At 46.6% G+C, this 72,089-nt stretch overlaps 2 protein-coding genes and 1 pseudogene across 2 annotated transcripts; 2 read left to right on the top strand and 1 right to left on the bottom strand.

Moving 5' to 3' along the window:
* The first annotated feature begins 44,271 nt into the window (after positions 1 to 44,271).
* On the top strand, positions 44,272 to 49,476 carry LOC125513765 (uncharacterized). The gene is made up of 12 exons (XM_048678953.2): positions 44,272 to 44,525; positions 44,627 to 44,711; positions 45,309 to 45,360; positions 45,442 to 45,462; positions 45,531 to 45,584; positions 45,922 to 45,972; positions 46,366 to 46,428; positions 47,638 to 47,703; positions 47,799 to 47,837; positions 48,009 to 48,131; positions 48,666 to 48,758; positions 48,951 to 49,476. The coding sequence occupies exons 1-12, from the start codon at positions 44,420 to 44,422 to the stop codon at positions 49,143 to 49,145; spliced, it is 948 nt and encodes a 315-aa protein (XP_048534910.2). The 5' UTR covers positions 44,272 to 44,419; the 3' UTR covers positions 49,146 to 49,476.
* Positions 49,477 to 54,203: 4,727 nt separating this feature from the next.
* On the bottom strand, positions 54,204 to 55,416 carry LOC147991366 (uncharacterized; annotated as a pseudogene).
* Positions 55,417 to 61,351: 5,935 nt separating this feature from the next.
* On the top strand, positions 61,352 to 61,924 carry LOC147991365 (secreted RxLR effector protein 161-like). Its single transcript, XM_087538641.1, has one exon. It carries the CDS (start codon positions 61,352 to 61,354, stop codon positions 61,922 to 61,924), a length of 573 nt encoding a protein of 190 aa, XP_087394767.1.
* Positions 61,925 to 72,089: the final 10,165 nt, after the last annotated feature.

The following is a 72,089-nucleotide window of genomic DNA, read 5'->3' as shown; positions in this document are numbered from 1 at the left end:
AGAGTTGTTCCTGTGGCACCTACACCAATTGAAGTGGAAGCTTATGATAGTGATCATGAAACTTCAGATCAAGTCACTACCAAACCTCGTGGGATGACAAGGATGCGTACTACTTCAGAGTGGTACGTAATCCTGTCTTGGAAGTCATGTTGCTAGACAACAATGAACCTACGAGCTATGGAGAAGCGATGGTGGGCCTGGATTCCAAAATGGATCGAGGCCATATAATCCGAGAGAGGATCCATATATGAAAACAAAGTGTAGACTTTGGGAGAACTACTTGATGGTCGTAAGGCTTTAGGTACATATGGATTTTAAAAGGAAGACGGACAATGATGGTAGGTATCACCATTAAGAAAGCTCGACTTGTCATTAAGATGTTTTCCGACAAGTTCAAGGAGTTGACTGCGATGAGACTTACTCACTCGTAGCGATGCTAAGAGTCTGTTGGAATTATATTAGCAATTACTGCATTATTTATGAAATCTTGCAGATAGGATGTCAAAACATTGTTTCCTCGACGATTTTCTTGAGGAAAGGTTGTATGTGATACAACCGGAAGGTTTTGTCAATCCTGAAAGATGCTAATAAGTATGAAAAGCTCCAGCAATCCTTCTGAGGACTGGAGTAAGCATCTCGGAGTTGGAATGTATGCTTTGATGATGATCAAATATTTTGGGTTTATACAAAGTTTATGAAAAACTTGTATTTCCAAAGAAGTGAGTGGGAGCACTATAGAATTTCTGATGAGTATATGTTGTTGACATATTGTAGATCAGAAATGATGTAGAATTTCTGGAAAGCATATAGGGTTATTTGGAAAGTGTTTTTCAATGGAAAGCCTGGATTAAGCTACTTGAGCATTGAGCATCAAGATCTATAAGGATAGATCAAAACGCTTAATGGTACTTTCAAATGAGCACATACCTTGACATGATCTTGAAGGTGTTCAAGATGGATCAGTCAAAGAAGAAGTTCTTGCCTGAGTTGTAAGGTATGAAGTTAAGACTTAAAGCTCGACCACGGCAGAATAGAGAGAAAGGACGAAGGTCGTCCCCTATGATTAAGACATAGGCTCTACAGTATGCTATGCTGTGTACCGCACCTGAAGTGTGCCTTGCCATGAGTCAGTCAAGGGGTACAAGAGTGATCCAAGAATGGATCACAGGACAGCGGTCAAAGTTATCCTTAGTAACTAGTGGACTAAGGAATTTTCTCGATTATGGAGGTGGTAAAAGAGTTCGTCGTAAAGGGTTACGCCGATGCAAGCTTTGACACTAATCCATATTATTCTGAGTAGTAAACTGGATTCGTATAGTAGAACAGTTATTTGGAATAGCTCCAAATAGAGCGTGGTAGCTGCATCTAGGAGATGACATAGAGATTTGTAAAGCACACACGGATCTGAAAGGTTCAGACCCGTTGACTATAACCTCTCTCACAAGCATAACATGATCAAACCCATAACTCATCGAGTGTTAATCACATGGTAAATGTGAACTAGATTATTGACTCTAGTAAACTCTTTGGGTGTTAGTCACATGGGGATGTGACCTTGAGTGTTTATCACATATCGATGTGAACTAGATTATTGACTCTAGTGCAAGTGGGAGACTATTGGAAATATGCCCTAGAGGCAATAATAAATTGATTATTATTATATTTCCTTGTTCATGATAATCGTTTATTATCCATGCTAGAATTGTATTGATAGGAAACTCAGATACATGTGTGGATACATAGACAACACCATGTCCCTAGTAAGCCTCTAGTTGACTAGCTCGTTGATCAATAGATGGTTACGGTTTCCTGACCATGGACATTGGATGTCGTTGATGACGGGATCACATCATTAGGAGAATGATGTGATGGACAAGACCCAATCCTAAGCTTAGCTCAAAGATCATGTAGTTCGTATGCTAAAGCTTTTCTAATGTCAAGTATCATTTCCTTAGACCATGAGATTGTGCAACTCCCGGATACCGTAGGAGTGCTTTGGGTGTACCAAACGTCACAACGTAACTGGGTGACTATAAAGGTGCACTACGGGTATCTCCGAAAGTGTCTGTTGGGTTGGCACGAATCGAGACTGGGATTTGTCACTCCGTGTGACGGAGAGGTATCTCTGAGCCCACTCGGTAGGACATCATCATAATGTGCACAATGTGATCAAGGAGTTGATCACGGGATGATGTGTTACGGAACGAGTAAAAGAGACTTGCCGGTAACGAGATTGAACAAGGTATCGGGATACCGACGATCGAATCTCGGGCAAGTATCGTACCGCTAGACAAAGGGAATTGTATACGGGATTGATTAAGTCCTTGACATCGTGGTTCATCCGATGAGATCATCGTGGAACATGTGGGAGCCAACATGGGTATCCAGATCCCGCTGTTGGTTATTGACCGGAGAGTCCTCTCGGTCATGTCTGCATGTCTCCCGAACCCGTAGGGTCTACACACTTAAGGTTCGGTGACGCTAGGGTTATAAAGGAAGTTTGTATGTGGTTACCGAATGTTGTTCGGAGTCCCGGTTGAGATCCCGGATGTCACGAGGAGTTCCGGAATGGTCCGGAGGTAAAGATTTATATATGGGAAGTCCTGTTTTGGTCACCGGACAAGTTTCGGGGTCACCGGTATTGTACCGGGACCACCGGAAGGGTCCCGGGGGTCCACCGGGTGGGGCCACCTGCCCCGGGGGCCACATGGGCTGAAGGGGGTGCGCCTTGGCCTACATGGGCCAAGGGCACCAGCCCCTAGAGGCCCATGCGCCAAAGGGACAAGAGGAGGGGAGAGTCCTAAAGGGGGAAGGCACCTCCGAGGTGCCTTGGGGAGGATGGACTCCTCCCCCCCTTGGCCGCACCCTTCCTTGGAGGAAGGGGCAAGGCTGCGCCCTGCCCCTCTCCCTTGGCCCTATATATAGTGGGGGGAAGGGAGGGCAACTATACCTAAGCCCTGGCGCCTCCCTCTCCCTCCCATGACACATCTCCCTCCTCCTACAGCGCTTGGCGAAGCCCTGTTGGAATCCCGCTACTTCCACCACCACGCCGTCGTGCTGTTGGATCTCCATCAACCTCTCCTCCCCCCTTGCTGGATCAAGAAGGAGGAGACGTCGCTGCTCCGTACGTTTGTTGAACGCGGAGGTGCCGTCCGTTCGGCGCTAGGATCATCGGTGATTTGGATCACGACGAGTACGACTCCATCAACCCCGTTCTCTTGAACGCTTCCGCGCGCGATCTACAAGGGTATGTAGATCCACTCCTCCCTCGTTGCTAGATAACTCCATAGATAGATCTTGGTGACACGTAGGAAAAATTTGAATTTATGCTACGTTCCCCAACAGGCCGGCCCCCTCTCCTTGTCCAACTCGGACCAAGGGGGGGAAGGGCGCGCGGCCCATCTCTGGCCACCTCTCCTCTCTTCCACTAAGGCCCACTAAGGCCCATATACCTCCCGGGGGGTTCCGGTAACCTCCCGGTACTCCGGTAAAATTCCGATTTCACCCGGAACACTTCCGATATCCAAACATAGGCTTCCAATATATCAATCTTTATGTCTCGACCATTTCGAGACTCCTCGTCATGTCCGTGATCACATCCGGGACTCCGAACAACCTTCGATACATCAAAATGCATAAACTCATAATATAACTGTCATCGTAACCTTAAGCGTGCGGACCCTACGGGTTCGAGAACAATGTGGACATGACCGAGACACGTCTCCGGTCAATAACCAATAGCGGAACCTGGATGCTCATATTGGCTCCTACATATTCTACGAAGATCTTTTATCGGTCAGACCGCATAACAACATACGTTGTTCCCTTTGTCATCGGTATGTTACTTGCCCGAGATTCGATCGTCGGTATCCCATGCCTAGTTCAATCTCGTTACCGGCAAGTCTCTTTACTCGTTCTGTAATACATCATCCCGCAACTAACTCATTAGTTGCAATGCTTGCAAGGCTTAAGTGATGTGCATTACCGAGAGGGCCCAGAGATACCTCTTTGACAATCGGAGTGACAAATCCTAATCTCGAAATACGCCAACCCAACATGTACCTTTGGAGACACCTGTAGAGCTCCTTTATAATCACCCAGTTACGTTGTGACGTTTGGTAGCACACAAAGTGTTCCTATGGCAAACAGGAGTTGCATAATCTCATAGTCATAGGAACATGTATAAGTCATGAAGAAAGCAATAGCAACATACTAAACGATCGGGTGCTAAGCTAATGGAATGGGTCATGTCAATCAGATCATTCAACTAATGATGTGATCCCGTTAATCAAATAACAACTCTTTGTCCATGGTTAGGAAACATGACCATCTTTGATTAACGAGCTAGTCAAGTAGAGGCATACTAGTGACACTCTGTTTGTCTATGTATTCACACATGTATTATGTTTCTGGTTAATACAATTCTAGCATGAATAATAAACTTTTATCATGATATAAGGAAATAAATAATAACTTTATTATTTCCTCTAGGGCATATTTCCGTCATGGATATGGTTGGACCACTGAGAACTGGTAGGAGCGGCTTCACTCATGTGCTCGTCACAGTCGACAAGTTTACCAAATGGATCAAAGCTAAACCTATCAAGAATCTTGAAGCCAGCACCGCTGTCAGTTTTATCAGAGAATTGACATTCAGATATGGAGTCCCTCACAGCATCATCACGGACAATGAATCGAATTTCGATTCTGATGATTTTAGAGCTTTTTGCGCTTCTCAAGGCACACGAGTCGACTATGCTTCCGTCGCCCACCCGCAGTCGAATGGACAAGCAGAAAGAGCCAATGGCCTAATTCTCATAGGATTGAAACCCCGACTGATGCGTGATCTCAAACACGCAGCAGGCGCTTGGGTCGATGAACTTCTGTCAGTTCTATGGGGTTTGAGGACAACTCCCAACCGGTCGACTAGACAAACTCCTTTTTTTGGTCTATGGAGCCGAAGCTGTTCTACCGAGTGACTTGGTCCACAACGCACCCCGAGTCGAGCTTTTCTCTGAAGAAGAAGCAAAGCAGGCCCGGCAAGATTCAGTCGATCTCCTAGAGGAGGAAAGAGAGATGGCCTTAATCCGGTCGACCATCTATCAGCAAGACTTGCGTCAATTCCACGCCAGAAGCGTGAGAAGTCGATCCTTCCAAGAAGGAGGCCCGGTTCTTCGATTGGATCAACAGAAACCACACAAGCTCGCCCCGGCTTGGGAAGGCCCCTTCATCGTCACCAAAGTTCTCCACAATGGAGCATACCATCTTTACAGTGTTGAGCATCAGAAGGACGAGCCACGAGCCTGGAACGCGGAGCTGCTCCGCCCCTTTTATACTTAAGCACTCGTTCGAATAAAATGTAATAAGAAGTACCTTTGTAATTTGTTCGTCAAAGACAAGAGCTTTTCAGTCTTCTCGCCTGATTGTTGTTGCTTTTATTTACTTCTGAAATCCCCAGTGGGTGGGCTTAGCCGCGAATCTGTTTCGCCTAAGTTCGAAAGAAAATCCTACCGAGTGGTGAGGAATCCTCCCACTCGGGGGCATAGCTGTAGTCCAGTACTCGCCTAAGTTCTCTCACTCGGAGACTTAGCTGCAGTCCGGTACTCGCCTAAGTTTGAAAAATCCTACCGAGTGGTGAGCAATCCTCCCACTCGGGGGCTTAGCTGCAGTCCAGTGCTCGCCTAAGTTCTCTCACTCGGAGACTTAGTTGCAGTCCGGTACTAGCCTAAGTTTGAAAAAATCCTACTGGGTCTGCAACATTCAGATCCGTATGTACTTCGCAAATTTCTATGTCATCTTGTAGATGAAACTACTACGCTATATTTGGAGCCATTTCAAATAACTGTTCTACTTTGAGCTATTCTAAATTGTTGCTCCATTATACGTATCCGGTATCTCTACTCAGAGCTATCCGGATAGGTGTTAAGCTTGCATCGACGTAACTCTTTACGTCGAACTCTTTATCACCTCCATAACCGAGAAACATATCCTTATTCCTCTAAGGATAATTTAGACCGCTATCTGGTGATCTACTCCTAGATTACCTTTGTACCCTATTGCCAGATATGTGGCAAGGCACACATCAGGTGCGGTACTCAGCATGGCATACCGTATAGAGCCTATGACAAAAGCATAGGGGACGACCTTCGTCCTTCCTCTTTCTTCTGCCGTGGTCGAGCTTTAAGTCTTAACTTCATACCTTACAACTCAGGCAAGAACTCCTTCTTTGACTGATCCATCTTCAACACCTTCAAGATCATGTCAAGGTATGTGCTCATTTGAAAGTACCATTTAGCGTTTTGATCTATCCTTATAGATCTTGATGCTCAATGTTCAAGTAGCTTAATCCAGGCTTTCCATTGAAAAACACTTTCAAATAACCCTGTATGCTTTCCAGAAATCCTACGTCATTTCTGATCAACAATATGTCAACAACATATATTCATCAGAAATTCTATAGTGCTCCCACTCACTTCTTTGGAAATACAAGTTTCTCATAAACTTTGTATAAACCCAAAATCTTTGATCATCTCATCAAAGCATACATTCCAACTCCGAGATGCTTACTTCAGTCCTTAGAAGGATTGCTGGAGCTTTGCATACTTATTAGCATCTTTCAGGATTGACAAAACCTTCCGGTTGTATCACACACAACCTTTCCTCAAGAAAATCGTCGAGGAAACAATGTTTGACATCCTATCTGCAAGATTTCATAAATAATGCTAATATAATTCCAACAGACTCTTAGCATCGCTACGAGTGAGAAAGTCTCATCGTAGTCAACTCCTTGAACTTGTCGGAAAACATCTTAACGACAAGTCGAGCTTTCTTAATGGTGACATTTACCTTCATTGTCCGTCTTCCTTTTAAAAATCCATCTGTACTCAACAGCCTTACGACCATCGAGCCGTTCTGCCAAAGTCTACACTTTGTTTTCATACATGGATCCTCTCTCGGATTTTATGGCCTCGAGCCATTTATCGGAATCCGGGCCCACCATTGCTTCTCCATAGCTCGTAGGTTCATTGTTGTCTAGCAACATGACTTCCAAGACAGGATTACGTACCACTCTGAAGTAGTACGCATCCTTGTCATCCCACGAGGTTTGTTAGTGACTTGATCTGAAGTTTCATGATCACTATCATAAGCTTCCACTTCAATTGGTGTAGGTTCCACAGGAACAACTTCCTGTGCCCTGCCACACACTAGTTGAAGTGACGGTTCAATAACCTCATCAAGTCTCCACCATCCTCCCACTCAATTCCTTCGAGAGAAACTTTTCCTCGAGAAAGGACCCGATTCTAGAAACAATCCCTTATTGCTTTCGAATCTGAGACAGGAGGTATACCCAACTGTTTTGGGTGTCCTATGAAGATGCATTTATCCGCTTTGGGTTCGAGCTTATCAGCCTGAAACTTTTCACATAAGCGTCGCAGCCCCAAACTTTTAAGAAATGACAGCTTAGGTTTCTCTAAACCATAGTTCATACGGCGTCATCTCATCGGAATTACGTGGTGCCCTATTTAAAATGAATGTGGTTGTCTCTAATGCCTAACCCATAAACTATCGTGGTAATTCGATAAGAGACATCATGGTATGCATCATATCCAATAGGGTGCAGTTATGATGTTCGGACACACCATCACACTATGGTGTTCCAGGCTGTATTAGTTGTGAAACAATTTCCACAATGTCTTAATTCTGTGCCAAACTCGTAATTCAGATATTCATCTCTATGATCATATCATAGACATTTTATCCTCTTGTCACGACGATCTCTCACCTTCACCCTGAAATTACTTGAACCTTTCAATAATTCAGACTCGTGATTCATCAAGTAAATATACTCAACATCTACTCAAATCATCTGTGAAGTAAGAACATAATGATATCCACTACACGCCTCAGCACTCATTGGACTACACACATCAAAATGTATTACTTCCAACAAGTTGCTTTCTAGTTCCATTTTACTGAAAACGAGGCTTTCAGTCATCTTGCCCATGTGGTATGATTTGCATGTCTCAAGTGATTCAAAATCAAGTGAGTCCAAATGGTCCATTTGCATGGAGTTTCTTCATGCATATACACCAATAGACATGGTTTGCATGTCTCAAACTTTTCAAAAACGAGTGAGCCCAAAGATCCATCAACATGGAGCTTCTTCATGCATTTTATACCGATATGACTTACGTGGCAGTGCCACAAGTAGGTGGTACTATCTTACATATTTTGGCATGAACATGTGTATCACTACGATCGAGATTCAATAAACCATTCATTTTTGGGTGCAAGACCATTGAAGGTATTATTCAAATAAACAGAGTAACCATTATTCTCCTTAAATGAATAACCGTATTGCGATAGACATAATCCAATCATGTCTATGCTCAATGCAAACACCAATCTCGATGGTAGAGGGAGCGTGCGATGCTTGATCACATCAAGCTTGGGAAAAACTTCCAACACATATCGCCAGCTCACCTTTAGCTAGTCTCCGTTTACTCCGTAGCCTTTTATTTCGAGTTTACTAACACTTAGCAACCGAACCGGTATCTAATACCATGGTGCTACTAGGAGTACTAGTAAAGTACACATCAACACAATGTATATCCAATATACTTCTATCGACCTTGCCAGCCTTCTTATCTACCAAGTATCTAGGGTAAATCTGCTCCAGTGGTTGTTCCCCTTATTACAGAAGCACTTAGTCTCGGGTTTGGGTTCAACCTTGGGTTTCTTCACTAGAGCAGCAACTGATTTGCTGTTTCATGAAGCATCCCTTCTTTCCCTTGCCCTTATTGAAACTAGTGGTTTCACCAACCATCAACAATTGATGCTCCTTCTTGATTTCTACTTTTGTGGTGTCAAACATTGCGAATATCTCAAGGATCATCATATATGTCCCCGATATATTATAGTTCATCACGAAGCTCTAGCAGCTTGGTGGTAATGACTTCGGAGAAACATCACTATCTCATCTGGAAGATCAACTCCCACTCGATTCAAATGATTGTTGTACTCAGACAATCTAAGCACAAGCTCAACCATTGAGCTTTTCTCCCTTAGTTTGTGGGCTAAGAAAATCGTCAGAGGTCTTATACCTCTTGACGTGGGAACGAGCCTGGAATCTCAATTTCAGCCCTCGAAACATCTCATATGTTTCGCGACGTTTCAAAACGTCTTCGGTGCCTCAACTCTAAACCGTTTAACTGAACTATCACGCAGTTATCAAAATGTGTATGTCAGATGTTCGCAACATCCACAGACGACGTTCGAGGTTCAGCACACTGAGCGGTGCATTAAGGACATAAGCCTTGTATGAAGCAATGAGGACAATCCTCAGTTTATGGAACTAGTCCGCATAATTGCTACTATCATCTTTCAACTAATTTTTTTTCTCTAGGAACATATCTAAATAGTAGAACTAAAGCACGAGCTACGACATAATTTGCGAAGACCTTTTGACTATGTTCAGGATAATTAAGTTCATCTTATGAACTCTCACTCAGATAGACATCCCTCTAGTCATCTAAGTGATTACATGATCCGAGTCAACTAGGCCGTGTCCGATCATCACGTGAGACGGACTAGTCATCATCGGTGAACATCTTCATGTTGATCGTATCTACCATACGACTCATGCTCGACCTTTCGGTCTCTTGTGTTCCGAGGACATGTCTGTACATGCTAGGCTCGTCAAGTCAACCTAAGTGTTTCGTGTGTGTAAATCTGTCTTACACCCGTTGTATATGAACGTTAGAATCTATCACACCCGATCATCACGTGGTGCTTCGAAACAACGAACTTCCACAACGGTGCACAGTTTAGGGGGAACACTTTCTTGAAATTTTAATGAGGGATCATCTTATTTACTACCGTTTTTCTAAGCAAATAAGATGCATAAACATGATAAACATCACATGCAATCAAATAATAGTGACATGATATGGCCAATATCATATAGCTCCTTTGATCTCCATCTTGGGGCTCCATGATCATCTTGTCACCGGCATGACACCATGATCTCCATCATCATGATCTCCATCATCGTGTCTCCATGAAATTGTCTCGCCAACTTATTACTTCTACTACTATGGCTACCGGTTAGCAATAAAGTAAAGTAATTACATGGCGTTGTTCAATGACACGCAGGTCATACAATAAATAAAGACAACTCCTATGGCTCCTGCCAGTTGTCATGCTCATCGACATGCAAGTCGTGATTCCTATTACAAGAACATGATCAATCTCATACATCACATATCATTCATCACATTCTTCTTGTCCATATCACATCACATAGCATACCCTGCAAAAACAAGTTAGACGTCCTCTAATTGTTGTTTGCATGTTTTACGTGGCTGCTATGGGTTTCTAGCAAGAACGTTTCTTACCTACGCAAAACGACAACGTGATATGCCAATTGCTATTTACCCTTCATAAGGACCCTTTTCATCGAATCCGATCTGACTAAAGTGGGAGAGACAGACACCCGCTAGCCACCTTAGGCAACTAGTGCATGTCAGTCGGTGGAACCAGTCTCACGTAAGAGTACGTGTAAGGTCGGTCCGGGCCGCTTCATCCCACAATGCCGCCGAATCAAGATTGGACTAGTAACGGTAAGCATATTATACAAAATCAACACCCACAACTACTTTGTGTTCTACTCGTGCATAGAAACTACGCATAGACCTAGCTCATGATGCCACTGTTGGGGAACGTAGCAGAAATTCAAAATTTTCCTACGTGTCACCAAGATCTATCTATGGAGAAACCAGCAATGAGGGGAAGGAGAGTGCATCTACATACCCTTGTAGATCGCTAAATGGAAGCGTTCAAGAGAACGAGGTTGAAGGAGTCGTACACGTCGTGATCCAAATCACCGGAGATCCTAGTGCCGAACGGACGGCACCTCCGCGTTCAACACACGTACAGCTCGGTGACGTCTCCCATGCCTTGATCCAGCAAGGAGAGAGGGAGAGGTTGAGGAAGACTCCATCCAGCAGCAGCACAACGGCGTGGTGGTGGTGGAGGAGCATGGTACTCCAGCAGGGCTTCGCCAAGCACCGCAAGAGACGAGGAGGGAGAGGGGTAGGGCTGCGCCAAGAAGGAGAGGAACTCATGTGTTTTGCAGCCTCCAATACCTCAAGTATATATAGGGGAAGGGGAGGGGCTGCGCCCCCACCTAGGGTTCCCTCCCTAGGGGTGGCAGCAGCCCCCAGATCCCATCTGGGTGGCGGCCACAAGGGGGAGAGGGGGAGGCGCACCTGGGGTGGGCCTTAGGGCCCATCTGCCCTAGGGTTTGCCCCCCTTCCCTCTTGGAGGCGCCTTGGGCCTTGGTGGGGGGGGGGGCGCACCAGCCCACCTGGGCCTGGTCCCCTCCCACACTTGGCCCATGCAGCCCTCCGGGGCTTGTGGCCCTACTTGGTGGACCCCCGGGACCCTCCCGGTGGTCCCGGTACGTTACCGATAAACCCGAAACTTTTCCAGTGACCAAAACAGGACTTCCCATATATAAATCTTTACCTCCGGACCATTCCGGAACTCCTCGTGACGTCCGGGATCTCATCCGGGACTCCAAACAACATTTAGTAATCACATACAAACTTCCTTTATAACCCTAGCGTCATCGAACCTTAAGTGTGTAGACCCTACGGGTTTGGGAACCATGCAGACATGACCGAGACGTTCCCCGGTCAATAACCAACAGCGGGATCTGGATACCTATGTTGGTTCCCACATGTTCCACGATGATCTCATCGGATGAACCACGATGTCAAGGATTCAATCAATCCCGTATACAATTCCCTTTGTCTAGCGGTATTGTACTTGCCCGAGATTCGATCGTCGGTATCCCGATACCTTGTTCAATCTCGTTACCGGCAAGTCTCTTTACTCGTTCCGTAACACATCATCCCGTGATCAACTCCTTGGTCACATTGTGCGCATTATGATGATGTCCTACCGAGTGGGCCCAGAGATACCTCTCCGTCACACGGAGTGACAAATCTCAGTCTCGGTTCGTGCCAACCCAACAGACACTTTCGGAGATACCTGTAGTGCACCTTTATAGCCACCCAGTTACGTTGTGACGTTTGGCACACGCAAAGTATTCCTACGGTATCCGGGAGTTGCACAATCTCATGGTCTAAGGAAATGATACTTGACATTAGAAAAGCTTTAGCAAACGAACTACACGATCTTGTGCTAGGCTTAGGATTAGGTCTTGTCCATCACATCATTCTCCCAATGATGTGATCCCATTATCAACGACATCCAATGTCCATGGTCAGGAAACCGCAACCATCTATTAATCAACAAGCTAGTCAACTAGAGGCTTACTAGGGACATGGTGTTGTCTATGTATCCACACATGTATCTGAGTTTCCTATCAATACAATTCTAGCATGGATAATAAACGATTATCGTGAACAAGGAAATATAATAATAACCAATTTATTATTGCCTCTAGGGCATATTTCCAACACCATGTTCTTTGATGGATCCAAAATGCTGAATGGTTCTGGTGCTGGGGTAGTACTGGTATCCCCCCGAGGAGACAAGCTCAGATATGTCCTCTAGATTCACTTTGATTCCTCCAACAACGAAGCAGAATATGAAGCACTCCTGTATGGGTTGCGCATGGCCATCTCACTCGGCGTCCGTCGCCTTATGGTCTACGGCGACTCAGATTTGGTAGTCAATCAAGTGATGAAGGTGATGAGGACATCAATACCATTGTTACACCCACAGCCCCTACTGTTACATATACTGGACCAATTACTAGAGCTCCCGCACGCCAATTAAATTACCAGGTATTTTCGTTTCTTGGTAATGATTCTAATGTTCATGAGATTATGATGCTGCCTAAATTGGATACATTTGTTTTGCTTACAAATGAAGGGCCTAGCTTGGAGAAGGATGAACATTGGAGCAAGAACACGCATGGAGTTGATGGCATGCGCAAGGGGATCAAGAACGGAGTTACAAGTGATGATTTCAGGACTTTGAAGCCGCCATAAGGAGTGCATGAAGCCTTGGACGAAATATACAAGATGCCACTTCATAATATTCGTCCATAGGCTATTCTAGGTGCTGCGTCACCTTATTAATGGGCCAGGCCCATGTAATTTCGAAATACTTAAGTATAGGCTATTTTTAGAGTCCGTATGTGTGGGGAAACAAGAGTTAGGGTTGGTTTCGGACCCCACCCTCAAGGGCCACGAAATTCCCCCCTCTTCCTCCATATATACAGCCCTTAGGGCGTCGTTTAGACTTTGGGTTTTGTTTAGATAAAAAGTTCGCCATAGCTGCAACTTCGCGTACTTCGTTTGTGTCCAACGACCAGACCAAGACGTCACAGAACCCCACCTTGATCAATAAAGCTTTCATCTTATATTCGCAATATCCCGATTGCAATCTCAGTTTCTTGCTTGTTCTTCGTTTGCTCGCAGGAAACAGACCCTCGTGGTCAGGTTGATCGTGCTCCGGCGTGGTCAATAACCCTCGGAAGTTGGTTTAGCGATTGCTAAGGTGCGACGTCTCGCACGTTTGTAGTCGGATCGTCAAGGTCGACTCCCACAGAAAACGATAGCCACCATCTCATCGAAACATCGGGACACCTTAGCCTCTATCAAGTGGTATCAGATTTCCAGGTTGCTCGGTGAGATTTTACAGTTTTTCATAGATTAGATCGAGTCTGTTCTTCATACCTACAGTCCACGAAAAAGCCAGAAAAAAAAACTAGGGTTAGTTCATCATATCCGAATCAATCTGAGCCTTTGCATAATCTTTTTTGGGTTTTTGCTTTGTTGAATTTGCGGTTGCATCGTCGTGTCAAGTTGCTGGTCTTAGAGTCTAGTCTTTTAGAGTTTCGAGTTCTGGTCATAAGTTGTCACGCCGCCGCCGCACCATCATCATCGCCCATCTACCACTTTTGCTTATCCGCCACCGCTCTGAATCCATATCCATATACCACCACCAATCCGTATCCATATACCACCACCAATCTGTATCCATATACCACCACCGCTGCCATATACCACAACCATATATCCACCACCAATCCGAGTTCTTCTCATATTAGGTTTGTTCTTGAGATCAATCTAAATTCCGTTTCGTGTTTCCTTGCCTGCGTAGGTCTTGAAAAAAAAAGAGTCTGGAGACCCCCGGGCAGTTTTTAGGCCAAAAATTTCACGGGCAAATTTTTTTCCCTATCCTATTTTTAGGCTTTTCTGAGTCTTTTGAGCCACGTGCCATCATAGTGATTTTTTGTCGCACTTTTTCGTCGTCGCTGCCCTGATTTCCGAAAAAAAAGTGAAAAAAAAATTTGTGCCCATCCTATCAGTTCGACGAGGGAAGAGTTTTGAGACACTCGCCATTATAGTGATTTTTCGCAAAAAAAAGAGGAGCGCAAAAAACAAGGAGCGCAAAAAAAAGAGCAAAAAAAAGAGTTCCAGAGTGTGCTTTTCCCTTATTTACGTGCAGCGCCGTGATTTTGTTAGTGTTCTAGGCTCGCGTCTCTAGCACGGTCTAGCCTAGGACCAGCACAGTACCGTCGTTGAGCGTTTATTCAACTTTGCATCTCTGAATTGATTATTGCTGACCCTTTTTGCTACGATACTATAAGCCTTCCCAGCTCCACATACATCTACGTCGTGCGTTTGACTCTCCCTGGCAATCGCTCTATCCAAGCTTTTGAGAGTTTTGACTACAACGGTTGCCGATCACCGCCTGCTGCTGGGTAAGAACTGGTAAGAATTTGAGATTTGCTTGACGGATTTGTGACACCCGCCACCACCACCACTTGTTAGTAGTCTGTAGGATCATATTCTTGTGTGTTTCTATTGCTGCTAACCATGCCAGGATCACAAGCCAACGCGACTGACTGGGAGAACTTGACGAACAAGGAGCTTCATGATACGTTTCAGCAAATGATGAGTGGACAGGTGCACGATGTGATAAACAGATTTGAAGAGGTCATGGAGAAGATAGATGGCATGGAGAAGACGTTTGAAACAAAGCTCGATAACAAGTTTGCTGAATTGCTTTCGCGTTTTCCACCACCACCACAGGCTGCTCCTGCCGCACCTCTGCAACAAGAGCAACAACATCGACTGCCTCCACGTCGGGAAACAGCCCTCCGCCGAGCGAGCCGTGTCCCTCTTCAGTCGGGCCAAACTGCTGGTGCTGCTGTTGATACTTCTGTGGCTCCTACTGCTGATGTGGAGGAGGATGATTATGTGGGAGATTATGAGGATGAGGTTGATCACAATCAGAACTACATGCCACCACTAGCACAGCAACCACCAGGTCGTCCACATGCAAATAATGGCAATGGTAGGGCTCACCCTCAGGTACGAGATCATGACCATCTCCCTAAACTAAAATTGGATATTCCACCATTTGAGGGTAGATATGTTCCTGATATATATCTTACTTGGGAGTTAGAAACTGAACAACGATTTACATGTTTACAATATCCCGAGGAGAGACGTGTTCCTGCTGCTGTTTGTGCATTCACTAGTTTTGCATGTGTTTGGTGGTCTGAGCATTGTAGATTATATCCTATTCCGGCTACTTGGGCTGCTTTGAAAACTGCTATGTGTACTCGTTGGGTTCCACCATATTAGCAACGTGAATTACTTCAAAAATTGCAGCGCTTAAGACAGGGGAAAAATTCTGTAGAAGAATATTATCAGGAATTACAAACTGGCATGATTAGATGTGGTATTGTTGAGGAGAATGAAGCTATGCTTGCACGTTTTATGGGTGGATTAAATAGAGAGATTCAGACGATTCTAGAGTATAAGGAGTATACTAATATCACTCGTTTATTCCATCTTGCTTGTAAAGTTGAACGTGAAGTGCAGGATCGACAGGCATTGGCGCGGACTAACTTTTCTGGAGGTCGACCTTCATCATGGACACCACGTGCATCATCTACTTCCACATGTTCTGCTACACCGGCGCCTCCGTCGGCTACCACCTCCAACCGTGATACAATAAAGCAGGCACAATCACCACTATCTGCCAAGAGCACACCTTCTGGGCCTGCAAAGAGCTCTTCTTCATCCATGGCATCAACAGGGCAAACACATGATATTATTTGTCGACGTTGCAAGGGTGGAGGTCATTATGCGAGAGAATGCCCATCTAAGCGTGTGATGATTGTTACTGAGGATGGTGGGTATGAGTCCGCTAGTGACTATGATGAGGAGACTTTGGCTCTTATTACATGTGACGAACACGGTGGAGACGATTCTGATCATGAGACGCAATACATGACTCCTGAAGATGCTGACAGGTATGAATGTTTAGTTGCTCAACGTGTTTTGAGTGTGCAGGTTACACAAGCTGAGAAAAATCAGAGGCATAATTTGTTCCATACAAAGGGAGTTGTGAAGGAACGCTCTGTTCGCGTGATCATAGATGGAGGGAGCTGCAATAACTTGGCTAGCATGGAGATGGTGGAGAAGCTATCTCTCACCACAAGACCACATCCACATCCTTACTACATCCAATGGTTCAACAACAGCGGCAAGGTTAAGGTAACACGTACTGTTCGTGTGCATTTTAGTATCTCTACATATGCTGATTATGTTGATTGTGATGTGGTACCTATGCAAGCATGTTCCTTATTACTTGGTAGACCATGGCAATTTGATAAAAATTCTGTACACCATGGTAGAAACAATCAATATACTCTTGTTCATAACGATAAAAATATTACTTTGCTTCCTATGACTCCTGATTCCATTTTGAAAGATGATATTAATAGAGCTAATAAAGCAAAACAGGAGACAAATAAGAGTGGAAATCAGATTGTGGCAAAAGAATTTGAGCACCAAATGAAGCCTAATTATAAACCATCTACTGTTGTTTCTGAAATTAAATTGAAAAGTGCATGTTTACTTGCCACCAAATCTGATATTGATGAGCTAGATTTCAGCAAATCTGTTTGCTATGCTTTTGTGTGCAAAGAGGCATTATTTTCATTCGAGGACGTGCCTTCCTCTTTGCCCCCTGCTGTCACTAACATTTTGCAGGAGTTCGCTGACGTCTTTCCACAAGACGTGCCACCGGGATTACCACCTATTCGAGGGATTGAGCATCAAATTGACTTAAATCCCGGTGCTTCGCTACCCAACCATGCACCATACCGTACCAATCCAGAGGAGACGAAGGAGATTATGCGTCAAGTACAAGAACTGCTCGACAAAGGTTATATACGCGAATCCCTTAGTCCTTGTGCTGTTCCTATCATTTTAGTGCCGAAAAAGGATGGTACGTCGCGTATGTGCGTTGATTGCAGAGGCATTAATAATATTACTATTCGTTATCGTCATCCTATTCCTAGGCTAGATGATATGCTTGATGAATTGAGTGGCTCTACAATATTCTCCAAAGTTGATTTGCGTAGTGGATACCATCAAATTCGTATGAAATTGGGTGATGAATGGAAAACAGCATTTAAAACTAAGTTTGGATTATATGAGTGGTTAGTCATGCCTTTTGGGTTAACTAATGCACCTAGTACTTTCATGAGGTTAATGAACAAAGTTTTACGTGCTTTCATTGGACGATTTGTGGTAGTTTACTTTGATGACATATTGATTTATAGAAAATCTTTGGAGGAACATTTGGAACATTTACGTGCTGTTTTTATTGCTCTACGTGATGCACGTTTGTTTGGAAACCTTGGAAAGTGCACCTTTTGCACCGACCAAGTATCTTTTCTTGGCTATGTTGTTACTCCACAGGGAATTGAAGTTGATAAAGCCAAGATTGAAGCTATTGAGAGTTGGCCGCAGCCCAAAACGGTCACACAAGTGAGGAGTTTCCTTGGCCTCACTGGTTTCTATAGGCGTTTTGTGAGAGATTTCAACACCATTGCTGCACCTCTCAACGAGCTTACAAAGAAGGATGTGCCTTTTGTTTGGGGTACCGCACAGGAAGAAGCCTTCACGGTATTGAAACATAAGTTGACACATGCTCCTTTACTCCAACTTCCTAATTTCAATAAGACTTTTGAGCTTGAATGTGATGCTAGTGGAATTGGATTAGGAGGTGTGTTATTACAAGATGGAAAACCTGTTGCATACTTTTCTGAAAAATTGAGTGGGCCTAGTCTGAACTATTCTACTTATGATAAAGAATTATATGCTCTCATTCGGACCTTAGAAACATGGCAACATTATTTATGGCCCAAGGAATTTGTTATACATTCTGATCATGAATCTTTGAAACACATTAAAAGTCAAGCAAAACTGAACCGTAGACATGCTAAATGGGTTGAATTCATTGAGACTTTCCCTTATGTCATTAAACACAAGAAGGGTAAATAAAATTTTATTGTTGATGCCTTGTCTCGTCGTTATACTATGCTTTCACAACTTGACTTTAAAATATTTGGTTTGGAGACCATCAAAGATCAATATGTTCATGATGCTGAATTTAAAGATGTATTGCAGAATTGTAAGGAAGGGAGAACTTGGAACAAGTTCGTTCTTAACGATGGATTTATGTTTCGTGCTAACAAGCTATGCATTCCAGCTAGCTCCGTTCGTCTTTTGTTGTTGCAGGAGGCGCATGGAGGAGGATTAATGGGACACTTTGGCATCAAGAAGACGGAGGATATACTTGCTACACATTTCTTTTGGCCAAAGATGAGACGGGATGTTGAGCGTTTTGTTGCTCGCTGCACTACATGTCAAAGAGCTAAGTCACGACTCAATCCTCATGGTTTATATATGCCTTTGCCAGTACCTAGTGTTCCTTGGGAGGATATATCTATGGACTTTGTTTTAGGTTTACCTCGAACAAAGAAGGGGAGGGATAGCATATTTGTTCTCGTGGATAGGTTCTCGAAAATGGCACACTTTATACCATGTCATAAAAGCGATGATGCTGTTAATGTTGCTGATTTGTTCTTTCGTGAAATTATTCGCTTACATGGTGTGCCAAATACTATTGTTTCAGATCATGATACTAAATTTCTTAGCCACTTTTGGAGATGTTTATGGGCTAAGTTGGGGACTAAGCTGCTTTTTAGTACTACTTTTCACCCCCAAACTGATGGACAAACTGAGGTAGTCAATAGAACATTGTCTACTATGCTTAGGGCTGTTTTGAAGAATAACAAGAAAATGTGGGAAGAATGCTTGCCTCATATTGAATTTGCTTATAATCGCTCATTGCATTCTACTACTAAGATGTGCCCTTTTGAAATTGTGTATGGTTTCCTACCTCGTGCACCTATTGATTTGTTGCCTCTTCCATCTTCAGAGAAGGTTAATTTTGATGCTAAAGAACGTTCTGAATTGATTTTAAAAATGCATGAGTTAACTAAGGAAAACATTGAGCGTATGAATGCTAAATATAAACTTGCTGGAGATAAGGGTAGAAAACATGTTGTGTTTGTGCCTGGAGATCTTGTTTGGTTACATTTGCGTAAAGATAGATTTCCTAATTTGCGCAAATCAAAGCTAATGCCATGTGCTGATGGTCCTTTTAAGGTGTTAGAGAAAATAAATGATAATGCATATAAACTTGAGCTACCTGTAGATTTTGGGGTTAGTCCCACTTTTAACATTGCAGATTTGAAGCCTTATTTGGGTGAGGAAGATGCGCTTCCGTCGAGGACAACTTCATTTCAAGAAGGGGAGGATGATGAGGACATCAATACCATTGTTACACCCACAGCCCCTACTGTTACATATACTGGACCAATTACTAGAGCTCGCGCACGCCAATTAAATTACCAGGTACTTTCGTTTCTTGGTAATGATTCTAATGTTCATGAGATTATGATGCTGCCTAAATTGGATACATTTGTTTTGCTTACAAATGAAGGGCCTAGCTTGGAGAAGGATGAACATTGGAGCAAGAACACGCATGGAGTTGATGGCATGCACAAGGGGATCAAGAACGGAGTTACAAGTGATGATTTCAGGACTTTGAAGCCGCCATAAGGAGTGCATGAAGCCTTGGACGAAATATACAAGATGCCACTTCATAATATTCGTCCATAGGCTATTCTAGGTGCTGCGTCACCTTATTAATGGGCCAGGCCCATGTAATTTCGAAATACTTAAGTATAGGCTATTTTTAGAGTTCGTGTGTGTGGGGAAACAAGAGTTAGGGTTGGTTTCGGACCCCACCCTCAAGGGCCACGAAATTCCCCCCTCTTCCTCCATATATACAGCCCTTAGGGCGTCGTTTAGACTTTGGGTTTTGTTTAGATTAAAAGTTCGCCATAGCTGCAACTTCGCGTACTTCGTTTGTGTCCAACGACCAGACCAAGACGTCACAGAACCCCACCTTGATCAATAAAGCTTTCATCTTATATTCGCAATATCCCGATTGCAATCTCAGTTTCTTGCTTGTTCTTCGTTTGCTCGCAGGAAACAGACCCTCATGGTCAGGTTGATCGTGCTCCGGCGTGGTCAATAACCCTCGGAAGTTGGTTTAGCGATTGCTAAGGCGCGACGTCTCGCACGTTCGTAGTCGGATCGTCAAGGTCGACTCCCACAGAAAACGATAGCCACCATCTCATCGAAACATCGGGACACCTTAGCCTCTATCAGAAGGAGTGGGACATCAGAAGCCCAACCATGACTGATTACTGCAACGCGGTGAGGAAGTTGGAAAAGAAGTTTGAGGTGTTAGAGCTTCATCACATACCCCGACTAAAAAATCAAGCAGCCGATGACTTGGCAAAGATAGATTCCAAGAGAGAATCCATTCCCAGCAATGTGTTTTTGGAGCATATTCACACGCCGACAGTTTAGGAAGATCCTTTTACTGAAGAGCCCCCGCAGCCTAAGAGCGCCACAGACCCGACTGAAGTCGAGGTCCCAGCCGTGGTCGACCTAATCATGGAGGTTCTGGTTATTACTCCCGACTGGACAGTGCCGTACATTGCGTACATCCTTAGAAAGGAACTCCCAGAGGACGAAGAGGAGGCTCGACAGATCGTTCGTCGATCCAAGGCCTTTACTGTGATCAGAGGGCAATTGTTCAGGGAAAGCGTGACTGGAGTCGGTCAGAAATGCATAACGCCAGAAGAAGGTCGAATGATCCTCAATGACATCCACTCGGGGACCTGTGGTCATCATGCGTCCTCTCGGGCCATCGTGGCTAAAGCATACCGAGCCGGATTCTATTGGCCATGAGCAAATGAAATGGCGAAAGATATAGTCGACAGATGTGAAGGCTGCCAGTTTTACTCCGACATGTCTCACAAGCCAGCGTCAGCCCTGAAGACCATTCCCCTCGTCTGGCCCTTTGCTGTTTGGGGACTGGATATGATTGGACCACTGAGAACTGGTAGGAGCGGCTTCACTCATGTGCTCGTCACAGTCGACAAGTTTACCAAATGGATCGAAGCTAAACCTATCAAGAATCTTGAAGCCAGCACCGCTGTCAGTTTTATCAGAGAATTGACATTCATATATGGAGTCCCTCACAGCATCATCACGGACAATGAATCGAATTTCGATTCTGATGAGTTTAGAGCTTTCTGCGCTTCTCAAGGCACACGAGTCGACTATGCTTCCGTCGCCCACCCGCAGTCGAATGGACAAGCAGAAAGAGCCAATGGCCTAATTCTCATAGGATTGAAACCCCGACTGATGCGTGATCTCAAACACGCAGCAGGTGCTTGGGTCGATGAACTTCTTTCAGTTCTATGGGGTTTGAGAACAACTCCCAACCGGTCGACTAGACGAACTCCTTTTTTTTGGTCTATGGAGCCGAAGCTGTTCTACCGAGTGACTTGCTCCACAACGCACCCCGAGTCGAGCTTTTCTCTGAAGAAGAAGCAGAGCAGGCCCGGCAAGATTCAGTCGATCTCCTAGAGGAGGAAAGAGAGATGGCCTTAATCCGGTCGACCATCTATCAGCAAGACTTGCGTCAATTCCACGCCAGAAGCGTGAGAAGTCGAGCCTTCCAAGAAGGAGGCCCGGTTCTTCAATTGGATCAACAGAAACTACACAAGCTCGCCCCGGCTTGGGAAGGCCCCTTCATTGTCACCAAAGTTCTCCACAATGCAGCATACCATCTTTACAGTGTTGAGCATCAGAAGGACGAGCCACGAGCCTAGAACGCTGAGTTGCTCCGCCCCTTTTATACTTAAGCACTCGTTCGAATAAAATGTAATAAGAAGTACCTTTGTAATTTGTTCATCAAAGACAAGAGCTTTTCAGTCTTCTCGCCTGATTGTTGTTGCTTTTATTTACTTCTGAAATCCCCCAGTGGGTGGGCTTAGCCGCGAATCCGTTTCGCCTAAGTTCGAAAGAAAATCCTACCGAGTGGTGAGGAATCCTCCCACTCGGGGGCTTAGCTGTAGTCCAGTACTCGCCTAAGTTCTCTCACTCAGAGACTTAGCTGCAGTCCGGTACTCGCCTAAGTTTGAAAAATCCTACCGAGTGGTGAGCAATCCTCCCACTCGGGGGCTTAGCTGAAGTCCAGTGCTCGCCTAAGTTCTCTCACTCGGAGACTTAGTTGCAGTCCGGTACTCGCCTAAGTTTGAAAAAATCCTATCGAGTGGTGAGCAATCCTCCCACTCGGGGGCTTAGCTGCAGTCCAGTACTCACCTAAGTTCTCTCACTCGGAGACTTAGCTGTAGTCCGGTACTCGCCTAAGTTTAAAAAAATCCTACCGAGTGGAGAGCAATCCTCCCACTCGGGAGCTTAGTTGTAGTCCAGTACTCGCCTAAGTTTAAAAAATCCTACCGAGTGGAGAGCAACCCTCCCACTCGGAGGCTTAGCTGCAGTCCAGCACTCGCCTAAGTTTAAAAAATCCTACCGAGTGGAGAGCAACCCTCACATTCGGGGGCTTAGCCGCAGTCTAGTACTCGCCTAAGCTCTCCTACTCAGGGGCTTAGATGCAGTCCAGTACTCGCCTAAGTTTAAAAAATCCTACCGAGTGGAGAGCAACCCTCCCACTCGGGGGCTTAGCTGCAGTCTAGTACTCGCCTAAGCTCTCCCACTCGGAGGCTTAGCTGCAGTCCAGCACTCACCTAAGTTTAAAAAATCCTACCGAGTGGAGAGCAACCCTCCCACTCGGGGGTTTAGCCGCAGTCTAGTACTCGCCTAAGCTCTCCCACTCGGGGGCTTAGCTGCAGTCTAGTACTTGCCTAAGTTTAAAAAATCCTACCGAGTGGAGAGCAACCCTCCCTCTCGGAGGCTTAGCTGTAGTCCGGTACTCGCCTAAGTTTGTAAAATCCTACCGAGTGGGGAGCAACCCTCCCACTCGGAGGTTCGGAGCTACGCCACAAGTACAACGTGCGCTCCATCCCTATCCGCAAGGACGACGAGGTGCAGGTCGACTGCAACCTTCTCCTTTGGAGCTACGCCACAAGTGCAACGTGCGCTCCATCCCTATCCGCAAGGATGATGAGGTGCAGGTCGACTGCAACCTTCTCCTCCGGAGCTATGTCACAAGTACAACATGCGCTCCACCCCTATCCGCAAGGACGACGAGGTGCAGGTCGACTACAACCTTCTCCTTCGGAGCTACGCCACAAGTACAACGTGCGCTCCACCCCTATCCGCAAGGACGACGAGGTGCAGGTCGACTGCAACCTTCTCCTTCGGAGCTACTGTAACGCCCCGAGACCGATGTGCCAGGTGTCCTCCAGTTATTCGCTGTTGTTGTGTTGTCATTGCTTGCGTGTCATGCATTGCATATCATGTCATCATGTGCATTTCATTTGCATACATGTTCGTCTCATGCATCCGAGCATTTTCCCCGTTGTCCGTTTTGCAATCCGGCGCTCCTATATCACCCGGTGTCCCTTTCTACCTCTTTTCGTGTGCGGGTGTTAAACATTTTAGGATTGGACCGAGACTTGTCATGCGGCCTTGGTTTACTACCGGTAAACCGCCTGTCAAGTTTCGTGCCATTTGGACTTCGTTTGATACTCCAACGGTTAACCGAGGGACCGAAAAGGCCTCGTGTGTGTTGCAGCCCAACACCCTTCCAAAGTGGCCTAAAACCCACCAAACCCCCTCCATCATCTCGGTCGTTCGATCACGATCGCGTGGCCACAAACCGCACCTCATTTGGACTCGCCTAGCTCCCTCTACCTATAAATATGTGTCTCCCTCCGAAAATTCGCGCAGTCTAACCCTAGACCTTCTTCCTCTCCGCGCCGCCGGACAAAAGCCTCGCCGGCGGACATGTCCGCGCCCTCAGCCGCCGCCCCGCGCCAATCCGGAGCCGCCAAGTGGCGCCACCGCGCAGTCCCCGCCGTCGGCCCGCCAGGCCCAGGTCGCCCCCCCGAGCCCGCGAGCTCCGTCGCCGGGTCCCTGCGACTCCTCGCGCCCGCTCCTCCGCTCGCCGCCGTCCTCGCCATCGCCGCCGGCCGCCGCCCACCGCTGCACCTCGCCGCGCCGGTCGCCGGTTGCCGCCGCCCGGTGACTCCCTCGGCGCCCCGCCGGGCCCCACGCCATGCCCGCCGGCCGTCGCCAGCGACCGCTCCGGCGACGCCGCCCCTCCTCCGGCCGTCGACGCCGCACCTCGCCGGCCTCGGGTCCGGCCGCCTCTCCGGTCGACTCCGGCGAAGCCCTCCGGTGAACATTGTTTTCCGCGCAGTGCCCGATCCAGATCTAGATCTGGGGATCTCGGGTTGACTTTTTTAGCCCTCTAACCCTAATTTTTGAGCATACTTTGCCATGCCATAACTCTGCATTCGTAGCTCCGATTTGTGCGTGTAGCATATCAAAATGTTCGTCTCAACGAGTACATAATTTCATCTCATTGCATCAATTTCATTTGAGCTCATCTTGATGCCCGAAATGCTGTTGGAAGAGGGCTATGTGATGAATTTGTCAGATCTGTTTCAGCAAATGGCATTTTGTCATTTTTGCCATGATTAATGTGTGCATGCTATGATCATGAGCTCTACATGTGTTTTGTTATATGCCATGCCATCTTTACAGTGGTGCTTACCATGTAATTTTGTGATATTTGTGGTGACTAGCACACAAGCTTGCAAAGTAGCGTAATCGGTAAAGCTGATTTCAGTGACTTAGAATTTCACTAAGTCCTTGTCCTGATTTTGTCGTTATGCCACATGTTCATGTTGTTTCCTAGTGATCCGTGCCTCTTTTGAGGATGAAAGTAAGGATTTTTTGTCAACATTGTGGTTCTCTATCCATCCATGTCTTTGTTTGCATTTATGGAGCACCCTAGCTTGAGTCAATCGAGCTCTACTTTTGCTATATCGATGTTCCTGGCAGATCATTGACATGTTTAGCGATTTTGCCAGGATGTTGCTATTGATCCGTGTATGCTATGTTGTTGTTCTTGCCATGTCTAGCTTCTATGCCATGTCTTCTTGATGGGTGTATTCTTAGTTTGTCATGCCATGCTTTGTAGTGAGTGCATCGAGCTCGTAAACATGCCTACTCGTTAACTGATTTGCATGCTCCAGTTTTTCATTAAGTCTGAGATCTGTTTATGTTTTTGCTATGTTCGCATGCTTGCAATTATATTTTCTGATCCCTTTTGGCTCAAGGTCACTAAGGGACTTTTGTTAAGTGCTTTGAGTAGCTTCATGCCATGCCTTGCTTTGCCATGATATGTTTGTTTGAACCTGTTAATGGATGAATTAGCCGTAGCTCAGTGTTCATCTTTTGTCAAGCTTCATGAGTGGTTCCATGCCATGTATTTTGTTGTCATGTTTGAGTGCTGTAGCATATTTATCTTGATTCTTTTAGATGGCTACTTGCTGAGTATCGCAGACCGGTGCCATATTTGTTTTGCTTGCCATTTCCAAACCGTGCATCCGATTCCGGTGATCTTTATATCGATTTCAACCGAAATAACCTCACCTTTCTAGTGGAACTCTTGGATTTCCAAGTTGGGGCCAGGTTCAATCATTTCTTTCCAAATCATGCATATGCACTGCATACCGCATCCCGCATATCATATCATGTTCATGTGTGGTTTGTTTACTATGTTGTGTGCTTCTTTCCGGTGTTGCTTCTTCGGGTTGGTTCCGGTAACGTCGCGTTTGTGAGGACCCGTTCGTCTACGTCCGTTTGTCTTCTTTATGGACTCGTTCGTCTTCCTTGCAGGATCTCAGGCAAGATGACCATACCCTCGAAATCACTTCTATCTTTGCTTGCTAGTTGTTCGCTCTTTTGCTATGCCTATGCTGCGATTACCTACCACTTGCTTATCATGCCTCCCATATTGTTGAGCCAAGCCTATAACCCACCTTGTCCTAGCAAACCGTTGTTTGGCTATGTTACCGCTTTGCTCAGCCCCTTTTATAGCGTTGTTAGTTGCAGGTGAAGATTGGAGCTTGTTCCATGTTGGAACATGGATATTTTGTTGGGATATCACAATATCACTTATTTAATTAATGCATCTATATACTTGGTAAAGGGTGGAAGGCTCGGCCTTATTCCTGGTGTTTTGTTCCACTCTTGCCGCCCTAGTTTCCGTCATATCGGTGTTATGTTCCCGGATTTTGCGTTCCTTACGCGGTTGGGTTATAATGGGAACCCCTTGACAGTTCGACTTGAATAAAACTCCTCCAGCAATGCCCAACATTGGTTTTACCATTCGCCACCTAGCCTTTTCTTTCCCTTGGGTTCTGCAGACTCAAGGGTCATGTTTATTTAAACCCCCCTGGGCCAGTGCTCCTATGAGTGTTGGTCCAACCTAGAGCCCTGTGCAGCGCCCCCTCGGGGAAACTCGAGGTTTGGTTTTAGTTGTATGGAGCGCTCATCTGAGTGTGCCCTGAGAACGAGATATGTCCAGCTCCTATCGGGATTTGTCGGCACATTCGGGCGGTGTTGCTAGACTTGTTTTACCATTGTCGAAATGTCTTGTAACCTGGATGCCGAGCCTGATCGGATCATCTTGGAGAAGGAATATCCTTCGTTGACCGTGAGAGCTTGTGATGGGCTAAGTTGGGACACCCCTGCAGGGATTTGAACTTTCGAAAGCCGTGCCCGCGGTTATGGGCAGATGGGAATTTGTTAATGTCCGGTTGTAGAAAACCTGAAGTTGACCTTAATTTAAAATACATCAACCGCGTGTGTTACCGTGATGGTCTCTTCTCGGCGGGGTCCGGGAAGTGAACACGGTGTTGGAGTTATGTTTGACGTAGGTTGTTTCTAGGATCACTTCTTGATCATAGTTGTTCGACCGTGCTTTTGCCTTCTCTTCTCGCTCTCTTTTGCGAATAGGTTAGCCACCATATATGCTAGTCGCTTGCTGCAGCTCCACCTCATACCTTTACCTTACCCATAAGCTTAAATAGTCTTGATCGCGAGGGTGTGAGATTGTTGAGTCCCCGTGACTCACAGATACTTACAAAACCAGTTTGCAGGTGCCGATGAGTCCGTGCAGATGACGTAACCAAGCTCAGGAGGAGCTCGATGAAGATCTTGTCCTTTGTGTTGTTTCGTTCTAGTTGATCAGTAGTGGAGCCCAGTCGGGACGATCAGGGATCTGTGTAGCATTTGGGGTAGTCTTCTTTTATTTTGGTTCCGTAGTCGGACCTTGATTGTATCTGATTGATGTAATGCTTTATTCATGTAATTGTGTGAAGTGGCGATTGTAAGCCAACTATGTATCTCTTTCCCTTATGTATTACATGGGTTGTGTGAAGATTACCTCACTTGCGACATTGCTTTTAATGCGGTTATGCCTCTAAGTTGTGCTTCGACACGTGGGAGATATAGCCGCATCAAGGGCGTTACAAGTTGGTATCAGAGCCTTCCCCGACCTTAGGAGCCCCCTGCTTAATCGAATAGCTGGTGTTGTTGAGTCTAGAAAAATGTTTTGAGTCATTTAGGATTATATATATCGGAGAGTTAGGAATTCTTTTTACTCCTCAGTCCCTTCGTCGCTCTGGTGAGGCATCCTGACGTAGAGTTTTGACTCTTCTCTTCTCAAATTTCACTAAAAAAATTTTAGGATCACGCGGGTATCTTGGAATCGTTCCGATTGATTTGTGACGAGAACATTGTTCTTGGTGCCTCCTGTCATTTAGGGGTTGTGGCAGTGTCCCGGGGAGTTGAGCTCCGAGGTGTTGTCGTCACAATTTTATTGTTGTAGTTCTGGAATACCTGAGATTAGTTTCGCCGACATCGAAAATCTCTTTTATGTAGTTGTTGGTGAGATAACCTCGACGCCACCCAGTACTGGGGCGGGAGTTCGGGAGTATTGCCATAACTCGTATAACGAATGCTTTTCGAAGGTTGAGGTAGACGATTTCCGAAGGTATCTTGGTTATGTGTTGAAGGATGGATACAGCTGGATGTAGGATTTGCTAGTTTGGGTGAGATATTATGCTTCCCCTGTATCCCCAACACCTGATTGCATAACTGGGAAAATTTCAGGAGTTTATAAGTGGGGATTCAAGTAGCTCTTAGAATATCTTTCCGATAGATGTATGATACGAAATTGGGGTTCGACGTCTAGTGGTCCGCCTATCCACGGTTGGTTTTACAGTGGTCTCGTTGTGTCTTAAAGAGTCCTTGGCCATGCTGACTCGGGGACGCTTCGTATGTCATGTGCACTACCTTGTACATGATGGTGCTGTACGATCGAGCCCGTGTAGGCCCCACCACGAAAACTTCGGACGAAATCTCTATCATATGTTTGTTCTGGCTTATTCTGCGAGCCAATCCTTGGTTTTTGATTTGAGTTGTGGTATTCGAGTTGCTTCGAAGTCAAATGTTGATTCCATACCTTCTCTAATGTTGTTCTCATACTCTAATGCAAATACTAATCCTTCAGGATGATCGAGATTGTCATGACAACCTTTCTCAACCGGTGTGCTTCTCTTCAAGTGTATCCGATCATTTCAACATCCGCAAGATCAATTCTAAGTTTCTCAACGGTGTTCGTTTCATCCATTCCAAATTCTCTTTGTTTTTCCCACCCTCCCTCCCTTTGTTTTTCTTCAAGGACTCGGATTTCTTAATCAACTATCTTGTTATTGATGAGAAGCCTCTCCATTCTTTTCCGTCAATGTTCTTATCCGGTGATGCTCATGAAGATACTAACGGAGCCTCAAGTTCATCATTATTCATTCTTTTTCTTCTCCGGTGGATTCAATTCAAGCTTTGTCGATCATATCTTTTCCTCGTTTCAATGCTTTTCTTATGCCGGTGCACCTCATAATAATTCACTTCTCGCTATTTAATTGTTCCAGAGTGCTGAAGATATCTTGAAGATTCGTGTTTCCACTCTACATTCGTTCAAGCTCTTTTGAGGATGTTATCTCATTCAAGTCATTTAATTCAACCGGTGCATTCTCCTTTTCAAGTAATCTTTTCAACGGTGTTTCTTTTGAGTAGGCCCTAACCCACAGGTCTTTTCCCAGGATCTTACCTGACTCTTCCAATTTTTACCGGAGCTATTCTCAAATCTTTTAAAGTTTGACGTAAGAATGAATTATCATCAGTCAAATGTCTTTCTCCAAGATCTTTCAAATTCTTTTCATCGTTGGCTCAACCTTTCTATTCTTCATTCCGGAGTGCCTCAACAATTTTTGTTGGTGTTTCTCGTCGTCATTCTCAGGTTTTGAAGACCGAAGAAGACTTTTCCTCCATATCTATCCATTCTCTCAGAGATTCGTGATTCTAGTTTGAGCCTATCCTCTCAAAATTGTTTTCAATTGTGACAAATCTTTTCATCCTTCCGGAGCAATTCAAGAGTGTTCTCAGTTTGTTATCCAGAGTCGATCAGTTCAGGCTTTTTCATTCTCAGGTTTCAGTTATCATTCTCCAATCTTACCGGTGCATCATTCAAGTGATCTCTAATCAGATCGTGATCTCTTCGTTCTATTGTATCAAATTATCTCAAGTATCTTCTTTCATTTCACAATTCTTACCCGGTGATTCTTCCCTTACTTCGTTCTTTTTCAATTCTTACGGTGGTTCGTTCAAGATTTCTCTTCCTTCTTTATCTTATCAATTGATTCGTTGTTTCGATTCCACCGGTGTTTCGTTGAAGACCTTATCAAGTTGGCGCGATATCTATCTTAATCCTTTCTTCGAGAATAAGTAATATGCCAAATCCGTTGATTGTCATCAATTTAATTGGTGAAGGATAAGCATAATGTAATTCTTATTCTTGTTTCGAGTGAACTCAATTCCTTATTTTGGAAGTTCATCATATCACATTCTCGGTTCGAGAGGCTTTATCTTTTCTTTTCCGGAGTTCCAAGACTTTCCGCTTTGTCTCGTCGCGAAGCTCCTTCTAAATCTTTACAAGGTTTCACCTTGAGTTTTCAACTTCTCTTTCTTTTCGTTATCCTTTTGTTACCGGAGTTCTTCATGAAGGTTCTACATGATGGTTCATCAAGGATTTAATCCCTTCTCGAAGTGCTCATCAAGACTCTTTTCAGAGGAACTCAAGTATTCCTTATCTTGCATTTTAAAGTGCAATTCTTTCAACTGTATCATTCGAGGTGGTATTATGTTATTCTTGATAATTTGAGTTCATATTTCATGATTCACAGGTTGTTAAGAATGGGGTATTTTAAATCCATCAACCTCTTCGTTGGAATTACCTTGGGCTATATTTCACCTAAAACCGTCCCGAAGGATTGTTGCTATTTATGGTGCTCATATAGGACCCAAGTTCTTCTTTCATCCTTCCGGTGAAATAAGCTTTCTCGTTTCCTTGTTCATTCCAATCCAATTCTTTTCCCGTGAGTGGCAGGTTGTCACCTAATAATCTGAGATGTATTCCATAAGATCATATCAATCCTATTCTTTTCGTTGCTGGTTTTCCAACAACTCCGTTCTAGCATTGTTGTAAGCGTGCTCTCATTTTTTTTCCTTCGTCCATTCCATTCTTATTTTTCTTCCGGAGGCTTTGCGATGTTGCTTTCTCTCCCATCATCTCGTTTTGTCAAAGATCATGTTCTTTTCATGCCTATACTTTTAACCAGAGTGTCGTGTCCTCTGCTCAAGTTCTTTTCATCGTATCAAGTCTTGCATAACTTCTCTAACGGAGTGCTGTCCGAATTTGTTCTTCCTTGTTACTCTTCCCTACCGGAGTGCTTTCAACTTTGTTCTTCTCCGTTGCTTTCTTTCTTTCATGTTGCTCAACCTTTTCAAGGTTCTTCAGTATCACTCATTTGTCAAAGAAGCAACTTAGTTTCACCTCACCTCTTCCTCTTCTTTTTCCCTGTGGTGCCATTCTAGATCTCGGGACGAGATCCTCTCGTAGTGGTGGAGTGTTGTAACGCCCCGAGACCGATGTGCCAGGTGTCCTCCAGTTATTCGCTGTTGTTGTGTTGTCATTGCTTGCGTGTCATGCATTGCATATCATGTCATCATGTGCATTTCATTTGCATACATGTTCGTCTCATGCATCCGAGCATTTTCCCCGTTGTCCGTTTTGCAATCCGGCGCTCCTATGACACCCAGTGTCCCTTTCTACCTCTTTTCATGTGCGGGTGTTAAACATTTTTGGATTGGACCGAGACTTGTCATGCGGCCTTGGTGTACTACCAGTAGACCGCCTGTCAAGTTTCGTGCCATTTGGACTTCGTTTGATACTCCAACGGTTAACCGAGGGACCGAAAAGGCCTCGTGTGTGTTGCAGCCCAACACCCTTCCAAAGTGGCCCAAAACCCACCAAAAACCCCTCCATCATCTTGGTCGTTCGATCACGATCGCGTGGCCGCAAACCGCGCCTCATTTGGACTCTCCTAGCTCCCTCTACCTATAAATATGTGTCTCCCTCCGAAAATTCGCGCAGTCTAACCCTAGACCTTCTTCCTCTCTGCGTCGCCGGACAAAAGCCTCGCCGACGGACATGTTCGCGCCCTCAGCCGCCGCCCCGCACCAATCCGGAGCCGCTAAGTGGCGCCACCGCGCAGTCCCCGCTGTCGGCCCGCCAGGCCCGGGTCGCCCCCCCCCCCCCCGAGCCCGCGAGCTCCGCCGCCGGGTCCCTGCGACTCCTCGCGCCCGCTCCTCCGCTCGCCGCCGTCCTCGCCATCGCCGCCGGCACCGCCCACCGCTGCACCTCGCCGCGCCGGTCGCCGGTTGCCGCCGCCCGGTGACTCCCTCGGCGCCCTGTCGGGCCCCACGCCATGCCCGCCGGCCGTCGCCAGCGACCGCTCCGGCGACGCCGCCCCTCCTCCGGCCGTCGACGCCGCACCTCGCCGGCCTCGGGTCCGGCCGCCTCTCCGGTCGACTCCTGCGAAGCCCTCCGGTGAACATCGTTTTCCGCGCCGTGCCCGATCCAGATCTGGATCTGGGGATCTCGGGTTGACTTTTTTAGCCCTCTAACCCTAATTTTTGAGCATACTTTGCCATGCCATAACTCTGCATTCGTAGCTCCGATTTGTGCGTGTAGCATATCAAAATGTTCACCTCAACGAGTACATCATTTCATCTCATTGCATGTTCCTGGCAGATCATTGACATGTTTAGCGATTTTGCCGATGATGTTGCTATTGATCCATGCATGCTATGTTGTTGTTGTTGCCATGTCTAGCTTCTATGCCATGTCTTCTTGATGGGTGTATGCTTAGTTTGTCATGCCATGCTTTGTAGTGAGTGCATTGAGCTCGTAAACATGCCTACTCGTTAACTGATTTGCATGCTCCAGTTTTTCACTAAGTCTGAGATCTGTTTATGTTTTTGGTATGTTCGCATGCTTGCAATTGTATTTTCTGATCCCTTTTGGCTCAAGGTCACTAAGGGACTTTTGTTAAGTGCTTTGAGTAGCTTCATGTCATGCCTTGATTTGCCATGATATGTTCTTGTAGCATATAGTTTTCATGCTCTAAACCGTGCTTCCTGATGATAAATTCCAGACTTGTGTTAATTTCACTAAGTCTGAAACATGTTATCATTTGCTCTTTTGTCATGCTTGTTTGAACCTGTTAATGGATGAATTAGCCGTAGTTCAGTGTTCATCTTTTGTAAAGCTTCATGAGTGGTTCCCTTCCATGTATTGTGTTGTCATATTTGAGTGCTGTAGCATATTTATCTTGATGCTTTTAGATGGCTATTTGCTGAGTATCGCAGACCGGTGCCATATTTGTCTTGCTTGCCATTTCCAAACCGTGCATCCGATTCCGGTGATCTTTATATCGATTTCAACCGAAATCACCTCACCTTTCTAGTGGCACTCTTGGATTTCCAAGTTGAGGCCAGGTTCAATCATTCCTTTCCAAATCATGTATATGCACCGCATACCGCATCCCGCATATCATATCATGTTCATGTGTGGTTTGTTTACTATGTTGTGTGCTTCTTTCCGGTGTTGCTTCTTCGGGTTGGTTCCGGTAACGTCGTATTTGTGAGGACCCGTTCATATATGTCCGTTTGTCTTCTTTATGGACTCGTTCTTCTTCCTTGCGGGATCTCAGGCAAGATGACCATACCCTCGAAATCACTTCTATCTTTGCTTGCTAGTTGTTCGCTCTTTTGCTATGCCTATGCTGCGATTACCTACCACTTGCTTATCATGCCTCCCATATTGTTGAGCCAAGCCTCTAACCCACTTTGTCCTAGCAAACCGTTGTTTGGCTATGTTACCGCTTTGCTCAGCCCCTCTTATAGCGTTGTTAGTTGCAGGTGAAGATTGGAGCTTGTTCCATGTTGGAACATGAATATTTTGTTGGGATATCACAATATCACTTATTTAATTAATGCATCTATATACTTGGTAAAGGGTGGAAGGCTCGGCCTTATGCCTGGTGTTTTGTTCCACTCTTGCCGCCCTAGTTTCCGTCATATCGGTGTTATGTTCCCGGATTTTGCGTTCCTTACGCGGTTGGGTTATAATGGGAACCCCTTGATAGTTCGCCTTGAATAAAATTCCTCCAGCAATGCCCAACATTGGTTTTACCATTCGCCACCTAGCCTTTTCTTTCCCTTGGGTTCTGCAGACTCAAGGGTCATCTTTATTTAAACCCTTTGGGCCAGTGCTCCTCTGAGTGTTGGTCCAAACTAGAGCCCTGTGCAGCGCCCCCTCGGGGAAACTCGAGGTTTGGTTTTAGTTGTATGGAGCGCTCATCTGAGTGTGCCCTGAGAACGAGATATGTGCAGCTCCTATCAGGATTTGTCGGCACATTCGGGCGGTGTTGCTGGACTTGTTTTACCATTGTCGAAATGTCTTGTAACCTGGATGCCGAGCCTGATCGGATCGTCTTGGGAGAAGGAATATCCTTCGTTGACCGTGAGAGCTTGTGATGGGCTAAGTTGGGACACCCCTGCAGGGATTTGAACTTTCGAAAGCCGTGCCCGCGGTTATGGGCAGATGGGAATTTGTTAATGTCCGGTTGTAGAAAACCTGAAGTTGACCTTAATTTAAAATACATCAACCGCGTGTGTTACCGTGATGGTCTCTTCTCGGCGGGGTCCGGGAAGTGAACACGGTGTTGGAGTTATGTTTGACGTAGGTTGTTTCTAGGATCACTTCTTGATCATAGTTGTTCGACCGTGCTTTTGCCTTCTCTTCTCGCTCTCTTTTGCGAATAGGTTAGCCACCATATATGCTAGTCGCTTGCTGCAGCTCCACCTCATACCTTTACCTTACCCATAAGCTTAAATAGTCTTGATCGCGAGGGTGTGAGATTGTTGAGTCCCCGTGACTCACAGATACTTACAAAACCAGTTTGCAGGTGCCGATGAGTCCGTGCAGATGACGCAACCAAGCTCAGGAGGAGCTCGATGAAGATCTTGTCCTTTGTGTTGTTTCATTCTAGTTGATCAGTAGTGGAGCCCAGTCGGGACGATCGGAGATCTGTGTAGCATTTGGGTTAGTCTTCTTTTATTTTGGTTCTGTAGTCGGACCTTGATTGTATCTAATTGATGTAATGCTTTATTCATGTAATTGTGTGAAGTGGCGATTGTAAGCCAACTATGTATCTCTTTCCCTTATGTATTATATGGGTTGTGTGAAGATTACCTCACTTGCGACATTGCTTTCAATGCGGTTATGCCTCGAAGTCGTGTTTCGACACGTGCGAGATATAGCCGCATCGAGGGCGTTACAGCTACGCCACAAGCGCAACGTTCGCTTCATCCCTATCCGCAAGGGCGACGAAGCGCAGGTCGACTGGGGTCCCCAGCTCAGAGCTGCATCTCCAGCACAAAGACTATTCCGAGCAAAGAACAAAGTCCACTTGAAGGCAAAACGCAAGCATATTCGGAAATAAACCAAATTCGGATAAATCCTAAGGTTCCAAGTAGCAAGCCAAAAGTATTCGAGCATCAAGCCCGAAGGAGTTTAACGGTTATAGCAACCACTCGGCATTCCGAGGCAAATTTAAAGCAGATTCAAGTCTCATAAGTTTGTTCACTCAGTAGGAGGAGGGCTGGCAGGCTCGATGAATTCGTCCAGGTCGATCCCATACGCGATCCGAGTGGCAACAGCGATGAAAGTCTCCATGAAGGATTGGAAGTCATGCTTTTTGGTGTTAGCGACCTTGATCGCCGCCAGCTTGTCTTCACGAGCTTCCTTGCAGTGGACTCGCACCAAGGACAGTGCCACGTCAGCACCACACCGGGCGGAGGACTTCTTCCATTCCTGCACTCGGTCAGGGATCTCGTTGAGTCGAGCCATCAGGGATTCCAGGTCATTTTGAAGTGTCGCCCTTGGCCAGAGCAATGAGTCGACTCGTGAGACTGCCTCCTTCAGGCGCGTGAGGTAGCTTGTGACGCTGGCGACACGAGACTCCAGTCGGAGCACGTTCATTGCAGTTTCATCGCAAACTAGAGAAGCAATAGGATCCAGACCCATCTCGACCTTTCCAGTTTCCTCGTCAAAGTCTTGGCAGAATTTTGCAGCTAGAAATCAGTGAGTCGACCGGATAGGATCCGTTCGCAAGCATCAACACAGTCGGTTTAAAAGAAATACCTTCCAGCATAAGATAAAGCTTCTTGGCGAGAGTTCTCAAATAAGCCTTCGTGTCATTCCTCTTGTGGACCGCAGACTCCAGCTTTTCATTCAGGGTGATTTTGTCCTTCTTCAGACGAGTCACCTCTCGATTAGACTCGTTGAGACAGGACTTCAGCTTGGTCACCTCCCCTTCCAGTGCTTCAACTGAAGCCAGTTTCTGGTCTGCGAGGGCAGTTTTATCTTGGGCTTCCTTCTGTGCAGTGGTGAGGTCCGAGTCCTTCTTCTCTAGAGCCAACTTCATTTTCTCTGCAAAAGAAGCAATCGGATCAGTCAGGAGCTCGAAGAAATGTTTTAAAAAAAGACAGTCGATAGGCAGTTACCTTCCATACCAGCAGCTTCGTCTTGAGCTTTCTTCAGATTCTGCTGAGCCAAATCCAAGTCATGGTTGAGTTGCCTCTGCTTCTCCTCAAGCTCAGCAAACTTGGAAATGAGAGTACAAGACTTCCGCAGAAGGCAAAAGACGTGTTAATCGACGAGATCAAAGGTTGTTCACTACCGAGTGGATAAAACTTAAAGAGGTTCGCTTAGACCCCAGCCGACTGCACACAGTCGACTGCGGTCTCGGGGGCTACACCCAGCGGGTGCACTTGGCATGCCCCCGCTGATTAAGACCCAACTCGGGCGGTCCGCCCGGGTCAAGTAAAAAAACTGTTCAGACCCCAGTCGACTGCCAGCAGTCGACTGCGGTCTCGGGGACTACACCCAGTGGGTGCACTTGGCGTGCCCCCCGCCGGTTCCGATCTCATTCGACCGGTCCGCCCGGGTCGAGTGGAAGAAAAGAAAGGAAGGCAGAACTCAGACCCCAGTCGACTGCCAGCAGTCGACTGCGGTCTCGGGGACTACACCTAGTGGGTGCACTTGGCGTGCCCCCACCGGTTCAGATCCTACTCGCACAGACCGAGTGGAAGAATGCAACTACCAAAGACAACAAAACACCCAGTGGGTGCACTGACTCGACGCAAACAACAGGAGATTGTATAGAAGAAAATTTTTCAGGTAGCATATCCTGATAGAACAAGGACAGTCAAAAAGTCTACTTACCTGGACATTGGCCCAGAGAGCAGCGCTGGCGTCGTAGGCAGCCTGGCTATTCTCATGCACTGTCTTCATCCGCTCCATCATCACGTCAGCCTGTTGGATGGCTTCCGCGGCTGCTTCCGACTGGTTGTCCGGAACGGGGTAGCTGGTGAAGAAGAGAGCAGACGACCCAGGTGCAGCACCTTGGACCTTCGAGGCATGAGATAGGACGACTGAAGGAATCACCGGAACAGTCGACGGTGCGGGGCGCTCACTCGACAAGGGTACAGTGAAGGTTACAGAGGCCCCGCCCGCGTCTTCGGATTGATAGACGGTTGGTGTTGTCGTTGGTCCCTGCTGAGATGCCTTACCAGCCGTCGCCTTTTTATTCTTCCTGGGCCTAGGAGCCACATCTTCATCGTCATCTGGGAGATCGATGACGTTGGGCGGAGCTGCGGAGAAGATCAGTCGACTCTAAAGAAAACCGCCAGAATTCAATCGACCGAGCAGTCAAGAGCAAGATCATAAGAGTTTTTACCTGGGTTGGAGGTGACCGCATCTTCCATCTCCTCGTCTCGATATTGGAGAGAAGAGGTTCCTGATGTAGCAGCACTGCAAAGACCCACACCCAGTCGGTTATGTTCTGTTGCTCGAGTCGACGAAAAGAACAAGTCAGATGATTACCCGGAGATGGTAGGGATGGTCACTTTGATCCTGGGCAGAGCTTTTGGCAATTTGGAGGAGGTGGCTTTTGGTGCTCTTGGCGCTGGAGGCGGCACAACCTTGGGCTGCTTCGGAGCCTTCTCAATCGGCGCTGGGGAGGACGTCTTGGGGCGCTTCAAAGACTGCCCAGTCGGCACAGTCACCAGGTCTGGAGTGCTCGCCGGGTCATGAGCGTGTTTGGATCTCCTCTTCCTGTGAGGAGGCGAGTCGAACTCTTCGTCATCAGTCGATTCTTCGCTCTCCTCGTCCTCCTCGGCATCCGAGCGCCACTCGCCGCTCTCGCCCCCTCTCGCTCATTCCTCGATGTCTTGCTCCTGCACTCCATTGGGCATCGAGTACATGTCAATGAGGGCCTGAAAAGACAACGATCAAAAGAAATTCAGTCGACCATCAACAAGGTGTCACACAGTGAATCAGAAGGATACTTGGTAAAACAGAATCATACCTGCTCCGGCTGGCATGAGTGGTCGAATGTAATCACCCTCCTAGACCCCCGGGGGTTGTCTTTGTTGCTGGTGATTCCCATCAGCCACTTCTAAGATGTCTTCGCTGACGTCCTCCGGGTGGATCCGAGTGGAGTCCTCGAGTTCGGAGTACATCCACATCAGATGGTCACGGGGCTGAAGCGGTTGGATGCGTCGACCGAGAAAGACCTCCAGTAGGTCCATTCTAGTCACCCCGTCGTGGACGAGTTGGACGACCCGCTCGACCAGCACCTTGACCTGCGCCTTCTCTTCTGGGACCACCTTCCGGGAGGAGGGCTTCTCCACTCGAGCCAGAGAAAAGGGAGGAAGTCCAGTCGACCGACCCGGGGTCGTCTGGTCCTTACAGTAAAACCAAGTCGACTGCCAGCCCTGGACCAAGTCGGGAAGGATCATTGCTGGGAAGGTGCTCTTGTTCCTCATCTAGATCCCTAGGCCCCCGCACATCTGGATCACGTGCGTCCTCTCATCACTCGGATTGGCCTTTTTGACCGACTGGGAGCGGCAGGTGAAGATGTGTTTGAAAAGACCCCAGTGCAGTCGACAGCCCAAGAAATTTTCACACATTGACACGAAAGTAGCCAGATAGACTATGGTGTTTGGAGTGAAGTGGTGGAGCTGAGCCCCAAAGAAATTCAAAAAGGCCCGAAAGAAAGGATGGGTAGGCAGAGAAAATCCGCGATCGACGTGGGTGGCGAGGAGAACGCACTCACCCTCCCTTGGCTGCGGTTTGGTCTCGTTCCCCGGGAGACGCGCCGACTTGTGGGGGATCAGTCCCCCCTCCACCAGGTCATCGAGGTTTTCCTGGCTGATCGTCGAGCGGATCCAATCGCCCTGGATCCAGCCCGGCGGCAGGCCGGATCTCGACGAGGATCCGCCCCGGCTGGTCCGCTTTCCCTTCGCCTTTGCGGTCGCCTTCTTCATGCGCTCCGGCGCCACCGTCTTCTCTTTTCCCATGGCGGCGGATCAAATTCGAGCGAGGGTTCGGCGACGAGAGCAAAAGCGAGCGTGGCGGAGAGGTCGAAGGAAGAAGAAAAGAGAATGGGAGCGCACGGGGCAGAGACCCGGTCCGGTGCCTTTTTATAAGGTCGTTCCCTGAGTGACTGACTGGTAGGCCCAGACGATCTAAACAAATCATGCAACAGTTGCGCGCGCAGTACGTGGCGAAAAAGGTGGCACGGAGATCGAGGAGACTTGCCTAATCCGTCCCGATTACCACGGCCCCGCCTGTCTGGCGCGCTTCCCGAAATTCGAATCTCGCGAAATCCGCGGAGAGCAGAGCAACTTGTTAGATTAAAAGCATCCTCTACATTATCATTCAGAATTCTACCGTGAAAATTCACTCGACAAAACCCAAGAATGGACCAAGGCGACTGAAGAAGAATTTGACGTTGTCTCCTCAGTTCATGGCTCCAGAACAAGTTATACTCACAGCACGAAGAATGAGTCGGAAGTGTTCTCAACTCCTTACCCACTCAAACCCTGATCCATTCGAGGGCTAATGACGAAGCTATGTACCTAGGGTAGGGTCATGGATCTGTCCAAGATGCCCTCCCCAAGGACATCCCTAAAAGAACCAGAAGCAGTCGGAGAGAAATCATCATCCACTCGACCATGAAGTTATGTCCCACTCGACAGCCTTGAAGACACTCGACCATGCGAACAACCATTCGACCGTCAGAAGATGTGAAGACACTCACTCCGCAACGGTCGAGATTTAAGTCATAGCTTTATGGACATTTATAGCACTTTACTCCAGACGTTACCAGTAACGCTCCTCCTTTATGAACATTGAACCCTGTGTAACGGAGGGGAGCTGGGGTCCTGGCGCACTCTATATAAGCCAGCCCTCTCCTCTGGGGCAAGGGTTCGCACCTTTTGTAATTCACACGCGTATATCTAGTTGACCGTCTCCGGGCTCCGAGACGTAGGGCTGTTACTTTCTCCGAGAAGGGCCTGAACTCGTAAAACTCGCGTGTACAGCTCCTCCATAGCTAGGATCTTGCCTCTACATTCCTACCCCCCTATTCTACTATCAGGCTTAGAACCACGACAGTCATATTTTGTTCTAAGTATCGAGTTGTAATTCTTGAGTTGTAAGTAAATAAAAGTGTGATGATCATCATTATTAGAGCATTGTCCCATGTGAGGAAAGGATGATGGAGACTATGATTCCCCCACAAGTCGGGATGAGACTCCGGACGAAAAAGAAAAAAAAAGAAAAAAGAAGCCATAAAAAAAGAGAGAAGGCCCAAAAAAATGAGAGAAAAAAAGAGAAGGGGCAATGCTACTATCCTTTTACCACACTTGTGCTTCAAAGTAGCAACATGATCTTCATGATAGAGAGTCTCCTATGTTGTCACTTTCATATATTAGTGGGAATCTTTCATTATAGAACTTGGCTTGTATATTTCAATGATGGGCTTCCTCAAAATGCCCTAGGTATTCGTGAGCAAGCGAGTTGTATGCACACCCACTTAGTTTCTTTTTGAGTTTTCATACACTTATAGCTCTAGTGCATCTGTTGCATGGCAATCCCTACTCACTCACATTGATATCTATTGATGGACATCCCCATAGCCCGTTGATACGCCTAGTTGATGTGAGACTATCTTCTCCTTTTTGTCTTCTCCACAACCATCATTCTATTTCACCTATAGTGCTATGTCCATGGCTCACACTCATGTATTGCGTGAAGATTGAAAAAGTTTGAGAACATCAAAAGTATGAAACAATTGCTTGGCTTGTCATCGGCGTTTTGCATGATTTAAATATTTTGTGTGATGAAGATATAACATAGTCAGACTATATGATTTTGTAGGGATAGCTTTCTTTGGCCATGTTATTTTGAGAAGACATGATTACTTTGTTAGTATGCTTGAAGTGTTATTATTTTTATGTCAATATTAAACATTTGTCTTGAATCTTTCGGATCTGAATATTCTTGCCATAATAAAGAGAATTACATGGATAAATATGTTAGGTAGCATTCCACATCAAAAATTCTGTTTTTATCATTTACCTACTCGAGGACGAGCAGGAATTAATCTTGGGGATGCTTGATACGTCTCCAACATATCTATAATTTCTGATTGATCCATGCTACTATATTATCCATCTAGGATGTTTTATATGCATTTATATGCTATTTTATATGATTTTTGGGACTAACCTATTAACCTAGAGTCCAGTGCCAGTGCCAGTTTATGTTTTTTCCTTATGTTTGAGTTTTACAAAAAAGGAATACCAAACGGAGTCCAATTGACGTGCCAATTTTTGATGATTTTTTATGGACCAAAAGAAGCCCCCGGAGTAAAATTATTGGGCCAGAAGAGTCCCGAGCTGTCCACGAGATAGGAGGGCGAGCCTAGGGGGGTAGGGCGCGCCCTCCACCCCCGTGGACGACTCAGAGACCCCTGACGTAAGACCGACGCCAAAAATTCTTATAAATACAGAAACCCCCGAAAATAAATCTAGATCGGGAGTTTCGCCGTCGCAAGCCTCTGTAGCCACCGAAAACCAATCTAGACCCGTTCCGGCACCCTGTCAGAGGGGGGAATCCCTCTCCGGTGGCCATCTTCATCATCCCGACGCTCTCCATGACGAGGAGGGAGTAGTTCACCCTCGGGGCTGAGGGTATGTATCAGTAGCTATGTGTTTGATCTCTCTCTCTCTCTCTCTCTCTCTCTCGTGTTTGTTGATTCGGTACGATCTTGATGTATCGCGAGCTTTGCTATTATAGTTGGATCTTATGATGTTTCTCCCCCTCTACTCTCTTGTAATGGATTGAGTTTTTCCTTTGAAGTTATCTTATTGGATTGAGTCTTTAAAGATTTGAGAACACTTGATGTATGTCTTGCATGTGCTTATCTGTGGTGACAATGGGATATCACGTGATCCACTTGATGTATGTTTTGGTGATCAACTTGCGAGTTCCGTGACCTCGTGAACTTATGCATAGGGGTTGGCACACGTTTTTGTCTTGACTCTCCGGTAGAAACTTTGGGACACTCTTTGAAATTCTTTGTGTTGGTTGAATAGATGAATCTGAGATTGTGTGAAGCATATCGTATAATCATAACCACGGATACTTGAGGTGACATTGGAGTATCTAGGTGACATTAGGGTTTTGGTTGATTTGTGTCTTAAGGTGTTATTCTAGTACGAACTCTAGGATAGATTGAACGGAAATAATAGCTTCGTGTTATTTTACTACGAACTCTTGAATAGATCGATCAGAAATGATAACTTTGAGGTGGTTTCGTACCCTATAATAATCTCTTTGTTTGTTCTCCGCTATTAGTAACTTTAGAGTGACTCGTTGTTGCATGTTGAGGGATTGTTATATGATCCAATTATGTTATTATTGTTGAGAGAACTTGCACTAGTGAAAGTATGAACCTTATGTCTTGTTTCAACGCATTGCAATACCGTTTTCGCCCACTTTTATCGTTAGTTACCTTACTGTTTTTATATTTTCAAATTACAAAAACCTTTATCTCCCATCCATATTGCACTTGTATCACCATCTCTTCGCCGAACTAGTGCATCTATACAATTTATTATTTGGTTGCAGGGTTGTTTGAGAGAGACCATCTTCATCCTACGCCTCCCACAGATTGATAAACCTTTGGTCATCTACTTAAGAGAAATTTGCTACTGTCCTACAAACCTCTGAACTTGGAGGCCCAACAACGTCTATAAGAAGAAGGTTGTGTAGTAGACATCAAGGCACACCGCTTGAAGTCTGTACAGTAGACAAACTTATTACAGAAAGTATATATGCGGCCACCACATGAGACATATATATATATATATATATATATATGTGTGTGTGTGTCTTACATTATCTCCTTGCAAAGCCCAGTTGAAATGTAAAATTCCTACATTTTTCTTTTTGAACTGAGATGAACATATGAATTCCCCATAACGCCTTTTTCTTCTTTCTTTTCCAAAAAAGCTAGGGTTTCTCTTGCCTCCCGCCGGCGCCGTCGCCGGTTCACCCCGTCTCCGATGGCCTTAGGGCCATGGAGGCGGAGTGGATCTCAGCCCTTGCCAGTGGGAAGGCTCCATTTTTAGATATTTTTTTGGAGTTTTGTTAGAGTTTGTGTCCTACTCAGAAAGGCGAGACGGCGGCGACTCCCTGAAGATGGAACAAAGGTCTCCTCGCCTAGCCCCCGTTCCCGTGATGCGTCTAGCATCGTCGGTGGGCGTGTGGAGATGTGTTTTCGATGGATCTGTCTTTGGTGAATTTGCTCGGATCTGTTCGTCGTTCGTCCGTGTTCCTCTGTCTTTAGGTTGGATCCTTCTGATCTACACCCTTCATCGGTGCGGTTGCTGTTATGATGCGTTGGTTCTATGGTACCTTAGCACGACGATTTTTCGACTGTCTGCTATAACAAGGTTTGCTCGGCTTCGGCAATGGAGGGGCGATGACAACGGTACGCATTCGGCTTGCTTGAGTGATTGTAGCCGTCGCTAGGTGGTTTATGGATTTGGATGTAATTTTTATTATTTCTAGTGTTCGTTGTACTACTATGATTGAAGATAAATAGATTAAAAGTTTTTCTCGCAGAAAAAACCGTATGAGTTCTCATTTTTATAGTTTTCCCTACTCCGTTCCTTCAACCATATGGGTGAAGGTATACCTCCAATTCCTATCAATCAAGAGGCCCCAAAGGGAAAGTTCTGCCACCCAAGCAACAACATTCTTCTCTAGGAAAAAGTAAGCAACATAGAAGCGTATATCTACAAGTATTCACTTGCAAAGAAAGAAAAGAAATCAATTGCTCAATTTGGTTCAAGATAAAGCAAGAGCTCCCATTTCTTCCTTGGAAGCAAAAGCAATAGCTTCAGCCTTCGGGTGGGACTATGACAGCTTAGAAGCGATGCCACTGGTTTGAGGGCCCTTCCTAACGTGGGTCCGGCATGTCATTATCCGTGCGATAAACACAACCACCGGCAACGCGGCAACAACCCTACCGAATCTTTCGTAAAATGAAGAAAGAAATACCGGCGGGGTCGTTATTCATGGGCCCACTTGTCTGCGGCCCTGCGTCGAGCCGAGGGACGGAGCTCTCAACGGTCGCACCAAACCTCTCTGACACGGGGGCCCCGCGCAGCGAGTTCACCCACAACTGCCCTTCCTAGTCCTCCCACTTCTCCCCCCGCCCAGTTCACCATTTCTCCGCCGCGGCCGCACACTCCCCGCGGGCCGACGAGGGTGAGTCCGTGCGGGAGCGCTGCGAGAGAGTGCGAAGCCCTAACCCTCGATCCCCGACCGGAAGCCGATGGCCGCGCCGTCCCCCGCCGCGTCCCTCCTGCTGGTCCTCGTCGTCGCCGCCTCCGCGGCGCTCGCGCCGGTGGCCTCCGTGGTGCCCTTCATCGTCCTGCACGGTTAGGGTTCCGGGCTCCCCCATCCTCGTATCGATTCGGGGTCTGTTTGGCGTTAGGGTTTCGTCTTGAGGCTTTGGCTGGCTGGTTGTGCTCGGGCGCAGGGATCGGGGACCAGTGCGGGAACGACGGGATCGCCTCCTTCACCGATGAGCTCGCGGAGTGGTCGGGATCCAAGGGATACTGCATGTAATGGCGTCTCCCCTTCTCGCTTCCTCTTTTTCTCGCGGATTGTTTTTGTTGTCCGTGTGCGCGGTTATGTTGATTACAGCGCGTAGAAGTATTCTCTACCGTCATGCAGTTATGCTGATTATAGCTATAAGCAAATGTCGGTCTGTGAACCTTTGTGTTGGGCTTGCTGAATTGTACTCTGTCGAATTTTTTGTTTGGTGTGTTGTCTGCGTGTTAAGCAACGAATATGTACTGTTTGTGTGTGGATGTTGCGACATCCCACCTCCGATAATATGTGGTGTAAAACTTATGTGAGTTAAATCTTATGATCTGTGTTATATTATACAGCGTAAAATATTATTTTTGTTTCCATGTGAATGTCAATAAATATGGATTCCCAGATTAGTAATGTTAATCTAATTAGGCGTCTCTTGTCTGAATATCTGAGTGTAGCTTCAGAAATTAAGAGCCTGAGCAATCTATGTACCCAGCTTCTACCACGAGATATCGCCGCTAGCTCTCAGTGCCATTAATTTATTTGAATATTAATAATTTAGCTCACGGCAGTTGTTGTCGAGTTTATTGTTGGAATTTAAACATGTTCTTCCTGTACAGGGAAATTGGGAGAGGATCATGGGATTCTTGGTTAATGCCACTTCAAGATCAGGTTGGGTTTTTACTCTTTATTTTCTTTAACTAAATAAACCGTTCCTTGTAAAAGTTTCTAAGATCACAAGGTCATCTACAGGCAAATGTGGTTTGCAAGAAGGTGATACAGAATCTTCGGTACTGCTTTTCTGTATAGTATCCAGAGCCGTCATGGAATTGGTTTTCCAGGTAAAGGAAATGGAAGAACTTCGTGAAGGTTACAGCATAATTGGCCTTTCTCAGGTGTGTTCATGCTGATGTGCTATAATTGGGTTCAGGGCAAGAATACAGTGTCATAATGTGCATATATTTTTTGTGCTATACTTTTTAGTATTACTGTGCTTGTCGTTTCTGATTTTTATAATCCAAATGCCTTTCTGAAGCTAAGTAATTATGAAGTCTGGTGATGTCCAAATTAGTGCCAATTGACTACCCGTGAATTTGGGATGTTCTGTGATAAATTCTTACTGGCTCTTGATTTAGAGAGATTTTACCGATAGTTGCCATGTACTTTCACAAAAATCAGTTACTCTGAGTTAAAGAGTTCCCCTCCTGTGCTAAGCCATCTCTTACCTTTCAGGGGAACTTAATTGGGCGGGCAGTAATTGAGTACTGCGACGGTGGGCCACCGGTGAGCGAATTTATTTGCTTGCCTTTATGCAATAGTAACAGTGTAAAGCTCACCTAATTTGGTCCACTAAATAACAAAGTTAACATTTTGGCCAGCGCCCACACATGTTATGATGGTGATAGAAGATCATGATGATAGGAATACTGAAGAACATTTGTAATTTTGTTAAGTATATCCATCTATTGTATAACAAATGGTGATGCTTAATGTTTTGATTAGGTGCTTCACTTCATGAGTATGCGTATCAGTAGTGCTGTGAGACTTCTTTCAAAACATTATTTTTGTTACTCTGAGTGATGATTAGGGCTTTTCCTGTACTGTATCCCTTATAGTTTATATGATATTGTCTTCACTTCTTCTGGGGGAACTATATATCTTTATTTATTGTAACAGGTAAAGAATTTCATCTCAATTGGGGGTCCTCACGCTGGTACTGCTTCAGTGCCACTTTGTGGTGTAAGCTTACTCTGTCCTTTCCTAGTTATCTTTTATCAGTCTATTTAAAGAGTAAGCTTGCTTTGTGGTGTAAGCTTACCGATGGATTAATACTAGTAATAAACAAGCACTTACGACTTTCTAGATAGCTACTGACTACTGGTAGACACCTCATCCATTTGGATGGATTATTCTCTTTCATCCAAGATAGATGTTGATTTAGCTCCATGTAATAGAATATGCTAAAGTGCGATAAAAGCTAGTGCCAAGTTTTCCGCATAGTCCCCCCTCCCAGGAAAGAAATCTTCATTCAGTATACACATTCAATGGGAAAAGTTATTTGAAAAAAGAACGTAATGAACAGTATTTGCAAACCAGAACCTATGTTACTTGAATGCCATGAAATTTTGTTGGTCTACCTCATTTTTTTTTCTTAATCATGTGCGTGCTCACTTTTTATGATTTAGTCTTCCTTCTCCATGACTATCAAGTCTTAACATTTCGCTACAGTTGTCTAAATTGTCAATTTGCTGGTATAGATCTCAATGGAGCTACTTGCATGTAGAGTACAAGCAAACACTTCCTCTTTCACTTAATGCATGTAACCATCTGCACTTGTATCTGAGTGCACTAGATGTTTAATGTCATCTACCCTATTGGTTCATGTGAGTTACAAATTATGAAAAGATGAGGCAATGTTACCCCACAACAAGATCATTTTCTCATGGTATCAAATTGGCCAAAATTTATATTCCAATGCTGTAGAAGCAAAAGCAACCAAACCATTGTAGGTTAAGCTAGTTTGGCGTGAGTCACTAGAGCAAACAGCACTGTATATCCTCAATTCTTGGTCAACAGGTTAGCAATGGAATGAAAAGAAAATCTGTAGATTGTAAACTTATGTTGCTTTCACAGTGTCCCGCTGTTTTGTCTGTGTGTAGGAACATACATACCTCCAATCATTTTTGCATAAAGTATAATCATGTAAATCTTTCATTAATGTTGTTGCTGCTAAACTCATGTTTTCTAGTATTATACTCCCTCCGTCCCAAAATAAGTGTCGCAACTTTGTACTAACTTTAGTACAAAGTTGTACTAGAGTTGAGACACTTATTTCGGGACGGAGGGAGTATTTAGCTGTACAAGGAACTTGAATACTTTGGGTAATGATATTGATTTATACAGTTTCCACCTATTGTTACTGTCCTATTAAATATTTTCTCTTTGCAGTCTGGTTTTCTTTGCGTTCTTGTTGATGTGCTGATTCAACTGGAGATATATTCAAACTATGTGCAGGTTAGTATGTGGTGTCTGTTATTTGGTCACAGTTATCATTATTAGACATGACACATAATGTTTCTCTGAATAACTTGAGGTTGGTAAAATTACAGGCACATCTTGCCCCTAGCGGTTACCTAAAGATTCCCACTGTGAGTTCTTTATGCTATATTCGTACTTGCATATCCTGGCCATCAGGATCACTGTTTGAATTCAACCTATTTACTTGTACAGCTGTGTTCTGTGATCCTAAATGATACCTTCAATGAATACTTCTATCCTATGATCTGCTAAATGACAACCAATCTCCCTTTCTTTTTCAGGATATGACAGATTATTTGAAGGGTTGCAAATTTCTTCCGAAGCTTAATAATGAGATACCAAGTGAAAGAAACATTACATATAAAGAAAGATTTAGCAGCTTGGAGAACTTGGTACTGATCATGGTATGTTGAGCAAACATATACTATTCTTGTTTTGCCCACTTACACTCAAGGGTAGTCCCTACATTCCAAATTAATTGGAGCTCTAGCTTTGTCCCAAGTCAAACTTCTCTATATTGACCAAGTCTACAGAGAATGTGCTAATATCTAGACTAGGTCAAACACAGCAGTTTAACTTAGGACAGAGCTACAACTTAAATTTCATTTGTAAGAGAGGAAGTATGTGGTAGGGATCAGAGCAGAACTAGGTTCTTAGTCAATTTCATTTTTGTTATTTGATATTGGGCACTATTGTACCCCACTCGTTGTACTCTATAGGGAATAATCAGTAAATAAAACTGCTCTTGGTGATATTCAATATGCAAAACAAGAGTTGAACATATAATCAATACTCAACAATCATAGTACATGATATAACAAAATGGTAGCTCAAAAATCTACTGCCTCAGATTGCCCTCTTTGTCTTGTGCATTCCACATTGTGAGATACTTTGTCTGCTGAGGAGCTGACGCTTTGCCTTTCCAAACTGCTAAACAGTTTGAGGACGATGCAGTCCTGATACCTCGCGAAACGGCATGGTTTGGTTATTATCCTGATGGCGCCTTTAATCCAGTGCTTCCTCCTCAAGAGGTACTGTGCTTCTTCCAAATTGCATCGTTCTTTGTACCGAAAAGTACTTCATTATTCTTCGCATCGTATCAACTCCTTGAAAAGCAACTTCAGATTTGTAGTGCATAAATTGGGGGCCATAAGAAATTTCTGGCGATTTCGTATGGTTAATATCATTTGTGTCTGACTGCTAAGAAAATGCCTTGTGTGTAGACAAAGCTATATACCGAAGACTGGATCGGCTTGAGGACTTTGGATGAGGCTGGGCGTGTTAAGTTTGTGTCGGTGCCCGGAGGTCACCTCCGCATATCAAGGAGCGACATGAAGAAGTACATAGTGCCTTATTTGACACCGTCATGTGGATCATCCAAGCAGAGTATTCGTCGAATCTTGTCATACCGAGGATAGGTAAACCACGCTTGCGGCTGTAATTGTGCTTGTTCTGGGTCTTTATAAGCCCAACCCATGTCTCTCTGCATTATTACCTTATAAATACATTGGCGAAACAGACTGGAACCATAACGTTGCTGTGTTCGGGGTAAATAGACTAGCGAGGTTGCAGCAATGGTCTCATCTTTCGGTCATCATGGAGTCAGTTTGAGCAAATGTTGTGACTGGTAGTTTGATCCTAGCATGTGGTCCAGCTACCGTGGAAACGGAATATCATAACATCAGTTCTGTACGTAAATAATAACATAAGAAATATATGGTGGAAACATTGTTTTCTGAACCTTTTCTATGCAAATGTCGTTCCTACATCCCCGTCTATTTTTCCAATCTCAAAGGAATCTTAACTCATTTTTAAGGCGGCTGCTACAAATCAGCCGGATGATTTTTCTAGAAAATCATCCGGGTAGCTAGCCGTCCGATCTGGGGCTGGTTGTCGTTTGATTTCACCAGCAGCTCGAGTCTTCCTCTCTTGTCATCCGGTTCAATTTGACACCCCCGCATGGGCCGCGTCTCTGACATTCCGTTGCGGCAACGAGGCCGTGCTACTGCATGTGCACTCGCTGAGACGCGAGCAAGAGCATCTCCCTCAACTCCGGTGGCCGCCACTGACGTGCTGCGTTGCAACATCACTAGTGATTGAGCAGCTCCATGGCAGCCCCACGCAGTAGCTTCATGGCAGCGTTGTGCAGCACCCGGCGCCGCTCCATTACAACACCGCCGCCCGACGCTGCTCCATTGCAGCGCCGGCGAAGCTTCAATGGCCCACGCTGTGCTTCATTGAAACTTCGATGGGCTTCAATGCAACTCCGGCGGCGCTTCCTTGCAGCCACGCATGCTTCACTGCAACTCCGACGGTCCCGCCGATACTTCATCGCAACTCCGGCGAGCCCCCATGTGCTTCACCAGTTGTTGCAACCCGTCGGCTAGCCTGTAGCAGCACACCGTCGGGGCCGCCACGCTTCACTGCAGCTCCGGCGGCCCTCTCGCTGCTTCATTGCAACGCCGGCGAGCCCCCCTGCTTCATCCGCTACACGCAGCTCCCGCCGGCCATGGCAGCAGCTTCGCCCTAGCCTAGCCTACAGCGGCGCGAGGTGAGCGGAGACAGCCATATGCAGCCGCGGTGCAACGACAGTAGGTGACGGCGGTTTGTAGCAGCGGTGCAGCAACGCGAGGTGATGGCGGCGCCGGTCTACAGCGACAGCGCTGGCGCTGGTGTGTGGTGCCGTGTGCTGGAGGAAGAAGAAAAAGGAAGAAAGGAATGAGCGGCTCAACGCAACTGAGGAAGAGATAAGGTAGGGAGAGAAATAAGCGGCGTGTGGGGCTCATCGGACGCGTGGCGCACGTTGGAGACGGCTTACGCAGGGAAAAAATCATCCGGTTTATTTAGATATTTTCCCATTTTTAAAGTTGTAGAGATAGAGATAGAGGTATATCTCTCTCTCAAAAAAAAGAGAGAGATAGAGATAGAGCTAGAATTAACACGTGATGATTAGGTAATGTCAGTTTGCTAATGACGGTTGGTTGTGAGATACTACGTCGGCTGATTCCTAACAGTACCGTCCGGAAAACAGACAGGAACGGTCGTGCTGGATCGAGAGACTTGTTGGGGACAGATAGGTATTGGATTTCCGTCCGAACGATCGGGCAGAGTTAGATCTGGTTTCCTTTTTTTTTAATGATCGCCAGGCTTAGTATATATATACTCCTGTGTACAGACGCTGGTATTACGTAGTACTCCTGTAACCGATTGCAGATCACGGAAGACCATGGCCAGCCGCTCGTCCCCGACGGAATCCATCACGGAGCTGTTCGCGATCCCCGGCTACTCGAAGCTGGCGCTGATGCCCCCCGGAACCCGGTCCACTTTGGTCCGGACCTTTCGCTTCCGCAGCCGCGTCTGGCACGTCACGGTTAGTCCGTCTGTTTTCAACAAGGGAGTGCCCATGTACGTCGATGTCATCGTTTTAGCGGTCACCGGAGACTCTCCCTCGGGCATCACCGTCTCCATAGAAATCCTAGACGACAGCTGGGAGCGCACCGTGTTCCACGAGGAGGAGACACTTAGCGGTGGCAACTGGTTCATGCACTTGGGGGTCAAGATGACTGCGCTAGAGGAGGCGTCTTGCATCCACAATGACAACATCCCTGTGAGGTGCACCCTCACGTACGCGAAGAAGCAAAAGAGAGGGCAGCGGCAAACAACAACTAGTTCCAAATGGTGGCACCGGCTTAGAAACATCATCTTTTGCGGCAGCAAACAGCAAGTGGGTCCAAATGGTGGCACCAGCTTAGAAAAAGGTTGTCTATAAATTCAGTAGCGCAAATGAGCAACTTTGACCTTAAGACGAGCTTCTCCTCTATTAACATGGGCGCCTTTTTTTTTTTGTGGGGCATTTACATGGGCGACTCTTTTTTTTTTTTTTCAAATTTGTGTTGATAGCTTACCAAGATGACCACTTCGTATTTACATGGGCGACTCAATGGCTTAAATCCGTAATCAAGTTTATGGGCAGCACTCTGCGCCGGCGCACCGGCCGAAAGTTTCGGCCGGTCTGGCCAGATCCGTACGATCTACACGGGCAACCGTTAGATCTCTCTCTCCCGTCTTCTCCAGCACCCATCGTCAACCTCCCGCACAGGGGAAAAGGAGAAGGAAGGAGAGCGCCGCCCCCGCACCCGACAGCGAGCTGCACCACTAGCCTTCCCGCGCTGTGCTTGCAACCTCGTCGCCGTCCGTCGTGTTCTTTGCAGCTCCTCGCCATGGCGGGTCGCCGCTTCGACATCACGTCTATGTAGCACTGGCCAACAACGGTTGCACCTCGCCACCCCCATGGTTGCAACACCAGGTGCGCGCCCAGGCGCCCTCGCCGACAGGCGCATGCCGGTCGCATCAGCGCTGTATCCCTGGTCGCCACTTCCATCTATCGCCATTGAAGCAAAAAAACTCACCAGTGGAAGCTTTGCAGGTTGCCGGTTGCAACAAAATCAGAGCTACGGGGGTTGGTTGAAGCAAAATCGACAAACGCTTCCAGCAAAATTGAACACCTGTTCCAGCTTTTGTTTGGTCGGTTGTAACATTTTACAGCGTCGTCGGCGAGGGTGTCAAGAGCTCCGGTAGGCGGTTGAAACAAAATCGAAAAACGCTTCCAGCAAACATGAATGCCCGTTCCAGCTTTTGTTTTCGCTGGTTGCAACATTTTACACTTGAAAACATCTTGTTGTAGCAAAAGTCAGGCGCCATCGCCGCTGGCGACGCTCGCCGTCGTCCTGGTTGCAACAAAATCGAGCGTCGGTGCTAGCTTCCTCAAGACCAGTTGCAGCAAAAATGCAGCATCGTTGTCGGCGGAGGAGCGGGGTGGGGGGGGGGGGACGGAGCGCGGGGAGGCGGCGGTGGAGGAACGCAGCTTGGCAGCGGCGAACAGAGGGTGAGCTCGCGGCATTGAGGTGAAAAGGGGGAGATTAGATCGGGGGAGGAGGAAGGATGGTTACATGGGCCCACAAAAAAGAAGGTGCGGCCCACTATGCTCGCGCTGGGCGCGTGATGAGGCGTGCGACCGGCCGAAGCTTCGGCCGGTGCACCGTTTGGAAACGTTTCCCCAAATTTATGCGGGTGAATGAATGAAAATCTCGTTGCTATCTAATTATGACTTCTTTACTGAAATATTAGAAGTATTTCATCTTATAAAGATTGATACCATAGAGAAGATATCTCCAAAGTATTTTATTATAAGTTTTAGTTACAAGAATTACTATGTAATTTTTTGGATCCTACTAGATTCAAAGCGTTAAACTTTTATCTTCTGAAAAAAAGAGATCAAAGAGCATCTCATATCTGGTACTTCCTTTGTAACTAAATACTACTCCCTTCGTTTCATAATATAAGAACGTTTTTGACACTACACTAGTGTAAAAAAACGTTCTTATATTATGGGACATAGGGAGTATATAAGATATTTTTTACCTAAAAATATAAGATACTTTTGCAGTTTAATTTTTAATAGTACTTTCTACTTTTAGTGATCAAAACGCTTTTATATTTTTCAATTTTACTAAAGCACATCTAGATATGCCATAAGTATTGCACATCTAAGTCATATGTCATTGATCTTATATTGAGATTCGTGTGAATATTTTTTTCTTTTTCTCTTTATATTTGATTCACTCACTTAGATGTGCAATAACTAAAGCATATCTAGATGTATTCTAGACACATCCTATATATTTTTACAGAGGAGGTATCTACTGAGAGAAATAGTAGAAACAGTTCAAACGAAGGACAACAAAACATATAAGCAACCTATAAAAGTAAGAATGAGGATCCGGTAGCTGTCGGGCACGTTGCCCCATTATTTAGGTTATTTCTGATTTTCTTTTTGGAACAAGGTTATTTCTGATGCTCATTATGCTACGATGGTGGGCTAAGCTCTTCGTTTGATAAGATCTCAACATTAGTATAAGCAACGCTAATTACCAAGAGCCGGCGCCGGTGTGTGAGCGCCAGGGAACGGCTGCCTGTTCCAGCGGCTCTTCTTGTTATTCAGCATTATTTCTGTTAGGAAACTTGGGTCTTAGATGGAACAAGTCATTGGTCCATTATAGACCAAGTCTCTTCACTTAACTTTAAAGTGGGCATTTAGAGGATTACTAATAGAACCCTCAAACCCTTAATTTCTTAAAGCAGTTTTAAGGGTTAAGAAGTGTTACTTTTTGACACTTTTAAGTGTTAAAAACAAGGGCAAATATTAGAACCCTCAAACCCAACCCTTAAACTGCTTTAAGGATTGGATTTGAGGGTTCTAGTCTTTGCCTCAACCCCAACCTTTAAATCTATCATTTGACATCTCACAATTTATGACAACAAAAACACAATCAACTTCCAAACAAACTACCAAATGACAATCATTGATGCATCGTTTAATAGTTTACATCACAAAATCATCATCTTCCTCCTCTCATCGGCACCATCACCAAAAAGTTGCACCTCGGCGCCATCTCCTTGACCACATGCGGGCTCCATCAAGCATCTCCATGGGCACCGGTGGAGTCGTACACACCGCCATCGCCACAACTACTCATCGGAGTGTCACCTCGAAAAGTAGAGGACGCAACACGGAATATCCTCTTCCTCTCCGCGATGTCCTCCTTGTAGTCCTTCCACCATTGCAATTGGTCTTGATCCATGTCCTTCTTGGACATCATCATGTGCTCTTTCTCTTCCACCATGAGTTCTTTCCATACCTTTGCCTCTTTGAGCTTGATCATCCTCTCCTCCAACTCAGCCTTGTGCTTTGCTTCTTCACGCTTTGCTTCAACTTGTGCAAGCTTGACCTCTTTCTTCTTCTCGGTGATAAGAAGCTTCGTCTCCAATGTCTTCGTTGTCAATTCCTATCTTGCCTTCATCATGTGGTCCATCTTCTCCCTTACGCTTGACGCCTCTTCTTTCATCTTCACCCTTAGCTTGCCCTTCTTGGTTCCCTCGGGCTTGCCCAAGTTCATCTCCTCCTCATCTTCACTATCATCCATCCTAAGCATTGCCGACTTCTTGGGTGCGGTCTCTTGATCCCTCAACTTCCACTTGTCAAAGGTTTGAAGAATTGTCCAAGCATGCTTAAATGGGAATGGCTTGCCCTTGGAAGTGGCCATCTCCTTGTACCTCATGCCGGCAATTGTCTCCTATCAACCACACATAAATCACATAAGAACCCACCAATAGCATAGTACACACACATAATCAAAATAGTGAAGAAATATGTACTCACATAGTCACTCTCCATGGTTCCACTAGGTGGTGCATCCCTCACTTGGTCCATGGCCACACTCCAACGAGGACAAGCGGGCTTCATCAACTCCCACCGGCCTTGAAGCGACCGGTAAGTGGAGAGATGAACCCACTATTCTTCGGCTTGATCCTACAATAGGTGTCCTCGATCCTTTGCCAATACCGTTTACCGGTTTGATTGGTGCCGGTGGTTGCATCCATTCCCACAGCTGCCCAAGCACGAACCAAGAGGATATCTTCCGCCTCGGTGTAGTTTGTCGACCGCACGTGTGGGCGGGAAGCGGCGCTGAATGCCTCCTCCCCTATCTCGGCCACCTCGTCCTCGTCATCACCTTCATCCTCCTCATCTTCCTCTAAGTCGTCACCAACCCTAAAGGGTTCGAGAGGCGGAGCCCCGAGGTCCACCTCCACGTTTTGGAGGAGGTCCATGAACGAGGATGGGGTTGCCATTTTCTCGAACACCTCGTGCGCGGCGGGAGGAGGTTCGGCCACGGCGACGAAAGGAGGTTCGGCGATGGAGGCGGGCGGGGGCGCGGGCTTCTTCCGCACCGCGGACTTCTTCCGCGGCATCTTCACGGCCAGGGCGACCTTGGATGGCGCCTTCGGCCGGCTCTTCTTGGTGGCCGGGGCGGGAGTCGGGGAGGCGGCGGGGGCAGGCGCCGGGGCGGTGAAGGTGGCCGGGGCGGGAGCCGGGGAGGCGGGAGGAGGAGGTGCGAGGCCCGCCCGCCGCCGCTTGGCCCCGACGTGGGTCGCCCCCACCACGTCGGCCACGGTCGGGCGGGCGAGGCGGGCGGGGCGGGCGCGGCGAGCGCGACGGGCGGGGGCGCGGCAGCGGCGGGGCCCTACATGGCCGGCGCGGCAGGAGGCGACGGGAGGAGGAGGAAGTTTCCTCCCGCGCGAGGAAGGAGGAGGAGTGCGGGTTGGGGGGAGATTTCCCACTCAACCCCTACTTCTACAGGTTGCAAACTGGTTTGAGGGTTGGACCTCTAAATTTTTTTACGGGTTTGAGGGTTTAGAGGTTCTAGTCTACGGCTTTTTTCCGGCGAAAACTGTAAAAAATCGGTTATTTTTAGGGGTTTGAGGGTTTGAGGGCTCTACTAGACTTGCTCTTATCCCTCCACCCCCTAGTTATATAAAGAGGAGAGCACCCTGTGTATGTATAGTTGATGATGATTAATAAATAAAGACTCCCCTCTACATCTCTGTGTCCATTTACTTTCTGTACCTGTGTGTGATCGACTACGACGCTCGCTCCCGCTCCGCAACCTTGGACCAGACTCGCCGACAGGAGTTGCGGAACACGTTATCAGCACGCTTCGCTCCTCCAACTCTCCATCAAGCCTGCGTCTCGAGCAGGCTTTCGTCGATCTCGCGGAGGTATGGATCCGAAATTTGTTCGCAAAAATGGATTCCTCTCGTTACTGCTATTCCGTTTTTGCGATTAGTTTATTTTTCGGATAAATTTACCTATGGTGTGGATTTTTCTCCCAAGAACCGGGCTGACGAATACGTCGCCGACCAATGTCGATGTTCTTGGATCAAGAGAAACTTGTTGACTGCACTATAGGGAGCCGGTACAAATCGTGACCCGGATGGTCACGGTACCGCCGCAAAAGCACCAGATGTGCCATGCGCCGTCGGAGTTCCGGATGAACGCTGTGAAGATCCACATCCCGAGGCCGGTGTCCAGATGACGCCATGCCAAGCCGTCGACGGCTTCGTCCTGGCCATGCTGGCCGTGACCCCACTGGTCGCGCGCGTCGCGCCGTATCCTGCTGACGCCGCGACCGTCCCGGTGGCCGGCTCGTCGCCGCCGCGCCCTGCTGGCGCGTGCTTGCGTGCAGCCCGCCTCGATGGCCGCCGCCCGCGCATCGCTGCCGACGCCGCGTTGTGTGGCCGTGGCCGCCCCAGTCGCGGTCGTCGCCGTCGCGTGGCGTGGCCGCCGCAGCCGCGCTGGTACGCCCGCCTGCCACGATTCGCGCCATCCACGGCCAGCTGCCGTCGCCGGGGCTCGAGCCGCCGCACGCGCCGCCCTTGCCGGCCACCGCAGCCACCAGGACGTCGCTGCACATGCGCGTCCGCCCTCCTGATGCAGCTCGCTACCACAAACGCACCGCCGTCGCCACGCCTGGCCTTGCCGGCTGCAGGTCGCCGCCACCGCGAGTGCGCGCACTGGCCGCTCCGGGCCGCGCCCGGTATGCGCACTGGCCGCACCAGGCCCGGCATGCGTGCCTGCGTGCGAGCCGCCGCCGCTCGGGCGCTAGGAAACCCTAGCGACGCCCCACTGCTGGGCAGTGCCGTGAGCAGGCCGGCCCAGTGGGCTGCCGTGGCCCAGGCCGCGTCAGCGTGGGACTGGGTTCCTCCATAAAAAGAGAGAGAGAGAGAGGAAGGGGCCGGCTGCTGCGCACTATACGGGCCAACGACCCATTGTTTTTGGCCTGTAGCCGAACCGGACCGAGTCGGACTGCACGCCTGCGCGGGGTTCTTTGCATTTTAGCCCCTGCAGTTTTCTATTTTTATGCGCATTATATTCCTGCTGTAATATTTCGCGTAGAAGCCCCTCGAACTGTCTGTTTTCGCTGAAAAATGTGTATTTGGGCTTAAAAATGTCTCGGGAATTCGACTTTTGTGCTAGTTTTCACAGGCTAGATGTGCTTAACACGCTATCTTTTGTAACATGATATTATTGTATGATGTCACTGCTGTAGATTGATTGTTTAGCACTCTTAATCATTTAGTAAGTCATATAATAGCATGTTTTAAATATCGGAATGTCATTTTGATGAATAAAATGTATCATCATCGCTTTTATGTCGTGGATTACCTGATGTAACCACTTGCTTATTGTTGATGACCGGAATCAATAAACCGAGAGATCATCAAGTTGGCCCATAAGGGATTCTACTACCCCACCGAGCATTCGACGTGGAGATCATCCTCGGGTCCGCGTGACCCTAGAGGGCGATAGGCTCATGGACCGAGATGGTCTTTGCCACTCCTAGGGTGAATGCGCGGACAATGTATGGGCTAGGGTACCCCACCTTGTCATTCAACGTGGAGGTTGTCCTCGAGTCTGTATGACTTAGGGCGATAGACTTGGAGACCCAGATGGTCGCCGCCACTCCTAGGGTGAATGCCCGGTTGCTGCACTTTCTTCAACTCCACCTCCGTGGCACCCTACAAAATGTGTACATGACAGACTGAAGTGCCCTAGTCTTTTAGATCACTCTCAAAAGGGTGGTTCGAGAGGCTGGAGCACATTGTTTGTCCCCATGGAGAGGAATAGAACCATTGTTGCGCAACCGCTTGGGGGTGTCTACATTGTCTAGGGGGAGCACCATAGGCTCCTACGACAACGCCTTATAGGTGCCCACAGTAGAGCCATTGGCGTCCCCCTTCCATGACACACGAACTTGATGGTGATGTTATCCTGGCAAAAGCTCTCCTATGTGGAGATGCTTAGCCGCCTCGACATCTCGACTAGAGAAAATGGCCCCCTCATTTACTCTCTTGGTCTCCCATTTGTTTATAATTCCCTAGATTAAACTGATACATTTATCTCCGGTGGGTTGTACTCTATCAGAGCAAAAACCTTATTCATCATTTGGCGTTTGGATGATGTTGCATTCATCCATTTATTCCTTCATTTAATTATGATAGCTTGTTATGTTCTGAAATATGTGCACTTATTATTTAGGTAGCTTCTTCCTCGCTACATTATATTGGTTTGATGTCATATTTTAGAACACGTGTGGCACCTGAGTAGAGGAAATGTGCCTAGTTGATTGCAGTACAATTAATACCATTTTACGAGTAACTCGGTGTTATGAGTCTATTAAAAATCTCTGGGAATATTTGTGACAATCGCCTGCTGCGGTTCAAACATATTCAGCTCCAGATGAGCCACCTTCATACTTCCTAAGGGGACAACTGTGTTCATTAATGATGCATTGTTGTACTCGGAGTTGACTCATAATCTTTTGAGCTTTAAAGATATCCGCGCTAATTGTTTCACATTGAGACCGACGATGACTATGACCAAGTGTGTATACTCATCATCGAGCGGGATGAAAATGGTAAACATGATATCGAAAGGCTTCCTCCATTTGACACAGGGCTATACTACACTAAGATAGTAGCACCGCCCGTGTACACTACCCTTAAGACCGTCTTTAGAAGCTCTGAACTCTTCTGCCTCTGGCACGATAGGTTAGGCCACCCCGGACTTAGGATGAGAAATATAATCACCAACTCGCATGGCCATAATGTTAATGTGAAGAACTTCCCGAATCCCAATGATTTCATGTGCTCCGCATGCGCTAAGGGGAAGTTAGTCATTAGGCCATCGCCCCTCAAGGTGAGGGATGAAATCCCCGCGTTCTTGGAGCGTATCCAAGGGGACATATGCGGTCCAATTCAGCCCCTCACGGGGCCGTTTCGGTACTTCAGGGTGCTCATTGATGCTTACTCTAAATGGTCCAATGTTTGCCTGCTGTCAACACGGAACCACGCCTTTGCAAAGCTGATCTCTCAGATCATACAAATGAGGAATAATTTCCCTAATTATCGTATAAAGTCTATTTGAATGGACAACGCCGGAGAATTTACTTCAAAGGCGTTCAATGATTATTGCATGGTAATGGGAATCAAAGTTGAGCACTCGGTACCGCATGTTCATACACAAAATGGACTTGCCGAGGCATTAATTAAAAGAATTAAATTCATTGCTCGACCGCTCCTTTAGGGTTGTAATTTACCAACTACATGTTGGGGCACGCAGTATTACACGCGGCCAATCTCATCAACTTTCGACCGTCGGCCTACAACATCCACTCTCATGTTCAGCTTGCGCAAGGGTCGGCACCGAAAATTTCCCACCTTCATAGGTTCGGTTGCCAGGTATATGTACCAATACCACCACCTTAGCGATCGGCGATGGGCCCGCTCCGTAAGTCGGGGATATACGTTGGTTATGAGACTATGTCCATAATCAGGTATCTAGACCCCATGATAGGTGACTGTCACACGGCTCGTTTTGCTGATTGCATTTTTGACGAGGATTTTTTTCCTGACTTTAGGGGGAGAGAATCAACCCCTTGATGCTAAAAGTCGAGAAATCACATGGCATGCCACGGGAATCCACGCTCATGACCCACGCACTGCTGAGACTGAGAGAGAAGTCCAAAAGATAATAGATTTGCAGTCTTTAGCAAATCAACTACCTCACCACTTTAGTGACTTAAAGACTGTGACAAAATCACATGTGCATGCGCGCAATGCACCGGAAAAGGTTGAAATACCGAAGAAAAATGATGGTATACCCGCTCCCGTCCAAAGGCCTAAAAGGACGAGAGATCCGGCTTCTCAAATCCCAAGTACTCGAGGACGCCCGACGAAAAAGGATAAGAGAGATTTATTACAGCCTGTCGCCAAAGTACCCCAAAGTGAAACGGGGAGCCAGTCGAGACCTGGCACAAGTACAGAAAATTCAGTGCACGAAATTCCGGACTTAAACTTTCCCATAGGGGAAACACCCAGCGGAGATGTGTGCGCACACGTCGGCGCGGGAAATCTAAAGGACCTTGCTCCCATAATGGGAAATTTGGTAGAGCAAGTGTTTGCACCAGATGCGCTCCATGACAAAATGGCCATAAATTATATTTATACGGGGGAGTCCCTGAACCGAGCAACAGTGATTGTCGACATTAACTTTGCTACGAAAATTGCCTCAATCATAGATCTTGAACCTGAGCCTAACACGCTCGCCGATTGCAAGAAAAGGTCGGATTGGAAAGATTGGTAGAAGGCAAGTACTGCCGAATTATTATCTCTCAACAAAAGGAAGGTGTTCGGACCAGTTTGTCAAACTCCTCCCCACATTCGCCCTGTTGGCCATAGGTGGGTTTTTGTTCGAAAGAGAGATGAAAATAATAAGGTAGTACGGTACAAAGCAAGGCTCGTCGCTCAAGGGTTCACTCAACGACCAGGTGTCGATTTTGAGGAGACTTATTCCCCGGTCATGGATGGAGTTACCTTTAGATACTTGATCTCGATGGCAGTAAACATGGTCTTGAAAATGAAACTAATGGATGGTGTCACTGCTTACCTGTATGGTAACTTGGATTCGAACATATACATGAAGGTTCCATAAGGTATCCCTGTTCCGAACCATGATAGAGCAAACAGGGGTCTATACATTGTTCAACTTCAAAAGGCACTGTACGGACTCAGACAGTCTGGTAGAATACGGTACAATCGCTTAAGTGATTTCCTTCATGAGAAGGGCTACACGAGCAATAAAGATTGCCCATGTGTTTTTATACGGTGATCCCAAGATGGATTCTATATAATCTCGGTGTACGTGGACGATTTAAACATAATCGGTATGCCTGAGGATATTGAGGAAGCGAGTTCCTACCTGATGTTGGAATTCGAGATGAAGGATTTGGGTAAAACCAAGTTCTGTCTAGGTCTGCAACTTGAACATTCCCTTGATGGGATTCTAGTGCACCAGTCGGCCTACACCCAGAAGGTGTTGGAGAGATTTGGATTTGATAAGGCATATCCTTCTAAGACCCCGATGGTCGGAAGATCTTTACAGCCAGACAAGGACCCGTTCAGGCCAAAGAAAGAGGGGGAGGAAACTCTGGGACCAGAGGTTCCTTACCTGAGTGCAGCTGGAGCACTCATGTACCTCGCAAATTGTACACGGCCAGACATTGCGTTCACCGTCAGTTTTCTTGCTCGGTACAGTTCTGAACCTACCAAGAGGCATTGGAAATGTGTTAAGGACGTCTTCCATTACCTGCAAGGGACCAAAGATCTTGGCCTGTTTTATAAAAGAAATCAAGACCTATCTATTATAGGCTATGCCGATGCTGGGTACCTATCGGACCCGCATGATTGCAAATCGCAGACTGGATATGTTTTTCTTTGTGATGGAACTGCGTTTTCCTAGAAATCGTCCAAGCAAACACTTGTGTCGACTTCCATGAACCACTCGGAAATCAGGCACTATTCGAAGCGTCAAAAGAGTGTGTATCGCTTCGGCGGATGATCGGCCACATTCAGCAAACGTGTGGGCTGAACACCGTACAAACCCCTAGATAATGCTCCTTGTGTTGCACAAGTCCAGATGTGTTATGTGAAGAGTAATCCCATGAATAATATTAACCCTAAGTTCTTCTATGCACATGAGCTGCAGAAGATGAACGAGGTGAGAATCTTGCATACTAAGTCCTGTGACAATCTTGCTGATTTGTTCACTAAATCATTACCAATGCCATCCTTCGAGAGATGTGCATGTGAAATCGGTATGATGAGACTTAGGGAGATGCAAGGTTCAGGGGGAGAAACTTCACAAACTCATCGTTAAAATCTCGGTCCCGATGATCGAGTACTCAACTCGACGGTTGAGTGGATTGTACTCTTTTCCCTCGAGTGAGTTTTCCTGATGTTTCTCACACGAGGTTTTTGACGAGGCAATTCGTGCAATGCAACAATGTATACTTGTGATAGCCTGGCTTATTAGGGATGATAGACTACTCATATCAATAAGGAATTCCTTTTTTTCCGGAAGCCCATTCTGAAATAACTCCAAAGTTAAGAGTGCTCAGCTTGGAGTAGTTTCAGAATGGGTGACCGACCGGGAAGTTGCTCCCAGGTGCGCACGAGTGTAACACCCTCGATGCGACTATAGCTCCCACGTGTCGAGGCACGACTTAGAGACATAATCGCATTGAAGGCATATGTCACAAGTTAGGAAATCTTCACAACATCCCATGTAATATAGATAATAAAAGGGGAGGTAACATAGTTGGCTTACACTCGCCACATCAATCAAGTACATAAATAACATTACATCATCCAAACACTCATGGCCCGACTACGGTGCCAAAATAAAAGATAACCCAACATGCGACACGGTCCCGATCACCCCCAACTGGGCACCACTACTGATCATCAGGAAAGGAAACATAGTATCGTTGTGAGTCCTCGTCGAACTCCCACTTGAGCTCGAGCGCGTCACCTGGAGCGGAATCATCAGGCCCTGCATCTGGTGAAATAGTAATCTGTGAGCCATAGGGACTCAGCAATCTCGCACCCTCGCGATCAAGACTATTTAAGCTTAATAGGTATGGCAAGGTAAATATGTTTGGAGGTGCAGCAAGCGACTAGCATATATGGTGTCTAATCCTGTTCGCAAAAGAGAGCGAGAAGAGGAGGCAAAGCGCGAACGCATAACTACAGAGGGCAAACCTGCGGCACGCATTACTCCAACACCGTGTCCACTTCCCGGACTCCGCCGAGAAGAGGCCATCACGGTAACTCACACTGTTGATTCATTTTAATTAAGTTAAGGTTCAAGTTATCTACAACCGGACATTAACAAATTCCCATCTGCCCATAACCGCGGGCACGGCTTTCGAAAGTTCAAATCCCTGCAGGGGAGTCCCAACTTAGCCCATGACAAGCTCTCACGGTCAACGAAGGAATATACCTCCTCCCGAGACATTCCGATCAGACTCGGTACCTCGGTTCTTCAAGACACTTCGACAGGTTAAAACTAATCCAGCAACACCGCCCGAATGTGCCGACAAATCCTGATAGGATCTGCACATATCTCTTTCTCAGGGCACACTCAGATTGTCCTAGGTACGGGTAGGCCAGCCCAGAGTTGCCCCTGGTGGCCACCGGCAGCTGACAGGTGGACCAACACTCAGAGGAGCACTGGCCCGGGGAGGGGGGGGGGGTTTAAAATAAGATGACCCTCGGGCTCCGGAAACCCAAGGGAAAAAGAGGCTAGGTGGCAAATGGTAAAACCAAGGTTGGGCATTGCTGGAAAAGCTTTAATCAAGGCGAACTATCAAGGGGTTCCCATTATAACCCAACCGCGTAAGGAACGCAAAAATCCGGGAACATAACACCGATATGACGGAAACTAGGGCGGCAAGAGTGGAACAAAACACTAGGCGAGAGGCCGAGCCTTCCACCCTTTACCAAGTGTATAGATGCATTAAGATAACAAGATAATATAATGATATCCCAACAAGTAAATAAATGTTGCAACAAGGAACGGTCTCCAATCTTCACCTGCAACTAGCAACGCTATAAGAGGGGCTGAGCAAAGCGGTAACGTAGCCAAACAACGGTTTGCTAGGACATGGTGGGTTAGAGGTTTGACATGGCAATTTGGGAGGCTTGAAAGCAAGTGTAGGCATCGTAGCATGGCATAGCAAAAGAGCGAGCATCTAGCAAAGCAAAGATAGTAGTGATTTCGAGGGTATGATCATCTTGCCTGCAAAGTTGTCAGAGTTGACTGGATCCTCGAAAGCAAACTCAACGGGCTCCTCGTTAGCGAACTCGTCTCCCGGCTCTACCCAAACAAGACAAACAAGCAAACGGAACACAATCAACCACGTGCAAAGCTCAAACAATATGGTGCAAAGATGGTATGCTATGCGGGATGCGATGCGGGATGCATATGCAAGATTTGACAAGGGATGCAAGAACGTGGCCTCAACTTAGAAATACAAGTGTTCCACTAGAAAGATGAGATGAAATCGCTTGAAAACGATATAAAGAACGCCGGAATCGGAGTTACGGTTTGGAAATGGCAAGCGATTCAAATATGACACCGGTCTGCGATTTACAGCAAGTAGCCATCTAAATGCAATGAGCTAAACATGCTACAGCACTCAAACATGGCATAAAAATACATGGCAGGGATGCATTCAAGATACTTAACAAAAGTCTAGCACTGAGCTACGGCCAAATCATCTATTAACAGGTTCAAACAAGCATGGGGAAAATGCATATGGTAAACAGATTTCAGACTTAGTGAAATTAACACTTGTCTGGAATTTCAGATCAGATAGCACTCTTCGGAGCAACAAAACTACCTGCTACAGGACCTGAACATGGCAAAGTAAAGCATGTCATGGAGCTACTCAAAGAGCTTAACAAAAGTCCCTTAGTAACCTTGAGCCAAAAGGGATTAGAAAATACAATTGCAAGCATGTGAACATGTCAAAAACATAATCAGTTCTCAGACTTAGTGAAAACTGGAACATGCTGAAAACATATATCAAGTAGGCATGTTTACGAGCTCGATGCACTCACCAGAGAGCAATTCATGACCATCTAAGCATACACCCATCAAGAATACACAAAATGCAAGCTAGACATGGCAAGAACAATAGCATAGCATGCACGGATCAACTACAACATCCTCGGCAAAATCGCTAACAAGTAGACAATCTGCCCAGATTCACGAAGTAGCAAAAGTAAAGCTTGATTGACTCAAGCTAGGGTGCTCCATAATTGCAAACAAAGACATGGATGGATAGAGCACTACAAGATTAACAAAACATCCTTACTGATCATCCTCAAAAGAGGCACGGATCACTAGGAAACAACATGAACATATGGCCATATGAGATAAACAGCTCAAGGACTTAGTGGAAATGCTAAGTCCCTGAAATCAGCTTTACCAAGTGCCTCACTTTGCAAGCTTGTGCTAGTCACCACACACATCACAAAAATACATGGGTTGCACCTCTGGAAAGAAGGCAAAACCCTTAACAAAACATATGCAGAGCTCATGGGCATATCATGCACACAAAAAATCATGGCAAAAAATGACAAATATCTAAATGGAGTAGCAGATCTGACAATTATCTCAAGTAGCACTCTTCTAATAGCATTTCGGGCATCAATATGAACTCAAATGAAAATGATGCAATGGAATGAAATGATGTACTCTCTGAGACGAACATTTTGATATGCTATATGCCAAAAACGGAGCTACGGATGCAGCGATATAGCATGATGAAAAATGCAAATTATTAGGGTTTCGGGGACGGAAAGTCAACCGAGACGGGATCCGGATCCAGATCTGGGTCGGGAACGCGGTTACTGTAGCAGCTCGAGGTCTCACCGAAAATGGAGGTCCGCCGGAATCCTGTTCGCCGGAGGGAGGGGTTCGCCGGAGAGGGGACTTGCCGGGGCACCGATGGGTGGCAGGGAGACGTGCGCGGGCCCGGGCGCGGCGCCGGCGTTGGGCGGCGGGTCGCCGGAGCCGGAGCGACAAGGAGGCGCGGCGGGCTTGCTCCGGCCGGCGACGAAGGCTGCGACCGGCGCGGATCCCACGGCGGCGCGGCGTGCCGGAGTGGAGGAGGACGAAGGCGGGCGGCGGCGATCCGGATGGGCCTCGGGGGCCAGATGCGGGCCTCCTGGGCCGGAGCGGCGGCAGCGAGGTATGGTGACACGTGTCACTCACCGATTGGTGCGGGCGCGGCGGCGCGACTTCGGACGTGTCCGGCCGGACAGAAAAATGTCCGCCGGCGCGCGAGGTAGGTGGATCTAGGGTTAGGGACGAGGTGAACCGCGAATTTCGGGAGGGTGGTGTATATATAGGCATAGAGGGAGCTAGGAGAGTCCAAATGAGGTGCGGTTTTCGGCCACGCGATCGTGAACGAACGCTCTAGATGATGGAGAGGGTTTTGGTGGGTTTTGGGCCAAAATGGAGGGGTGTTGGGCTGCAACACACACGAGGCCTTTTCGGTCCCTCGGTTAACCGTTGGAGTATCAAACGAAGTCCAAATGATACGAAACTTGACAGGCGGTCTACCGGTAGTAAACCAAGGCCGCTTGGCAAGCCTCGGTCCAATCCGGAAATTTTTAATCCCCACACATGAAAGAAAGGTAGAAATGACCACCGGAGGAGAACGAAGCGCCGGAATGCAAAACGGACAACGGGGAAAATGCTCGAATGCATGAGATGAACACGTATGCAATTGCAATGCACATGATGACATGATATGAGATGCATGACAACGATAACAACACATGGAGACAAAGACCTGAACCCGAGAAAATAAAATAACTTAAGGCCGGAAACGGCAAGAGTTGGAGTACAAATTGGGTAAATCATATCCGGGGTGTTACAACACTCCACCACTACGAAAGGATCTTGTCCCGAGATCTAGGACTGAAAGAACGCCGGGTACTCAGAACGGAGGTGATCCTCGCGTTCCCAGGTAGCTTCACGGTCGGAATGGTGTGACCACTTGACTTTGAGGAATTTGATTGACTTGTTGCGAGTCTTGCGTTCAGTCTCTTCAAGAATAGCCACAGGGTGCTCACGATAGGAGAGATCTTCTTGGAGCTCAATGTCCTCGAAGTTGACGGTGCGGTCAGGAGTCTTGAAGCATTTTCGGAGCTGAGAGACATGAAACATGTCATGAACATTTGCAAAGTTTGAAGGAAGCTCGAGCGGATAGGCGAGATCGCCTCTCTTGCTGACAATCTTGAAAGGTCCCACGTATCTAGGGGCAAGCTTCCCTTTGATACCGAAGCGACGAGTACCTTTCATAGGAGAGACGCGGAGGTAAACATGATCTCCGATCTCGAAAGCCAAATCACGGTGCTTACTATCATAGTAGCTCTTCTGGCGGGATTGGGCTGCTTTGAGGTTATCTCGAATGACTTTGCACATTTCCTCTGCCTCTGTGATTAAGTCATTACCCAAAAGCTGACGTTCACCGGTTTCAGACCAGTTGAGAGGGGTATGGCACTTCCTGCCATACAGAATTTCAAATGGGGCCTTGCCCAAACTTGCTTGAAAACTGTTGTTGTAGGAGAATTCAGCATAAGGAAGACAATCCTCCCACTTCATGCCAAAGGAGATCACACAAGCCCTGAGCATATCTTCAAGAATCTGGTTGACACGCTCGACTTGACCGCTAGTTTGAGGATGGAAAGCTGTGCTGAAGCGGATGTTGGTGCCCATGGCCTTCTAAAAAGAATCCCAAAACTTGGAGGTAAAGATGCTTCCACGGTCTGAAGAGATCACTTGTGGAATACCGTGCAGAGAGACAATTCGAGAGGTATAGAGTTCTGCCAATTGAGCTGCAGTGATTGACTCTTTGATAGGCAGAAAGTGAGCCACTTTGGTGAGTTTGTCGATGACAACGAATATAGCATCATTGCCACGCTTGGACTTTGGAAACCCAGTCACGAAGTCCATTTCAATGTGGTCAAACTTCCATTCTGGAATGGTAAGAGGTTGGAGGAGACCAGCTGGCCTTTGGTATTCTGCCTTCACTCTTCTGCAGACATCACATTCATTCACGAATTGAGAAATCTCGCGCTTCATTCGAGTCCACCAATAAGCCTGCTTGAGGTCCTGATACATCTTCGTGCTCCCAGGGTGGATGGAGAGGAGAGAATTGTGAGCCTCGTTAATGATCACTTTATGAGGTTCACCTTTGGGCACAACAATACGATCCTCGAAGAAAAGAGTATCCTTGTCATCAAGGCGGTAGCACTTGTACTTGGGTTGACTCTTGGCAATCCCAATCTTCACCTTTTTCACCATAGCATCAAGAAGCTGAGCTTGGCGAATCTGGTCTTCCAAGGTAGGAGAGACTTGAAGGTTGGCGAGGAAACCTTGAGGAACAACTTGCAGATTAAGTTTGCGGAAAGCTTCACAAAGCTCGGGTTGATAAGGCTTGAGAATCAGACTGTTGCAATAAGCCTTCCTGCTCAATGCGTCAGCAATCACATTGGCCTTGCCTGGAGTATACTCGATACTCGGATTATACTCTTGAATCATTTTGACCCATCGAGTTTGCCTGAGGTTGAGATTAGGCTGAGTGAAGATGTACTTGAGACTCTTGTGATCAGTGAAAATGTCCATTTTTCTTCCCAATAAGAGATGTCTCCAAGTCAAAAGAGCATGCACAACTGCCGCCAACTCGAGATCATGAGTGGGGTAGTTCTTCTCATTGCGCTTCAACTGGCGAGAGGTATAAGCAACAACTTTCTTCTCTTGCATCAACACTGCGCCAAGACCTTGGAGAGAGGCATTACAAAAGACCTCGTACGGCTTGGATTCATCAGGCAGAGTGAGAACTGGAGCAGTGATCAACTTCTCTTTCAAAGTGTTGAAAGCAATGTCACACTCCGGAGACCAAACGTACTTGACGTGCTTCTGGAGAAGATTTGAGAGAGGCTTCGCGATCTTAGAAAAGTTTTCAACGAATCTTCGACAATAGCTTGCGAGACCGAGGAAGCTACGGAGTTGCTTCACGTTCTGAGGAGGTTCCCAATTCACAATTGCAGACACCTTCTCAGGATTCACGGCAATGCCCTTGGCAGAGATGATATGACCAAGATAAAGAACCTCATCGAGCCAAACTTTGCACTTGGAGAACTTGGCGTAGAACTGGTGTTCCCTCAGCTTGTCGAGTACCAAACGCAAGTGCTTGGCATGATCTTCCTTGTTCTTCGAGAAAACCAGAATGTCGTCGAGATAGACCAAAACGAAGTCATTGGTGTAGGCGTTGAAGATGAAGTTCATCATGCGAGAGAAAGTTGGAGGAGCGTTGACGATGCCAAAAGACATGACAGTGTACTCATATGACCCATAGCTTGTCCTGAAAGCCGTCTTGGAAATATCTTGCTCACGGATTCGAATCTGATGATAACCCATACGGAGATCAAGCTTGGAGAATACTTGAGCACCTTTGAGTTGTTCGAACAGCTCATTGATGTTGGGAAGTGGGTATTTGTTCTTGATGGTCTTCTTGTTCAATGGACGGTAATAAACACAAAGTTGGTCCGTTCCATCCTTCTTCTTCACAAAAAGAACACCACAACCCCACGGAGAAGAACTAGGTCGGATGAGACCCATACGCTCTTGAATATCGAGTTGCTTCTTCAGCTCCTTCAACTCTTTAGGTCCGAGCTTGTAAGGACGCTTGCACACAGGTTTCGTGCCGGGCTCAAGATCAATAACGAATTCAACTGGCCGGTGCGGAGGCATTCCTGGAAGCTCTTCTGGAAAGACGTCTTGATATTCGCAAACGACTGGAATCTGCGAGATAGCATCCAGTTCACCCTTCTCATTGAGAGAAAACAGACGGATGGTATCATCACGAACGGCATAGACAATTACATCCTCAGACGAATGAGTCAATTGAATCTGCCTGGCAGCACAATCAAGATGCGCCTTGTGCTTAGAAAGCCAATCCATCCCGAGAATAAGATCAATATCCGAGTCACCAAGAACCGTTGGAGAAGCCAGAAACTTGTAGTCACCCAAGGTGATAGTAACATCCGGCACGATGGAGTTAGCATGCATGCATCTACCGGGAGAGACAACTGCTAACGGACTAGGCAAAACTTGCGAAACCAATTCATGCCTAGATGTAAACGGTCTCGAGATGAAACAATGCGATGCACCAGTGTCAAAAAGAACTTTAGCTGGAATATCATTAATAGGAAGGTTACCCATGATGACATCTGACGAATCCTCTGCCTGAGCTGCGTTCATCAAGTTGACCTTGGCGTGCTTGGGGTTATGCTTGACCACAACTGTACTTGCCGATCTGACAGGAGGAGGAGGAGGAAGACGCCTCTGGTTGAGACACTTGTTGGCATAGTGACCCTTCTGTTGGCACTTGTTGCACGTGACCTCTGAAAGCGGACGGTGATACGGAGCACTCGATCTTGGAGCTTGAGACGAAGTCTTGTTCTGAAAGCCAGGGTTGGGTGGGTGGGAAGATCCACTGCCACCTTTGCTCTTCTGCTGATACGGCTAACGGAACGGAGGAGGAGGAAGCCAATACTTTTGCTACTTGGCCACTTGAGTAGAGGAAGAAGGAGTAGTGTCTCTGACTCGCTTCTTGGAAGCATCACACCTCAGTTGAGCGGCCTCTTGCTTCAATGCCATGTTGTAGAACTCATCGTATCTCAAGGGCTCAAAGAGAACAAGAGCTAGCTGGATTTCTTCTCTGAGACCACCCCTGAACTGGTATATCATGCTCTTCTCATCAGGTACGTCCTGCTTGGCAAAGCGGGCGAGCTTCTGGAACAACTTGTTGTAGTCATAGACAGACAAAGAGCCTTGCTTCAGGTTGCGGAATTCCTCACGCTTGCTTTCAACCACGCTCTGAGGGATATGGTGAGCTCCGAAATCTTGACGGAATTCATCCCAGGTAATAACACATCCACCTCTGGAATCCTTGTACTGCTGGAACCATTCTGCAGCTTGATCTTTGAGTTGGAAGGAAGCGAACTTGACAAAGTCCTCAGGCCTGATGTTACTGCACTCGAAATGCTTGCACAGATCCACGAGCCAATCGTCAGCATCGGTTGCCTCAACACAATTGCTGAAAGTCTTTGGCCCGTTAGCAAGGAACTGGTTGAGTGTAGCAAAGTGATTCTGATTGTTGCCTTGGTTGCCTTGATTGCGCTCTTGGAGAATTTGCATGATCAACTGTGTGTTTGCATTGGTTGCAGCCATCACAGCTTGCCATGCCTCTGGAGGAGGTGGAGGTGGTGGCGGATCTTGATTCTGATTCTGATTGGTGCTCTTATCGGGAGCCATCCTGAAGAGGTTGACCACCGTTAGCACATGGACAGATAAATGAAGCTGAATCCAACGGAATGAAAATTGCAACATAAAGTCTTCACATCCGAACAAAATGAACGAATGCATTCCTCTTGAAATGGTCACATATCCATAAATTGAGAAGCCACGTAGAATTTAGGTAGAGAAATAAATCAATAAGGTACGGATCAAGAACGAATACTCGGTAAGAAATCCCAATCTCAAACCAAATATCCGTGGAAGAAGAACTAGAGCTACGAGAATTCCCACCTATGAAACTCCCGAACCTTTCCGGTTATGCAATCAGGTGTTGGGGATACAGGGGAAGCATAGTATCTCACCCAAATCTAGCAAATCCTACATCCAGCTGTATCCATCCTTCAACACATAACCGAGAAAAACTTCGGAAACCATCTACCTCAACCTTTGAAAAGCATCCGTTATACAAGTTATGGCGATACTCCCGAACTCCCGCCCCAGTACTGGGTGGCGTCGAGGTTATCTCACCAACGAACTGCATAAAAGAGATTTTTGATGTCGGCGTACTAAACTCAGGTATTCCAGAACTGCAACGATAAAATTATGACGACAACACCTCAGAGCTCAACTCCCCGGGACACTTCCACAAAACCCGTGACAGGAGGCACCAAGACAATGTTCTCGTCATAAAACCATCAGAACGATTCCAAGATACCCGCGTGATCCTAAAAAAAATTAGTGAAAT

Source organism: Triticum urartu, chromosome 1A (assembly GCF_056163025.1).
Source record: "Triticum urartu cultivar PI428250 chromosome 1A, HENAU_Tu73, whole genome shotgun sequence".
In the NCBI taxonomy this organism is placed as follows: domain Eukaryota; kingdom Viridiplantae; phylum Streptophyta; class Magnoliopsida; order Poales; family Poaceae; genus Triticum; species Triticum urartu.
This window is presented reverse-complemented; position numbering and strand designations above follow the sequence as displayed.

Bases quoted from the DNA above. Each gene is read 5' to 3' on its own strand.
- LOC125513765 (XM_048678953.2), top strand. From the start codon at position 44,420: ATGGCCGCGCCGTCCCCCGCCGCGTCCCTCCTGCTGGTCCTCGTCGTC. The intron at 45,463-45,530 runs GTGATACAGAAT...TTGGTTTTCCAG, and splicing joins CAAATGTGGTTTGCAAGAAG to GTAAAGGAAATGGAAGAACT. The intron at 48,132-48,665 runs GTATGTTGAGCA...ACTGCTAAACAG, and splicing joins AGAACTTGGTACTGATCATG to TTTGAGGACGATGCAGTCCT.
- LOC147991365 (XM_087538641.1), top strand. From the start codon at position 61,352: ATGCCTGAGGATATTGAGGAAGCGAGTTCCTACCTGATGTTGGAATTC.